Here is a 71,316-nt window from a genome sequence, read left to right as displayed (position 1 = left end):
ATCCATTAACTACTACTAGTTCAGACTATTTATGGGTGCAATTATTACCTTTGCAGAGGGCTAACAGAGGAATCACAAGCAATGGAAACCACATCTAACTCCCAACACGCAGCGTCACCCACAGCCCTTACGTGCCCTTCATTTGCAGCAGGGAGAGATGAAGGGATGAAGAAGCATAAATATGAGTTTCAGAGGAGTAAATAGGTTCTGCAGGCTTGAAACCCGAGGAGCTTTCCACTGGGGTGTCTGGTTTTCATATTCAGGCCTGCTTGGATTGCATGCCCATAGCTCGTTAGCTGCCTTGCAGATGAAGTTAACAAGCATATTGTTTTCAGAGCAAACTATAAAATTAGTGATGTCGTATAAAAGGAAATAACCCCAATTGTAGCTTTCCTCCTGACTCTCCATCTGTAAAGAGAATGTTGCCTTTTGCAAACCTGAAGCAAGTAGGCAAATAAAAGGCAAATAAAGGCCAAAAAGGCAAATAATACGACAACTGTGTTTTACGGATCTTAACCTTCAGTCACTGCCTGGCCCTTTGGCCAATGGCATTTTGAAGGAATGAGTTCTATAGGATTAAAAAAATGTACATTTTGCTCCCCCTTGGGCTGAACACACACTTGTAACTGAAGCACTTGCACATTTTCCCTACTGGAAGCCACAAAACCACACTGAAAAGGGCCCTGTCAGACAGAAAATGACTCTTGCTTCTGACACTCCTCAGGACCTCAAAGGTACCTCAGTCCACCACAACACCAGTCAGAGTCATCCTATGTGACCTAAAGTACCTTGCTTTGTCCTGTCTCACACCCTTAGTGGTGTTTGCAGGATAAATACCTCCAAGAAGCAGAGAAGAGTTCACTTATAAGTCCAGTTATTATTTAGACACTACGTGGGAGAGCGTGTGTACAAAACTGTGTCCCTAAAGGATACCTGGAAGTTTTCATATGCTTCAATCAGCCACAGTGATTTAGATACAGCAACAGATACTCACACAGCCCCAACTATTAAATTACTCTTCCTTTTATGAGGCTGTTGTGGTTTAGCCAACAACCACCTGGCAGATGCTCTGTCATTCCTCCCCGTCCCTCCCAGGGGAAGATAAGAAGGGGAATAAGGGAGAGAGAAGCTTTAAGGTTGGGGAAAAAAAACCCCTAGAAGCAGTGATAATAATATTGATGGTGGTAAATGACAAATATATACAAATCTATAAATATGGTGTCACTCAGTAACACTTCCTGACCCACACTGGACTGGGCAGCAGTGCTGGAATCCCGGGTGCCAGGGACAACCTGCAACAGCCTGGGAGCAGCCGTGTGGGTCTGATGTGGGGAGGCAGGAGAAGGTGCCCCCTTCTGTGGTGAGAAAAGAGGGTGCAAGAGCAGCAGAGGGAGCAGGGCCCAGCTGGAGAGGCCAGGAGAGGGATCTGAGGAGCCATTTGGTGTAGTGCTCCTGGGCCAGGAGTGCTGCAATTGCTCTCTCTCCTCAGGTGCTCCCACCGTTTTACCTCCCAGCACCACAGCCTGGCTGAGCTTGAAGGGAGCACAAGATCTCCGGTCATTAGAGATGGTTTTTACCCAAACTAGAGCTACTAGATCACAGGAGGTTCACAGCGTGCCCCACGTCAAAGGCCAGGAGCCCTCAGAGGCTGTCATTTGAAACTGGAGGGATTCAAGGGGGATGCTTTCGCCTGACATTGGATGATCTCTCACGTTTTAGCAGCAATTCTGCAGTCGCAGTTGATCCGTAGTGACTGCTAAGAGAAATTACACAGTGAGGACATTCCTGGGTTGCCAGAGATCAAGGAGGCTCCATGTGAGAGGGTGGCTGCTGGGTTTCACAGGTGGAGAGCCTGAATGTTCATCTCCGACGCAAACAGCGCAGGTTCAAGATCCTCGCTCACTTCAGGCAAAAGAGGGATATGTGGGTTTTCTCCACCCCAGGTCATCTAGTCCCTGAGCTATTTTTTTATTCTGGAACCTCTCTCAGTTTTTGCCACGAAATACTTCAAAAGATCTCTCAGTCTCGTCCTGTTGCAGAACGGAAAAAGTCTGAGATCGGAACAAACGTCCCAGAAGCAGGGAAGCGGTTTCCTCCCCAGCTCTATTTCTAGATCTGCCCCGTGCACCCAGATATAAATCTGGGAGGGGGATCTCAGCCCAACAGCTCCAAGTCTGGCTGTATTCAGCCAAGCAGCGTGGTTCAGGGCCGTTCATATTCATTCTTTTTCAGGAATTCCAGCTCCCCTTGGTTTAGTTTACAGATCAGATAGCACTTGCATCACATCCTCCCCGTCAGAGCAAGCGTTGCCCAAGCAGAGCAGCCGTCTTTCCATCTCTATTGTTACTTCAATGAGAGTGTTGGATGATTCAAACTTTGCTGACGCTGTTTGTCAGAGAGGCATGACTTAGAACAGCCTTCAGGGCTCGTCTCTCAAGTGGAGTTGGCTTGGTGGGGCTGGTGGGAGTGAAAGCTTCTTCTGAGAAAGAAGGCCCTGACCTTGCAAATACAGAAGCATGCAAGTAGCTCTTCTCCCAGAGCCAGCCAGCCAGCTGTTGGGCTGAGACCACTGTCCATCAGACTGAGCACCAGTGCACAATTGCTTCCTCATGTTTTCCTGTCTGTGTGTATCCATCTGCCATCCATTGTCGTGGCTGAGCTCCCTGGTGTGGAGGCCGCTGCCTTCACCTCTGCTCATAAAGTACACGGTGTATTGAATTCCTGCTCTGCAGTGAGAACTTGCAGAGGCAGCCACTGCAAAAAACCAAACAGCAGTCCTATAGAAATTCACTCAGAGAAGCTCCCCATGTGCTCCCAGTGTCTGGATGGGATACTGAAGTGGGACTGGAATATACAGGTGCTACAGAGAGCAAGGGGTGTCTCGAGAAGATGCCACCCCTGTGTCCCTGCGTCCTGTTGGGACTCCTGCCCACTGCTCACAGGCTTTCAGAGTCAAAGGTCCAGCTCACTCTGTGTCCTTTTAGAGCTACAAGAGTGTGTTCAGTTGTCCTAATGCCACTGGGAAGAAACTGGAAAATAAATTCTTCTCCATATATCATATGTAAGGCGTAACGAGTTACTCAAGATGCAGGGCAGATCAACAACCAGATTTCTTGGAAAGGTTTCCCAGCTCCCAAAAGTCTACAGATACCCCCAAACTAAGGGGATAAATGCTCTTACTGATTTTTTTTCCCCCCTCCTATTTTGGCACAGCCCCAGTGTTCTTTCTCTAGCCCTTCAGGAAGGCACACGATGCCCTGGATGCCCTTCTCCAGCCTGGGCCACCTGGGTCCTGCACTTGTGCTCTGTCTTTTGGCTGTGTCAGTCACCAACACCTTTCTGTGCTCTGTAGGTGAGCAGTGTTGTGATGGGCTCGGAGTCATTCTACATGCTGGACTTGGGACACTGCTCTTCAAAACCAGTAGAGCAACATGAACTCAAACACCTTGAAATCAGTTAAAACAAAGACCCTACCAGCTCCTCAGGAAACTGATTATTTTTTTAAAAGAAATGGAGGATAAAAAGAGACAAAGACAACACACACATTCCAGCATTTGGTTCTGATCTTGCAAGACCTCCACGTGCTTTGAATTAATCCCAGTAAATCCAGGGCACAATTCACTTAGCAAAGGTTAACTCCTGGAGAAACATCTCCAGTCCTACAGCACGCCAAGCCCTCCCTGCCTAAGCAGGAGAAAGATCCCAGAAAAGTGCCAAAATGCACATGGAATGAATGAAGCTCATCCTGCCACCAGAAGCCCTGTACCCAAGCAGGTTACTGAACCTTTCCAGCCCTCATATGATGGAGCCCAAGGTACCACAACAACGATGGATGATCCCAGAAAGGTAGGGAGATGCCACCTCATGAGATTTCAAACCCCTGCTGTTTTCAGCCATGGATCAGCAGAGTGATCCCTGACTCTGCTGCTCAGTGGTAATTTCAAGCAAGTGGTGTGTTCACTTTGGGTTTGTGATTATTTGTAGCCCCTTGGGCTCCTTTTAGGTTTCAAGTACATGTCACTAGGCAATTAGCTAACAGATAAAGTCAGCTGTTAGGGCCTGTACATGAAGAAAACATATGTTGAATTCTGAATTAATAGAAAGCACTTTCCTTGGCAGACACTTTTAGGGGACTTACTCTTTGTGCTGCTATTGTAGAAGAGCTTTGAAAATATAAATTAATTTTATGACGTATCTTCTCATTCCATCCTCATAAGGAAAAAACACACAGACAAGTCTATGTAAAAGCAATCACAGTAACTCTACACCAAAACTCTTTTTTTTTTTTTTTTAACCTTAAGTAAATGTTTAAAAAGCTCCAGAGCTGAACAACTCCAAAATCAAATTTACAACTTCCCTTCCTCAAAGCCAAAGGAAGTGGGGAATTCTTTAAAAGCTCTGTTTGAGGGAGCAGAATGTTTCAGTGTGTCTTAGCACATATTGCAGGAGGCAATTCTGGCTGCAAATTATTTCATCCACATTCTAGATGACAGCTGCACGCACAAGTTACTTGCCAAAGGTGAGTTACTGAAGATGTGCAGCTGAGAGATGTGTGAAGTCCAGCCCCAGTGAGGGTTTTTACACACCTAATACAAACTACCCCCTTTGTCTGGAGGATGAGCCAGAGACTGGTGATTTTTTTTTAATCCTAAGAAAGGATTTTCAGCATTTCTGAGCCCTGACACCCCCTCACATTACTGTACCTCCCCTCCTCAGGGTGACCCCAGGCAGGTCCAGTTCAAGCATCAATAACCTCAGGGGGAATGTCTCCCTTCCCCAGCACAAACATCAGCACTGGGCTGCTGATGAGCTTCTAAGTTCATGCTCAGGAAACAAATCAAAGCTGATAAAAAAACTTCCAGGGCAAAAAAAAAGTATCCTACAGGCCAGTGGGGTCAGCTCTCCTGGAGCTTCTTGTTCACCTGCAAACCAGCAAGGCATGGGAAGGTGAACAGTCCTTCATTTCTTAGCAACAACTATAAATCTAAGTACATTATCACCAGCTTTCTCATCCCAAACCCCATCCTGAAGCCCACACACAGTGACAGTCTAGCTACTAAGATCATCAGCTCTATTCCAGCCAAAACCAGGACAAGAAGCAACTGGGACAAGAAGCAACTGGGACAAGAAGCAACTGGGACAAGAAACAACCAAGACAAAAACCAATTGGGATGCTCCCTGTCCTGCACCAGCTGCCCAACAGCTGCAGCTCCAGCCCAGTATTCCCTGTTTGTCCAGCACAAGCTGCCCAGCAGCACAGACACAACTACCTGAGGTGACAGAGCTCAGGGCCCAGCAGGAGCTCAACCACCCCTGTCTATCCATGGACTGGTGGCTCAGATGCTCCCACAGCACCTCTCTGCAGGGCTGGGACAACCTGCTGTAAAGCTCATGTGCAGTGGGCAGGAGCTGCCCCTCAGCCCCCAAGGACAATGACACCAGCTCTGTCTCTACCACCAACCCTGGGAGTGGGAGAAGAGAGATTTGTACCACTTTCCAGGCCAACACTGCAGCTAAGAGGAACAAAAGCACCAAACCAAGCTCCAACCCAAGCCCAGACCATCCCGGAGAGCAGCTTTCTCTAAAGGGCTCCAGGAACTCCCAGCTCTTGGGAGGCAGAGCACAATCTGTCCTTAAACACACCACCTCACACTGCAAAGCCTTCCAGGAGAAGCCCAGTATCTTCCTGTGAGAAGCTCTGACTTTGGAAAGCAGCTCTGAGGGATCAGCCAGGTTTCAAGAGAACTGTGACCTTCACGGAAGAGCCTTTGTCCCTCAACTGTGTGACAGTTGCTGCTTTGAAGGACACAGCCTAAGCTCCTGGTGTAAAGCCTGGCCCTGACAACTGGGGCCTGTGAACTGCACAGTCAGATCCCTCAAGAGTTGGCATCTTCAGGAAGGAACACGTACACTTAAGAACAGCTCTGAGTGCTGGAGTTGAGCTCTGTGGTTGAGGTCTTACCAGGATCAGAAATCGCTGCCTGAGCTTCACGAGTGTCACTGATCAGTCAAACCAGATGGAGGACCCAAAAACCACTGACCCAGGACCAGTGACAGAAGGGAGAAGAACCCATTGGGTCTCTGCAAAAGGTCGGGCAGCTCCAGAGAGGAGTTTAGAACTGGAATTTTTTTAATCTGCGGTGCATGTGCTGGTAAGAAGTTGATTCACAAATTTACACATGGCCCCATTACACTGGAAAAAAATGTAAATACTCAGATCTTTTTGCAAGTGCATGTAAAAATAATCTACCACCTGCAGTGAAGCAAGCTAAGGCTGCAGTAGGTTTAAAATAAACAAGACAGAGAACATCTCACAGACTGTCTTTGTTCCAACTACACGTCTCCATCGGAAATATCCACTATGATTAGCCAAAGCCTTTGCAAAGATGGAAGTTTTACAGCCATGTCAATGAATTTTGAACACATTTTAGTGTCTCTCTTTAAGGTTTGTGATAAATTATAGTGAGTAGAGCCCAAGGCTGGGATTGAGCACAGCGACTTGTCTCAGAATCCTGGTAACTCACGAAGAGCTGCAGCAACTTCTGCACTCCCAACACCTCTGCACAACCTGGGGCTGAATACACCTGATGTGTTGGCATCACTTGTTCTTGAAATCATCCACCAGGGATGGGCAAGTGAGGGGGAAGAGAGGGACTGATGCTCAGCAGCAAAGCAGCTGCAGGGATGGCTGCAGAAGCAGCGATGGTCCAATCACAGGGCAACCTCCATGTGGCTCCTGCTAACACTGAGACATCCATGGAGGCAACCAGGAATGCTGATGGACAGAGAGATGAAAGCAAGGACCCACATCACTGCCCCAAGATAAGCTCATAAATGAAAACCTCAATCCACTGCTTGGAGCCAGCAGGACTTCAGAACCTTGGGCCACTTGAAGCTCTTTTCATTGAAGGGATTAAGCCAAAAACAATGTGAGCTTCAACCATGCTTTATGTCATTCAAGCCTAACAAGTCAACATCTGTTTAGGGGCTGGTTTTGTCCCCTGGGTGTACTCCTAGCTTTAGGGAAATTAATATTGTGTCTGTCTGGAGAGCAGGATATACACAGGGTGTCTCAAGGGAATATTGTTCCATCCCAGCTAATGCATTGGGCTGGTGTTTCTTAGTGTTCACATGGTGTTAAATGGTTGGGACACACCGACTGGCTGCCTGAAATACATCTCAGCAGAGTCTCAAGATCCCACCTAGATCCTCTTCACTCTCTGCCATGACACCCAAATGAGTTAGTTCAAGTTCCAGCTGCTAAGAAGCACCACAGAGTAGTCAATGGACACCTCAAGGAGGACAAGGCAGCTTGTGAGGTCACTGGTGATCTCACTCAGCCCTTTCAAGTGACAGCAAAATCAAGCTACAGATTTCACTTCTGCCACAGGGGTCAAAAGTAAACTCATCCTTTGGATGCTGAGGCCTTCTGAAAGGGTAACAGAGAATGTGATTAGTTTCCACAGGCTTTGGCCTTCCAGGGTTAACAAACCTTGGAAGGAGAATCTCATTTAGTATTTAAGAGCTGCTTCCAATAGCAATGTGGGGCTGTGGATTGTAGCACCTGCCTTTGAGTCTGCACGTGGGAAGAGGGAGGATTGACTCTTCCTTACATGGTGCCCTGTGTCCAGCCCTGCAAGCACACAAACTGAACTTCCCAAACACCAAATCTGGCCTTTCCTGAGGAAAAAAGTGAACACAGGGCAGCTTAATAAAGTGAAGGAGGGGAGATGGAGGTTGGAGATGAGGGGGGAATTCTTGGCTGTGAGGGTGGTGAGAGCCTGGCCCAGGTTGCCCAGGGAAGCTGTGGCTGCCCCATCCCTGGCAGTGTTGAAGGGCAGGTTGGATGGGGCTTGGAGCAGCCTGGGCTGGTGGGAGGTGTCCCTGCCCATGCAGGGGGCTGGATCTGGATGATCTTTCAGGTCCCTTCCAACCCAAACCATCCCATGATTCTATAGGAATAAGTGTTAGCTCATAGATTTCAAGGTCCTGCGATTCAGGGGAACCAGCAGTTACCCTTGGTGAGCAAAACTAACTTCAAATGATGTTAAAAAACATTAATCTAATTCCTCAGCTGTCTGACTGTAGCAATTTCCTGGCAGTGCACGCAGCAATCATTACATACACATTTACAGTAAATCTGTGCCTGCTCTAGGCCTAATCTAAAACTGATGGGCAGAATTATTTTTAGTCTAACCTTGGTATTTTGCTAAAAGGAATGCCAATGTCATTGCTGAAGGAGAAAAGGGGGGAAAAAAAAAAAGAGAGAGAGAGACAGAAATAACAACTTGCTGGAAAATTAAAGCACAGCATTGAGTATGACCCCAGCAATTAGACATACACAGGTAATTGATCTTTAGTTGCCCGGGTTCTAATGTCAGAAAAGTGACATTTTTGACTCTCTCATAATGAAGCCTTAATGCAGGCAACATTCCAGCAGCCCAGGGGTAGATATTTCAAGCAAGCTGCATTTTCTTTATCTAGATTTGAAAGCTACTACTGGAGTTCTTTCATTCCCTCCCTCCCTGCCACCCAGATTCTGAACCTGCTACATGAGAAGTATTTGCTTCCAGTGCCAGCCCAGCAGTGACCAAGTTCATTTTGCTGCCACAGGGGAAACCAGCAGCAGCAAATCCATATCCCAGATTGTTACAGACACCAAATCCATATCCCAGATTGTTACAGACACCAAATCCATATCCCAGATTGTTACAAACACCAGCTCCAGTGTCAGGCCAGGACACAGATGCACTCATACTCTCCTGAGCTCACCAAGCATCTTCCCCTCCTCTTGCTCCACTCAGGGCTAATGCACTAGATCCAACCAACTGCTTCTGTGCTCACTTCCCCCAGTGTATCAAGACTGAAATGCACTTTCCTCCTATTCATTTTGTGCTGGTAATAGAGTGAATTCTGTTCCCAGGCACAGCATGAAGTGCAGACACCAGCTAGGTGAGCCAGCCAGGCACAGCCCTCTTCTGTCCTTGCTTCTTCAACATCTGCAAACAGCCACAGAAACACCCTGCTGGTCATATGGCTTTAGACAGAGAGATCAGCACATCCACTTGCAAAGAGTGAGTCCACTAGAAGTTACAAGCTATAGTAAAAGTCACACCAGCCACATCCAAATCAAAGAAGAATTCAAGGTTTGAACTTTAACAGCATCAAACACTGCAGCTTCTTTGGTAGAGTTGGAGACCTGCACACCCCTTCCTGAACTCCTCTGTGATTCCCAGCTGAGGATGCTCTGGAGCACTTGATAACCACCTTTGAATTGTCAAATTAAAAATAAAGCTTTGGTCCTGCATTAGCATTCCCTGCTCACCACCACCCCCAGACTGCACCAAAAAAAACCACCCCAAAACAAACATTTTTTCCCTTAATTTAAAGTGCCTCTTTTTTTTTTTCCAAGGGAAATTAATAAAAACCATGTTTCGTTGACTGAACAGAGTGCTCTGGTGCATAAACAATGGAGATTCTTGTGTGCAAGTCAGTTTGGTCTGGCTTCTAGGAATTCCACAGGGATAAAATTAGAAAACCCTGTACCTAGGACTAGGTGGAGTGGGTCTTGAAGCCAAGGTCAGTAACAGCTCTGACAGAGATGGGAACAGCCTTTTCCCAGCATTTTTTTCCCCCAAGGACTCAAAGGCCTGAAGGTTAGTTAGCAGCTACCCCCAGGATTGATCTGCTCCCAGAAATGAAACTGGAGAAATTGGCATTAGGCTAATACCTGGAGCTGGGTGCCAGCTGCCAGCCACAATGGTGATGGAGGCTGAGAGACCCTGGCTCAACTCACTGTTAGGAGAGCAGCTCTGAATGTGTAAATGAATCCTAGAATCTTGGGATGGGTTGGGTGGGAAGGGGCCTGAAAGATCATCCAGATCCAACCCCCTGCATGGGCAGGGACACCTCCCACCAGCCCAGGCTGCTCCAAGCCCCATCCAACCTGCCCTTCAACACTGCCAGGGATGGGGCAGCCACAGCTTCCCTGGGCAACCTGGGCCAGGCTCTCACCACCCTCACAGCCAAGAATTCCCTCCTCATCTCCAACCTTCATCTCCCCCTTACAGTTTTCATCCATCCCCCTCATCCCATCCCTCCCTGCCCTTGTCCCAAGCCCCTCCCCAGCTTTCCTGGAGCCCCTTCAGGCACTGGAAGCTGCTCTCAGGTCTCCCTGGAGCCTTCTCTTCTCCAGGCTGAACACCCCAACTCTCCCAACCTGTCCCCAGAGCAGAGCTGCTCCAGCCCTCCCATCATCTTCATGAACAGCCCTTCCTGCTCCTCACTCCTCATTTTGATTTACATTCCCCCTCTGTAACTGGAAGTGGGACACACTGTGATATTTTGATTCTCGTGGCATCAGCTCCATGGGAGGAAGTGCTGATGATCTGCTCCTGCTGCCACACCTGGGGGCAGCCCTGGCACTTTGGAGCAATGGTCAAGCTCTGAGCATTTCTCTCTTTTCACCCTACTTTTCCCCCCTTTCTGTCATGTGGGTAGGACAGTATATCCCTCCCCAGTTTCCTCTCTGTCACTTCCTCAACAGCTCCATTTCTGGGACTCAGGTTAGAGGAGAATTCAGCTGCTGTAAATCCAGTTTTTGCTGGCTTCACTGGAGCCACCCCCATTTATTTGTGCTGATGATCTGGCTGCATTGAAGTGTCTATTTATCCAGCAAACCTGTCCATGATGCTTTCAACCTCCCATTCCTTATTCATTCAAACTCAGCCAGCTCTTTTGGGCTGGGAATTACACTCGTGTCCCTTCCTTGCTGTGTCTCTCATGAAGGAGCCAGTTGGAAGTTACTCCTTCCACTGTGCAGAAAGATTACACCCCCAGGTTAGATATGAAGAGCATGATGGTGAGAAGCTGGAAGCTTCAGAGTGCAGGATCAGACTGGTTAACAGCAAAAAATATCTCAGAATCCTGGTTGTGAAAGCACAGCAAGAATATCCGTGGTGGGAGGGGAGTGCTGGACAGAGACACAGAAATAAGCTTTTGCATCTTTTGGGCCCTGCATTTAGGGGCAGGGATGAGGTGGCCACATGCAGAGGTTTCTAATTAAGTGTTTCTAAACTCCAGACTCTGAATTCTCTTCTCCTTCCTTAATTCTCTACTTGGGCAATTGCTGCAGCTCACTGCGGATTTTAGCACGGAATTTGTCCCAGATCTAGATGGAATGATTTTGACCATTTCTTTGACAGGTAGGAAGAGGGGTCCCTTTCCCAGAGACAGGACCTCTGGATCCATAAGCCATTAACTTTCCCCCTTGCCCCATTAATTCACCTCCTCTATCCACACGCAGGAAGTTCACTGAAAACAGCAGACCCAAGGAACAACCACAAGAGCACCCACAACCACTTCAACTTCATTGGTGCCAGCAGCATGAAAGTGCCTGCTCCCATCTTTAGCAAGACACCTGCTCATCTCACAGACACTGGGGATGTCTCTCAACATCTCAGCTGAGCAGAGACAGTCATCCAAGGAATTTCCCCCTTGAGCCAAGCTTGTCTCTATTCCAGCTCCTTCATATTTCATATAAGTGGACACCACCACGTTACCCACTGGAGTTCCACAGGTGCTCTTCTGTCAGGGACTGTGCCTGACACCTGCACGAGAGACATTTGATCTGCATTTTGTGTTCCTGTGCTGAAGGCTAGACCTCTTCTCCAGCTCATTTCATAATTTTGAGTCCTAACTCTTCCCCATCCTCTGGGAAGAATGCATTTTTTGCAATACCTATGTTGTAACTTTCTACAGCACATGCTTCTAATTTGAGCATTATTTTCCAAAGCTCCTAGCACTTAACCACAAAAGTTATTCATTTATTTTCCTTCTTATTCTCCATTTAATCCATCCTCTTATTTTATGCTTTGGATCATCTTTATATCTCATGTTATGGCCTTGAGTATAAAAGCTTTTTGTTTTAACCAGGTACATAAAACCCACAGGGAAGTACAAAAATGATACAGAATTAGACAGAACTACCCTTTCCTCTTCTCCTTTACTTTCCAATATTCAACCCTTCCCAATTCCAAATTCTAAAGCAGAAGAGAAACTTCTGGAGAGCTCTACCAGTTTGAAACCAGCATTTCAAGGGGGGAAATCTACCAGAATCTTCTTGCTGCCACTGATTTTCTGAGTACTTTGGGCTAAGTCACCCACACTTTAGGGTCCCCTGGGGATGGGAATTCCTTGTTCCTATCAGTCTACATACACTGGGTTGGGTGGTTCAGATCCTTAGGCAAAAGAACATCTGAGCTTCCCAAGATCAACCTGTCCCTTGCAGCTCACAACCAGAGACTCCACTTCCCAAAGCTCCTTTTCAGCAGCTCTACCAGCACCTGTGAACACTGCCACAGAATCATGGAATGGTTTGGGTGGGAAGGGACCTGAAAGATGATCCAGATCCAACCCCCTGCATGGGCAGGGACACCTCCCACCAGCCCAGGTTGCTCCAAGCCCCATCCAACCTGCCCTTCAACACTGCCAGGGATGGGGCAGCCACAGCTTCCCTGGGCAACCTGGGCCAGGCTCTCACCACCCTCACAGCAAAGAGTTTCCTCCTCATCTCCAACCTCCATCTCCCTCTTCCAGTTTCAATCCACTCCCCCTTGTCCTCTCCCCCCCTGCCCTTGTCCCATGTCCCTCCCAGCTTTCCTGCAGGCCCTCTCCCATACAACCAACTGCTTTCCTCTGTAGCTGCAACTCCAACCTCTTCCTCAGCTGTGACCAGGTTAGGGCCAATTCCTGAACTACCAAAGGCTACAGGCATTTTGTCACCAACCACAACTTGGCTTCAATATTCCTTACCATCCACACTGCTTACCCTGGGGACATGACAAGAAAAGTGCACATTACTTGGAAGCTGGGCCAGGTGCTCTCTCTGTGGGGTACCTGCTTACAGGGGATAGGAAAGCTTTGGAGCAGCAAGCTCAGGGTTTTACTTCAGCTTGTCCTGAAGCAACTTCTATCTGTTCTAAATGATGGAGCAATTTCTACCCCCTTCACATAAGGGTTTATGATTGTGAACAAAGCAGGAAAGCAGCTCTGGTTGTGGAGAGTTCCCTGCAGTGCCCAGGAAAACTCTACAATCCAAGAATGATGGCCCAAAAATTTTGGTTTCATATCTGACTCATGCACTGAGAGAACATCTACTCAGTCCAAAAGCCAAGAGGGGCTTGAGCCCATTTTCCTCCTCTGGCACACAACACACTGCCCAGTTTCAGAACTGCAGTAAAATGGTTCTTTTAGGCTTGAACACACCTTGCTAACCCTTCAACTGGGAGAAAAGCCTGGGTGGCCACAACGTGGTTCCCCAACCCAACGTGTCTTGTAGGCCTGTGGCTCTACAGGGCAAGTACAAGCTGAATCCTGGTGGGGACAGGACGTTCTCATTTCCATGCACAGCAGTGCAAGTGTTTGCTTTTGCTTTTGGAGGAGGTAAAAAAAGGGCAAACAAAAACCAGAGCAGTAAAGCAAATGAATTACAGCATCCCAGCATACTTCAGCTGGCTTCAAATAACAAACATGACCCCATTCCTATGAATACATTCCCTCTCCAAGCTTGTAAGTATTGCCCTGGTACGTAAATCATAACAAGATGGAGACTCCTGGACATGGAGATTTAGGATGAAACCTGCACTCAGCTGCTCCACAGCTTGAGATGTGATTCCAGCACTGGCACAACCAGCCTTTTAAGGGCCAGGAGGCAACGTTCCCCTTCAACTTTCTGGTCCTAAATGGTTGTTTGGACAAATCAAGGAGCAGCCTGGCCAAAGGGTTCCCAAATCCCTCCTCCTCTTACACAAGCTCTTTCCTTCAAAGCTTGTCACTTGAGCTGTTGTCATAGTAAAGACTCAAAGCTACAAGCTCTGAGTCAGGCAGCTTATTAATAACAAGTGAAGGACAGCACAGATTTCATTAAGCAGACTCCATTTAGCAGACACAGCAAGAAGCCAGTCCCAGGGGGCACATTCAGACCATGCTGGAGAACGCAGGATCCCCTTCTAGCACCAGGCAAGCTGAGATCAACCCAGAGCAACACTTGAGAGGTGCATTGGTGGAGATGTCCTCATGCTCAGGCTGTAGCCCAACCCTCACTGGTACCCATGTGGTGTCCCTCACTGGAACCCCTGTGGCTTCCACCACAGCACAGAGGAGCTTTGAGCAGGGAGATGCTACTTGAAAGCACAATCAGCTGCTTACACTGACTTAGAAAGAAAATGCCCAAGCAAACCAGTCTGAATACACCTTTTCTTCCTCCCAGTCCCACTTCTGGGACTCCAGGCACAAGAGATTTACTAAACAGAGTTTACTCCAGGCTAAGGCTGCAAACAGAATCAGTAGAGTGTGTCCAGAGCAGGACCTGAGCACGCTGAGAAGTCTGGCTTTCACTGAGATGCCCCACAGGACCTGCATTATCCTAAAAAATCCTTGGGCCTGTCAAAAACAGATCAGTGGAACAGTGCTGGTGTCAGCCTGGAACACAGACCCTGGAGAAGCAGCTCCAAGGCAAAGCCACCCCTGACACGGCCTTGACACACAGCCCTGGTCCCTGATGGACTCTAGGGCATGACATGTGGGGCAGGGACAGAGTGAAGTCCTCATCAGTCCCAGCAAGGGACATCACCTCCAGCAGCTCAGCCTGGTGGGAAGAGATCCTGCAGTGGCCACCACTGATCTGGTGCCATCCCTGTAACTCACGGCATCTTCCACGAAGCCACCGCTGCCATCAGCGAGGACTGTCCTCAACAACTGTCCCTCACACCTGCAGCTCCAGGCTCCTGCTTGGCAGTCCCACCTGCCAGCTTTCCACTGCTCTTCCCTCTCCATGGTTTGGCCAAAGACAACCCCTGTCACAGCCACACCAAGCCAACGCTCCTGTCCCCCACAGGTGCCACCACCAATTCCTGTGCATAGCAACGTGCATTTCATGACATCCTAGCCCTGCTGTCACCAGAACCCATCCTACCACTCCCACAGGAACTTGGGGGTAGAGGAGGAGGATTCACCTGGCACTGTTCTGCCAGGGATTTGATCTTTGGATACGGTGCTTTAGGAGGATCAGAGCCAAGACACAGACTGTATTTTTAAAGCCCGATGACCTTTAATGATGCGAAATAGCAAGAGGAAAAAAGTGAACCCTGACAAATTCATAACTCCAGCCCAGGGGAAAGGAATGTATTCTTTTAACATATGAAAAAACACTGCTCGTGACACGTCTATTTTCTTTTCAGTCCTGTAGCTGTTCTGAATTATATACAGCATATTTAGGCCTCATTTGTTCTTGAGCCTTTTTGTGTGGGTACTTTGGCCGTTCCCAACTTTTTCTTTATCACTGATCAAGTATTTGTGAGAAATCCCGTTTGTTTTGTCTCTCCAGCCTCCTGCTGGAGCACCATGTTCCTGTTCTACCAACACAAGAGCTCAGAGACCAGCTCTTGCTGTTAACCAGCATCATCCACACAGGATCCCAGAATCACCTTGGTTGGGAAAGACCTCCAAGATCACCAAGTCCAACCACTAAGCTGACCAGTCCTTAACCAAACCATCTCCCTAAGTACAATGTCTATGCAACTCTTCAATCTCTCCAGGGATGGTGACTCCACCACTGCCCTGGGCAGCCTGTTCTGATGCCTGACAAGACTTTCTGGGAAGAAATTCTTCCTGACATCCAACCTAAGCCTCCCCTGGCACAGCTTGAGGCCGTTCCCTCTTGTCCTGTCACTTGTGACTTCACTGAACAACCTGATCCTCACATCTTTACAACCTCCTTGCAGGGAGTTGTAGAGAGTGAGAAGGTCTCCCCTCAGCCTCTTTCTCTCCAGACTGAACACCCCCAGCCACTCCTCAGAAGACACCTCCTCCAAGAGGCACAAAACCATACACAACAGGCACAAAACCATTTCTCATCCAACTTCAAGCAAAACAGCTCCTACTCACATCACCCAACCAGCTTCTTGGGGGGGGGGAGACGTTCTCAATATTCCTCACGGCCCTCGGGATGAATTAGGAAGGAAAGAATCAAGGTTTGCCAACTTCCAGTGCCTCTGTTGTGGGGACAACAAACAGCACCAGGTCACTCCTTGCATGCCAGTGGTCTGCCTGGCTGTGGGGTGGTGGGATGTGTTGGCTGTTGGTGTTATCATCTTGGGATGCAGATGAAAGGAACCGGGGCTGCACCCTCCGCCAGCTGGGAAAGGTCACTCTGTCTCCAAGCAAAAGCAAATGTGTGCACTACCTCATCTCCAAGTGCAATCACAAAACAATGTCAGATGTCAGCAAACAGCTCAAAAACTCACGGAATCCAGCAAATACCAAATGAAGAAAAAACACCCACCAGCAATTCATTCCTTTTACTATGGAAAAGTCACCCCCAGTGCCCCTAATGAAGCTGAAGAAATCCCATCCTCCCGTGAAATTTGCCAGCCTATCCATAAAAACACGGTTTATTTTTAGTCGGTTGCAAACTTTGCTTTGCTTTGTATTTTCCTCATTCAGCAACGGGCCACATACCAGGGCTGAACCAAAGTTTAGAGGGAAAAATAACACCAAGAGAGAGGAAGAGGTTCACAAACCTCAGGCGACACACGCAGCCCTCCCGCAGCGGCTCCACCATGGACCCACCTTCCTTCAGGAGCCTTTTCTCCTGCTCCTAAAGCTCCCTGGTCTCCCCTCTCCTCAGGCTCTGCAACAGCAGAGGCTCTGCAATAAGGATTGGAGGAAATGGGTCCAAATTTGTCAGTATTTAAGGGGCTTTTTATCCAGATGCACCCGGGACGGGAGCAAGAGGGAGATTGGGAACAAGGTCCTGCTCCAACAGGAGAGCTCAACCAATTTGCAGCAGACGTTGCTTCCCAGTGGGTCTGCAGCTGCTCAGGCCAGAGAAAAGACTGTTCTCCTTGTGGGACAGCCCCAGCATAAAAAGTGGGGGGCATGGTTTGGAGATACATCTCAACGTGCTGCTTCATTCTCCAACTACTTTCAGACCATCTCTGGGATAAATCTGAGTTGCCTTTGAGATGGTGGAGGAGGCTCCACTGGTATGTTTGGAGGTTGCCATTGGCTTTTCCTCCTGTTCACCCATGAACACCCCTTGAAGACAAAGGTAGGGTGGTGGTTTGTTGTGGTTTTTTTTTTCACTTTCCTGAGAGCAAAGTATTTGGCTCCCTCCGGTGGGCACCATGGTTGCTGATCTCCCAAAACACCTCCCAAAACATTTGAAGAAGAGAAGAAAACCAGCTAAAGAGCCGAACCCACCCTTCCCTGGGCACTGCCCTGAACTCCCTTGGCCAAGAAGAGCTTTTCCAAGGCTTCAGCAGTACCAGCAATGCCACAGGACTCTGCAAACAGTTTTAAAACAAGAGAACTGTGCAGGAATGTGGAGCCAAAGTTGGGTTTGAAGCACCTGAGAGGTGGCTTGATGCTGCGTGGCCTGGGTGAAGGCAGGAAAGCACTTTAGTGGCTTCTAGCTTGACTAGGTAGTTTTCTGCTACCTCTCAGTGTAAGTTCGACTGGGAAGGCTGATGAGGGATGAGCAGGAATATTCCTGCTGCCCTCTCCTGTTCCCTCACTGCCAAAACAAGCCTGAGTGTGCAGGGATCAGCCCGGGAGATCCGTGCCCAGCAAAGGAGGCAGTGAAACACCATGGCCTGCTCCTGCTCCTGCTCTGCTCCACTCACTACAACCCCACCATCTGGTTCAGGGAACCAGATTTGGAGTGAACCCAAAGCTGCCAGGCAAGCTGGGAGATGTGTTTAAGGGTGGTTTAGCTGTGGTGTTGGTGGAGATGGCTTAGGGGAGAACTTTGCAGAGTAGGGATGATGGTTGGATTCGGTGATCCCAAGGGGCTTTTCCAACCTGAAGGGCTCTATGATTCTGTGATATGACACTCAGCCAGCCCCCCCCCCCCATTGCATTCCCTGCAATGGAAATGGACATGAGATGAGCCAACTGATCCCTGTAAAACTGCAAGTGAAGCAGGAAGGTGGAGTGTCCTGCTGGGCTGTGAGCACACTTAACATCCCCCACTCCATCAGTCACCTGAGCTGTGAATTACTAGCCTGTCACCCCACAGACACCTCCTGTACAGCTACAGCACAGCCAGGCCTCTCCAGTCACCACCCCCCTCCCAAAGTCAAGGCTTTCCAAGCAGTTCCCTTGTGCCCAGGCAAAGCAAGCCCAGCAGCTTTCCAGGGTCCTGCTCAGGGGTTAAGCACCTCCAGAGGAGCCTGGCATGGCTTGGCTGGACACATGAGGAATGAGTAATTCACCAGTTCACACAGGTAGTGATTTATAGTCTGGATTTGAGCTGGAATATTGCTAGAGGGGAGTGTAGAGCTTTCAAGTGCAGAGCTGATGACTCACTTTCTGGGTATTTGTTTTCTCTGCTACCTCTGCTCCCCATTCCCTGAGCACGCTCTCCCAACCAAGCCTTGCTCTCCAGTAAAACAGCTGCCCTCTCTAACACCAAATCAGTAGTTTTAAGATTAACCAACAAGTCTCAGTCACAAGTGCCTCTTTGTGCAGGTGTAATCAGGATAAGGCTCCAGTAAACACTTCAGGCAATATCCTTGGGTCATTCCCATGGATTTCAACCGAGCTGCACTGCTTGATGCCAACCATGGGGCTGCCCCTCCAAGGAAGCCAGAATTTTAACGTGGGTGGGGTGGGAAGAAGCAGCAGAGCAGGACGTGAACACCAGTGTGCTGGGTGTACAGCCTGATCTCCCCTCCCTTGACTTAAAAACAGCACTGGAAAAAATAAGCAAGAAAACAAGCCACGTTAACAGCCCTTCTGGAAAGCTAGAGCTCCTGATCAGAAGCTGGTTCCTTCCAGCAACGTTGGGCATCACGAGAGCTCGTGAAGACAACCTGAAGTGCCAGCAGTTCCCCTGCCACAAACCCCCCTGGGATGGTTTTCCTTGGCCTCTCTCCATGGCAGAGAGGGTCTGGACAGCACGACCACGTTTCAGAAAGCTGTTGGTGGCTGAAGTGAACTTCTCACATCTACGTCTGACCCCACAGCAGTTTTCCCAGGGATCCAATTCCCAAGCCTCTGTTCTCTTCAAAACAAGAAGGCAGCAATGATGCAGATGCTCTGAACCCTTCACTCTTGAGATTTATCTCTATGACAATGAGCAGCCACAGTAACACTTATTTTTTTCGATACAGAACGAAGAGAAGTCACTTAAGAGTCACTGAGTAAGGTTTTAGAAATGCTTATCTATGAACACTGGTCTCCTGTAGGTTCTTTTAAGGAGATCATGTTCTTCTGATTGAAGGTAGTGTTCTGAGAGAACAGACAGAGTATGAAATGGAAACAGCCTTTCTCCAGATGCAGCTTCCAGTTCTTGCTGGAAACTGAAGCTATTTTGGAACATCATTCTTTATTGATGGCATTTATTATTTACTGCCTTTATCTTGCATGTGCAGAACAAGCAGAAAACCATCTCCAAATGCACCTCACTCCACTGAGCTCTGGATGGCAGCAACACACAACACAGGAGCCTTGGCCCAGTGCTGCAGGTGTGGACTCCCATCCTTGGTGGCACACCAGGACAGGTACCCAGGCATTAGTGCAGCTGAAAGAAGAAGCAGTTTCTGATGGGTTTGACACTTCCCGAGGAACCTTTCTAGCACTAAGAGAACTGGCACCTGAAGGGGCAACCCAGAGCCTGCTTTTCCCCTGCTGTGCAAAGCTCTTGTGAGAACAACACAACTCCTGAACATCATACAGATGCTACCAGCAACAGTCACAGCAAGGGAGCATGGGCACAATCATACAACAAGAAGAGTTTTCAAGCCACCTCTAAAGGCACAAGCTCCAAGTCTTGCTTTCCAACCACGTCTCCTGTCCCTCACCATCAAAAAAAAGGGTCTTGCACTATAATCACAGAACTAATTGCTCAAAGAGAATGTCCTCTGCTTTCATATCCTCTCTTCCTCAAGGCAGGAGGAAATTCTGGGCTGTGAGGGTGGTGAGAGCCTGGCCCAGGTTGCCCAGGGAAGCTGTGGCTGCCCCATCCCTGGCAGTGTTGAAGGGCAGGTTGGATGGGGCTTGGAGCAGCCTGGGCTGGTGGGAGGTGTCCCTGCCCGTGCAGGGGGTTGGATCTGGATGATGTTTAAAATCCCTTCCCACCCAAACCAGTCTGGGATTATATGAACCAAATATGGCCAATACATAACTTGATTTTAAGTGTGCTTTCCACATGTGTTTTTCAAGCATAGTCCTACAACTATTTCTGGGAAGGTTTTTATAACACGGGTTTACTAATAAGCAGTTTTCTCTCTAGCTCTGGCCCCAAACACCAGGTAATAAAAACTGAGTAAGAAATTAAATAATAGTAATGTCTCCAATGAGGATAAACTCCTGTTACACCCTCAAAAAGTTTCTATCAAAGCTCCTTTGATAAGCTGAGGTTGCTTTTGTGTAAAACCTGCTCTCCATGAAACTACTAAAGTTCTGCTCTTATGTAATAGTCAAAATTTTGCCCTTAGCAAATGAATCAATCTCTCCCTGCTTGAAATACCTTAATGAGAAGTGACCTTTCCAGAGTGTATTAAATCATCCCCAGTAATGTGAAACCCAGGAGCCCACTGGGAAGTTGAGGAAAAAAAAAACCAACAACTTATCTGAGATCAGTTGTACTTGCTTAGCTTCCCAAATGAGGCTGGTTTCATGTTGTCACCGTGAGGGGACAGGAAGGGCCCAGGGGACAGGGGCTTTTTCTTGGGTTGGGTTTTCTTATCAGAACTGATTTCACTTGTCTCTAACCCCGAGGGCACAAATATCCCTTCCAGAGTGACTCATTCTGGAGTAAATGGAAACGATGCTGCAGACTTGAGTAGGTGACACCAGCTTTTGTTTCACAGGAGTTGCACAGATCATGCTCAAAGCTCTTAGGAAGAGCTTTCAGAGAGTCTCTCCTGCATCCTCCTTCTCCTCCCACGTCCTCCCTCTCCTCCCACGTCCTCCCTCTCTCCTGACTATTCTATTTTTAGCAGTCATGGAGCGTCTCCTGGTGCTCCCTTCTTCTTCTCTCAGCCCTGCAATAGGTAACACTTGCAGAGTTTGGTGTCAGAAATGGTGAGACAGGGAAGAACACAAACCTGCTTTTGTGAAAGCACCAGACAAGAAAAAAAGCAAGGGTTTCAAACCTGGCATCTGTCGAGAACTGAGGATACAATTGAGCTCAATTATGTTGGCCAAACATCAAGGAGAGTATTTTCTGCACCAAGAACACAGAACAGAGGAGCTGTCAGCTGAAGACCTGGGCTTTTGACAGAAGGGCAGAAGGATGGGAAAAAAAAAGAGCATTGTCTGTCTGTCCTGCACCTCTTCCCTGCTGCCTGTCCAGGAAAACAGGGTGTAGCTGGAAGATACCCAAAATGGGGAAGCAAGAGACAATTGCCCCAGATGTAGGGAGGGTAAAGTCAACAAGATAATAACTTGCCATAATAATTGCTGCCTTCAAAAGGGTTTTCAAAGACCTATTCAAAACCCAAGTCATTGTCAGCATTCAAGAGGAACACAGCAGATGCAGCTGGGGACACAGTAGCTGGCATCCCTTGTTCTCCACTCACCACAAGGAACCCTGCCCAGATTCCTGAGACACACCTGTGGTATTGGCTCTGCAGGTATGAGCACGTGAATGGAGATAGAAAACGTAGTCAATTAAAAGTCTCCTCTCCCTTCCAGAAGGTCTTCAGTGAGTTTTTTTCAGCCATGAATTCCTACATGCTGCTTTGGGTTGAGTGCTTGGGTTTGATGACGCAAATATGGAGTCACTGGGCTGTGACAACTGCAGGGCATTAGTCAGGGATGTGGAACCTGGCAGAGACAGGCTGCTCAGCAAGAAATCCTTATCTTAAGCACCTTTCAACAACGTTTAGAGCTATAGAGAGCGGGGGACTGACTTTGTTCACACTCCTTAGTCACTTCTGCATCTTACTCTCCACTTTGCCTATGTTCTTTTATCCTGGTACCTATTGAGTGAATTCAGATCTGAAAGGCAGGTTGCAGCCCCTTCCAAAAGTATCCCAATACCTTAGAGTTCTGCAAAACCGTGTCCCTGGAGTGCTTGAGCACCACTGGAATTCCCTAGAGACACCAGTTTCTAAGGGTGTGGGGTGTGACTGAGAAACCCAGCGTTCTTGGAGCTTGGAGAACCACCTCTGCTGATCTCCGCTCCCAAATCACCCCCAGTACCTGCTGTTGGGTTCCACTTCCAACCCCCCGGAGGGCCATGTCCTACAGTCCATCCCCAGCCCTGACAACAGCACCCTCAGCAGCTCAGGTAAGTAGCTTTGCTTTCCTGCTCTCCTGCTTTCCACCTTGGGAAAAAGATCTCGTCATCTTCACGCAGCTTTTTGAAACCCCTGGAAAGGCTCATGGAATTCATCACCGAGGTTCATTTGCTGAACTACTAATTCCAGAAGCTCAGCCTGAGCACCCTGGTGTCACAGCAGAAGCAAGGACACCTCCAAAAGCTGCAGGGTGGTGACAAAGGCTCATCTTTAGAATTCCCTGGGTAAAAGAGTGAGTGAGGTCCTCAGCTGACTGCTCGTGGCTGCAATATCTGGTCCTGCCAGGGACAACCTCAGAAGTGCTCAGAGAAAGCAACCACAGGAGAAGGAATTCAACCTGCATCCCTGGAGAGAAGGAGAAAAGAAGCAATTAGAGCTTTCTGTATCAAGCTGAGGAATCTCTTTCTGCATCAGGCTGAGGAATCTCTTCTCTGCCTACAGAAGCCTCCTTGTCTCTGTGCACCTACGAGCACCTGGCTGTGTTTCTCCATAGGTCCCCAGGGCTGTATCTCCTCTGACCCTGCAGGGCAGGGAATGCCAGCAAGGCAGAGTAAGGAAGAAATTCCTGTCAATCACAGCCACCTTAGTCCCTCTTCCAGAATGCTGCAGAACGACTCAGTCTGGCTGCAGAAGCAGAGAGCTGTGGGAATGAGGGAGTGAGCAAACGTGTGTCCAGGTCAACCTGCACCAGAGCTTGGAAGGAAACATTCAGGAAATGAACCCCAGGCAGAAATGGATTGTAAGGCCCAGGTGGATCTCTGGGCAGCAGTGACAAGTCAGCACAGGGCACCCAAAGGTGACAAGAGGTTCAGTTCTGGCCTCCCCTCCACCCCCATCCCCCTGTCAGCTAAAGCTCTGGAAGTCTAAAGTCACCAGGATTATTTTTCAAAGGGCACAGGACTGGGGATTAGAGTGAAGCTGAAGATCTTCACAGAAAGGACAGATTCATTGTGTTCACCTCTATGGCAAGAGTTGAGTTTCCTGCCCAGAACCTTTTGAAGAAAACAGGGATCTAATCAGTGCCAAGAACCATGAGGTGGCAGAGATCTCATTTTTGGCAAATGCTGATACTGTAGAAAATTGGCTTCCATGGCATTCCTCAGCAGGACAGGTTGTCTGAAACAGCTTTCACATTCTTCAAACATCTAAGGATCAGTGTTGCTGTAACTCCAACAGGGAGACAGATAGATAGATAGATAGATAGATAGATAGATAGATAGATAGATAGATAGATAGATAGATAGATAGATAGATAGATAGATGGATGGATGGATGGATGGATGGATGGCTGGCTGGCAGCTGTGGGTACTGCAAGCTACATTCCATGCCCAGGATAATTTCCCATCAAATTTCATTCAGACAGGGCAATTTACTGCATAAATTGCAGAATAAACAGACCTGTTTGGATAAGCTGTTATCTTGGCAATTGTCTTAGTGACCTGGCTCTCCACTCCCTCCTCCCACCAGAAGCTGGTTGCCAGGCCACGGGGTTTTTCTCACTGCCAGTTGATAGCAAAGCCTGCCCTGCAGGAAAAGGTCTGGGGGGCTCCATGTCCTGCCTGTGCACTGTCCCATGCCACCTTCAGGCAGCTTCTGAGGGATCTGCAGCTGGTTCCTGCCTTGCAGGTCAGAGAGAGGGGACCCTGCAGTGTCCCCTGAGATGCCAGTGCCAGCTTCACAAGGGGACAAGTGGGTGAGGATGATCGATGGTCCCACACAAGCCACGATCTGAAGGTGGCATTTCTGCCCTAACCAGGAGAAGGAACAGAGGATCTCACTCCAGGGCTGTTCCTGCTTTGTTAGGGGGTAGAGAGCCACGTATTTAGCACCCAAATGTCAGCACAAGCACATGGTTTTCTCACACACAGCTCAGAACCACAGCAAGAGCTGGAAGGGGCTTCCAGAGATCATCCAGTCCCAACTCCCCTGCTAAAGCAGGATCCCCTGGAGCACTTCACCCAGGGGGGTTTGAATATCTCCAGAGAAGGGAACAGAAAAGCTTTTGTTGGAACTTTTGCAGCTATTAATGGAGGTTCTTAGAAGAATGGCTTCCCTAAGGATGCAAAGTGCTGTGTTCAATATCTCCATTCTTCCTCAGGACAAAGGTGGGTTGCCAGGGTACAAGATTATGGAGAATTAGTGACAGCAACAAAAAGAAAATTATGTGAGATTAAAAGTAGATGACTAGCCCTGGGCTCTTCCACACACACACCTGCCCCAGCCCTGCATGTTCTTGCATGGCTGGAGGATAATGGCATAGAAAAGTCAACCCTTAATTCAGCCTGGAGCTGCTCCCTGGAGGCTGCACGTCCTGTGGGCTCTGGTGAGGAGCAGCCAGACACTGCAGAACCCCCTCAGCCCCCCCAAACTCCTCCTCTGTAGAAACAAAGCCACTGAAAAACCTCCAAAAAGCAAAGCCCAGGGACTCTGAGAGCTGCATGTGACCCACACATGTGCCTTTCACGGAGGCTGGGGACTTCACAATCCTAGGATCTTTCCACAATCAGGATTTAAATGACCCAGGGACTGGTTTTCCACCAGGCCCTTTGCTTCACCCCCTCGGGCTCCTCCAGCCTGACCCTCCTGCAGGTGCCCCAGGTTCTTGCAACGTGGCTGAGAAACAGGTCCCCAAACCTTGTCCCCACCTCCTGGCTCACCCCAAGCCATCTCACAGGACACTGGAATGCCACAGCTCCCATTTTCCAGGGATTCCAGTAACAAAATCTACACCCCTGGCTGCAGATCCTCACAGTGACAACCATTAAACACACCGAGGAACTCAACTCGTGCTGACCCTGTTTCATCACATCCAGGAGAATATAAAAGGACCCAAGAAAACTACAAAGTGAGGGGTTTGCTTTTTAAATGCAACATAAATTAAAGGGTACATTGATTAAGTAAGGTCATAGAAGTGATTTATGCAGTGGAGAGTTAGAATCCATTGCAGCTGTATAAAACTATTTCATTTTCTATTGTTCCAATTTTATTCACATTGGACTCACCCTAGAACCTTTTTCAATTGGGTGTCTTGAACATGAGTACAATTTCTAAAGTCCTTGGATTCTTTTCTTTTTTACTCTGTTCTATAGCTGACAAAAGACCTTCAAAAGTTACAGTGCTCATTTGGTACAACACTTGGGCACTTGTCTCCCCAAAACATTTTAGTCCTGAAATCTTGTCACGTGTCCCTCTCATGACTTTTGGTTTACTACTTCATGGCACTAGTGAGCTTGGAAATTCTGCAAAATCAGCCCTTTTTGGAGGGCATTCTGGCACTTTTTGCACAGAACTGACTAAGGCCAGGATGCTTAAAATTGAGAAATAAATAAATGAAATGAAATGAACGTTTCCCTGGAGTTCAATGAAACTTATAAAGAAGAAGTCTGGCTCCAGATGAGATTCTGAGTCAGATTCTAAGGTAACTGCACCCTTCCTAAATTTTTATGATTGAAAAGAAAAAGAGGATAAAAAACACAACCATTCCTTTTCCTAGGCACCAGACCAGAGCTCAAAAATACCAAGGAGCTTGGGTCTGTCTAACCATGCCCACCAGAGAAACTACCCCCAAAGCAGTGATGACAGGGGCAGTTACTTCCAGATTTTGTAATGTCCTCTCTGCCTGAGCAGGTTCTCCCCCTCTCTCATCTCCACACAGACACAAACCAAGGCTCTTGAAGGCTGAAAGGAGGAGACTCTGGTGAGAGGCCACATGTTCAGACACCCAGCAGAATGTCAGGGGCTTTTGGTTTAATGTTTTGTCCTGTGTTTGTGCACAGGAGCCCATGGTTCTGCACCTGAAGGCTGCAACACAAACAGAAATAATGCATGGGCTGTATCATAGAATCATGGGATGCTTTGGGTGGGAAGGGACCTCAAAGATCATCCAGATCCAACCCCCTGCATGGGCAGGGACACCTCCCACCAGCCCAGGCTGCTCCAAGCCCCATCCAACCTGCCCTTCAACACTGCCAGGGATGGGGCAGCCACAGCTTCCCTGGGCAACCTGGGCCAGGCTCTCACCACCCTCACAGCCAAGAATTCCCTCCTCATCTCCAACCTCCATCTCCCTCTCCCAGTTTTCATCCATCCCCCTCATCCCATCCCTCCCTGCCCTTGTCCCAAGCCCCTCCCCAGCTTTCCTGGAGTCCCTTCAGGCACTGGAAGCTGCTCTAAGGTCTCCCTGGAGCCTTCTCTTCTCCAGGCTGAACACCCCAACTCTCCCAGCCTGGCTCCAAAGCTGCTCCAGCCCTCTGCATGTGAAGGACAAGTGCTGGATGCTCATCCTTGCCATGATGAAAGCACAGTGATGCCATTTTGGAGCAGCTCAGTTTGGGGACAGGGCTGCCTGGAGCTGGTAGCACACAGGGCAAAGGTCTAACTCTGGTGCAGAGATGTCCCTGCCCGTGCAGGGAGCTTGGAACTAGATGATCTTTAAGGCCCCTTCCAACCCAAACCATCCCGTGGATTCTCAGGAGTCAAACACCCATCACTTCTTTAAAGCCAGGCAAAGGTCAAAGCAGCACCTTGAAAGGAGCTGGGGCAGAGGAAAAGGAATTGCTGAGGTTTTCTCTCCTTCCTATTAATGCTTTTTCTACCTGTATCTGAAGGGCATCAGCAAAGAGCAGAGTCTGCCACTAGTTGCTAACCTAAGGCACTGCTAAGTGCAGATTAAATCAGCACAGGGACCTGGGGAATCTTTGCTGATCCTATCAGTGCTGGCAGAGCCTCAAACAGAGGGAGGTGAGGAAGAGTGGTAGCTTAGGAAGAGTCAACCAAAGCCAAGAGCTGTCACAAAACCAGGAAAGTCCAAGACAACAAGAGCCACTCAGAGGCAACTGCCTGTCAGCATTGACCTTGGAACCACTGCCACTGTGTAGATGGAATATTTCACTCTGAGGCCTGTGAGGCTGGAGCACACACCTTGCTGCTGGTTGCTGTCTTCTCGGGGAAGTTATTCTACCACGTCTGTTCTTCACAAAGAGTTGTCATTGTTTTCTCAGAATTAAAAGAACAACAATAACAGGAAAGCGGGGATTAGCAGCCCCAAAACAGTCAGCTAAGAAATGCATGTTCTTCAGCAAAAAGAAGTCTCAGATGCATTTGGAAGTTGGTTTGACTCGACTTCATGTCTAGCATTTTACCTTTTTCAGGTAATAATTTGAAAAGACCTTTTCTATTTGTTGGACCCATGTAGGTTTGGGTTGGCACTCAGCAAACGTCCCCTTGAAACAGGATGGTTAAAAACTTCTCCCCTTATAAAAGTAATTTTCAAGCAGTTTCTACTTTGCCTCCAATGAAAACAGCCCAACAGGCCAAAAGCCACACGGAAACCAGGAAAAGGTGGTAAATAAGTGTTGGCTGAAGGACACCAATTAAAGGCTGGCTGTGTTCCAGCTCAGGGAGGGAAATAAAAGCAAGTCAGTAGGTTTTGGATTAGCCTGGGTTTACAGGCTGAGCACGGCCAGGATAGGACAAACCTGCTGCCTGTGCTCAGAGATGGGGCTGTGAGGAGCAAACAGAGGGGTTTGCCAACCTGCCCAGGCCACCAAAAGTGTCACTTGCAGGGTTGGCCCCTGTCTCTTGCACCTTTCCTTGGACAGCTTCAGAGCTCTGACCCACCCGTGACACAGCAGGTGCAGCTCTTCAGCCCTGCTTCCCTCACCCTCCTCACCAGTTTGCCCCCCTTGGGGGGTAAGATCCTGCTGCAGGAAAGCCCACGTGCAGCCAGAGGCACACCTAGAGCAGGATGGAACCAGAAGGCCCTTCTCCACATGGGAATCACAGCTGGCTCCTTCTCATATGACTCGAGGGGGCAGGCACATGCCTGGGACAGATGAAACTGGAGAGCTTGGCTGTTTGTCTCGTAGTCTCACTGGTTTGTTTTTTTTTTTTTTTCCTGGCTGATCTGAAAATATTCCACCATGTGGCCACAGGCTTATCTGATCAAAGACACCAGTGCATGGCGTGAGCAAACAGCCCTGCCTTTGTTCCCTCTCCCCTGTGCCCCGTGCCTGTCCTGCCCACAGGGCATGAGGAGGGTGGCAGGAGATCACCAAACCACCTCCTGGCCACCAGGTGGGATCTCTTCTGATGGAATTGTCTTTTGGGGCTGGGAACTCTCCTTTTAGAACTGGCTCCACAAGGACTCTGCTCATTGATACCCAGCCAAGGACTAGTTACCATTTTGTTTTACTTTTTCACTTGAGCAATACCTTGCTCTGAGCTGCTCAGAAGCAACACAGCATCATTAGTGGAGGCTCCAGGCTGCTTTACTGAGAAGATCTGAAATAGATTCTTTATCATAGAATCATGGAATGGGTTGGGTGGGAAGGGACCTGAGAGAGCATCCAGATCCAACCCCCTGCATGGGCAGGGACACCTCCCACCAGCCCAGGCTGCTCCAAGCCCCATCCAACCTGCCCTTCAACACTGCCAGGGATGGGGCAGCCACAGCTTCCCTGGGCAACCTGGGCCAGGCTCTCACCACCCTCACAGCCCAGAATTCCCTCCTCATCTCCAACCTCCATCTCCCCCTTCCAGTTTTCATCCATTCCCCCCTTGTCCTCTCACTCTCTGCCCTTGTCCCAAGTCCCTCCCCAGCTTTTCTGGAGCCCTTTCAGGCACTGGAAGCTGCTCTAAGGTCTCCCTGGAGCCTTCTCTTCTCCAGGCTGAACACCCCAACTCTCCCAGCCTGTCTTCATAGAAGAACCATAAATTTCTAATTCCTATCCTGCTGTTGTTAGAAGTGGTTCTGCTTTCTCAGCAGAAAGACTCATTGTTGTATCCCACAGACAGTTCAGGCACTGTCCTCACCAGGAATGATGGTTCCCAGTTCTCTGCCCTCTGCTTCCCCTGGCTTGGCACAGCTCCACCAGAGCCATCCCACCACTGAAGGGCACAACTGACTGCTCAGTACCACAACTGGCAGCATCACCCCTCACACACCCCACTGGAAAACCAAAGGGATCCAAAACCCCCAGCTGAGCACAGCCCTGCCAATGCACCATTCATGTGCTGGCACCCAAGCAGGGCTCAGGCACGAGCCCAGAGCAGCTGAAGTTTGCAGAGCAGCTCAGAGCAGCAAAAGGAGATGATGTGAACAAGCAGAAAGACAGAAAAGACCACCCAGCTGCCAGGCAGCAGCTCAGCCAGTCCCCCCACCACACTGCCTGGGGGCTGCCTCTTGCCTGCAACACCAAAGCAGCACCTTCAAGGCCTATTTAATGGAGACAACTCAGGAACTAACAACAACTGTTCAAATGCTGCAGTCCCCTGTAGCCAAACATCCACAGGGGCTCCAGCTCATCAGGGTGTTTGGCTTTTCCACTTCCATGTCAGCTGCTCACATCAAAACAACCTGAAGAAGGAGATGACCAACATCTTGCCCTGACAGTCACCACTGTCCTTGTTTTCTCCTCAAGGGGTGACAGCTCAGTTCCATACAGACCCAGAGATATGTCTGGTTGCTGCCAGACTGGAGGGACACCTGCAGCAAACCACCCAACCTGTACATCCCAGGTTTTCCCACCACCAAATATCATCCACGTGTTTCAAGACCTACTCATGAAAAGCATCATATAAAAGCTGAGCACTCTTAGACTGGTGAGGGCTGATTCTTCTCCATAAGAAGAAGGTGTAAGAGGGTCTTAACTGCATCCTCACCTGCTCAGTGGCCCTTTGATCTAGAAAGGAAGGTGCCAAAGAACACTTGGGGTCGTTCACAGCCACATCTGTTGCTCCAGAGCATCAAAGAAGATTAGTAAAGGCACAGACAACAATCGAAGGCTGTGGCTGGGAGGGAGCATGGAGAATTGTCTCCTCACCCATGTGAGCAGGGATCGTCCCTGAGAAGACAGTTGCCAAAGGCTCCAGAGGTAACTGAGGGACAAAGTCACAGTCTGTTCTCCTGGGTTGAGAAGTTGGAGGCCAAAGGAGGAAGTGGTTCAGTCCGGAAAGAAAAGGCAAACGTCACGACACGCATTTCCACAGGGACATCAGAAGATGGCTCTAAAATTGGCTGGTGGCAGCTCCCTCTCACTAGCTCCTTCCCCTAAAACCCTCCATATGATGAGGTTCTTGCAAGGTGGGGTCTGGAGCAAACCTGCAGCTCAGCCCCTCCTCAGCTACCTCTGCCCTCGTGCTTCCATCTCGGGGGGGAAGGAACATGCTGGTCCACTGCTGGTCAAGGTGTCTCTCAGTAAAACACAACTGTGGGGTTACAGAATCACAGTGGTTGGGGCTGGAAGGGAGCTCTGGAGATCAGCCAGTCCAACCCCCTGCTAGAGCAGGGTCCCCTAGAGCAGATCCCACAGGAACACAGCCAGGAGGGGCTGGGATGTCTCCAGGGATGGAGACTCCACAACCTCCCTGGGCAGCCTGTCCCAGGGCTCTGTCACCCTCAGAGTCAAGAAGGATTTTCTCTCCTCTTCAGGTCAAAGCTCCTGTGCTCCAGTTTGTGCCCATGGCCCCTTGTCCTGGCCCTGGACACCCCTGAGCAGAGTCTGGTCCCCCCTCCTGCCACCCCCTGGAGATACTGATCAGCACTGAGGAGATCCCCCCTCAGGCTCCTCTTCTGCAGCTGAGCAGCCCCAGCTCTCCCAGCCTTTCCTCCCAGGCAGATGCTCCATCCCCTCAGCATCTCAGTGTCCCTGTGCTGGCCTCTCTCCAGCAGCTCCTTGTCCTCCTGGAACCGGTGCAAGACCTTCCATGGGTGATGTGCAGGGGAGGGAGGGAGAGGATGGGTGGAGATGGGGTTCAGTTTCTGGAGGCCTAAGGTGTGGATCCAGCCTTGCCACTCACACGCTGCCCTGCACGGCTCTGACATGGCCTGGTAGGTCTGAGAACAGCCTTGGGTGGTGCCTCTTGAACCTCAACTCCAAGACCTGAGCCACTCTGCCCCTTCTGCAGAGTCAGCAGAGCCCCGGGTGGATGCCAGGCAGCAGAGGACTGCGCTAGACACCACGTCCTGGCATGCAGAATTCCCTCCCCCCTTGACAAAACGGAGCCAGACCTCACCTACCACAAAAGCAGAAACAGTACAATAAGCAACACCTCAAAAAGCAAATAAACAAAGTCAGGCCACAGGGCTTAATTCACAATGATCTGCATTGTCACCCCTGCTGCACAGAGGGGGAACGTTCAACAGCTCCTACGTGTGCACACGATTGCACAACGTGCTGCACAGCCAGAGTGGGGCTGCAGGGGGTTCTGAGAAGCAAGAACCTTCCAAAAAAAATAAATAAATCAACATTCAGGAGTTAGGAGAAGTTAGTGGTTATTGAGAAACCTATCAAAAGCTCCTGTACCTTTCCTTAGCCTCTTTAAGTCTGCGTTGGGTCACGTCTGCATGTCAGGGGTGCAGAACGAAGCAGACACAGCCACTGAAGAGGGACAAGGAAGATGAAGAAACCATGTTTTGGTCCTACATTTTGAAGAAAAGGGAAGGAAAGAAGGAAGCAACATCCTTGTAACACACCATATATGTCTGCGATCTTCTCCAAGGCAAAAGGGTGAGAGAGGTGTGAGAAGCTGCTAATGAGGTTTCATTAGTCAGACTCAGATGACAGGCTGTGATCTCAGCAGCCACACCACTAAATATCTGGCTGGGGCTCACTGAGTCAGTTTCAGTCCATTTAGGAGAAAGCATCTTACTTTCCAGTGAACCCTAGAGTCCAAACTCAGCCAAGTGCTGCACCCAAGCTGAGGAGCAGGTAACTAATAGCTAGATGGGAGGTGACTTTTCCAAACACACTACTGAGGCCTAAAGCAGCCATCTGATTATGTATCCCAGAATCACAGAATGGTTGGGGTTGGAAGGGACCATAAAGATCATCCAGATCCAACCCCCTGCATGGGCAGGGACACCTCCCACCAGCCCAGGCTGCTCCAAGCCCCATCCAACCTGCCCTTCAACACTGCCAGGGATGGGGCAGCCACAGCTTCCCTGGGCAGCCTGGGCCAGGGTCTCACCACCCTCACAGCAAAGAATTCCCTCCTCATCTCCAACCTCCATCTCCCTCTTCCAGTTTTCATCCATTCCCCCTTGTCCTCTCCCTCCCTGCCCTTGTAAAAATCCCTCCCCTCCTTCAGCAGGAACCCAGAAAACAAGAAGGATAAAACACTGGTAGGGAAAAAAAAGAAGGAAAATCTACTGTGGGAATGTGTGGGACAAGCAGAAGAAAAAGCTTTATATGGAGCACAGGTTTTACAGAGGAGCTGCAGAGCTGATCCAAGCTCCCTGGAAGGCAATAGAAGGTCTTTTCTTGACTTCACTGGGGTTTGGATCAGGGAAAGGGCCTGGGCTAGCAGAGTCAGGCTGTGGGAGACTGGAATGCAGCTGGGACTAGATGGAGGAAGCAAACAGGAGTTGGGGCTGGACACAGACAGAGGCCTCCTGGTCTTTTTGTATGTTGGAGCAAAAGAACCTGCTGGCTTGGGCTGAAGCCCAGGGAGAAGAACATGGAGGAAGGCAAAGGCAGGTTCCTTCTGGAGATGTACCAACAGCTCTGTGGCTGCTCTGGTGGGAGCTGTGTGGGAAATACCACATCCCTCCCTGCCTGTGCTCCCAGGGGAAGAGGATGTGGACAGTGAGAGAAAGCTTCTGAGCTTCTGAGTTGTTTGCTGAAGCTGTCCAGGCTGAGACAGGGGGAACGGGAACAAAGAGAGATTTGAGGAACAACAAAATGATGTCTTTTCACTGCTTGTCTCTGCAGTAGCTCCATGGGGAGCTGGGGCTGAACACAGGCCGATTGAAATGCAGGAGAAACAGGTACCCCTGCTGCTCAGAACTCCTGAAAACTCCTGTAGGGGCATTAGAACCTCTGCAAACCTGGCTCCAAGTGAACTTCAGGACAAGGCAGAAGCAGAGAAGTAACCCAGACCCTGAGTTTTCCTGAGTTCAGCCTCAGCACAAACTCTCATTTCACTTTTACTGCTCAGGTTAATCTCACACAGGCAGGATTTGTGCAGACCCTCAGTGTAGGGGTGAATTGCACCTTTTCCTGCTTCCTTCTTTTCATTAAGCAGACAGCACCAACATTCTAGTTGTTAAATGCTGAGATAATGCCAATCTTCTAGTTATTAAACACTGAGACAAGACCAATAATCTAATTATTAAATCCTGAGACAAAACCAATATTCCAGTTATTAAATACTGAGACAAAACCAATATTCTAATTATTAAATGAGACAAGACCAATATTCTAGTCATTAAATATTGAGACAAGACCAATATTCTAGTGATTAAATATTGAGACAAACTCATCATCCAGTTTTCCCCCCCATGAGTATGAGAAGTGCTGACTTAACCATTGCACAACATTGAGGGCTTTCAAAAAGCCAGGAGCAGCTTCCCTGCCAGCTGGGACCTCCTCTTTGACCAGCTCCTGGGGGAGAGGCCACAATCAGACCATTGGGAATCACTGAAGCAAGGGCAGAAGCATCAAGTGCTTCCCGATTCACAACGGGAAATTACATCCAGTTCCCTTTCAAGTCTACCCAAGACCTCCAGCCCAACCTGTTCCCTCCTGGATGCCAGCTCTTTGTCCATGAAGGAACTCTCCTCTCTGCACTGTTTGAAAGCCCAGCTTCTTCAGAACATGATCTTAGGAGATCAGTGGGGTCAGTCCCTGGTTTTGAAGTGCGTCACGCAGCAAGAATGAGCTGAGATAAATGCTTGGATGGCAGCCACTCATTTTTTAAACCAGTTGTTCACAGTTATTGTTCTTAATTATTTTTGGAAGGCAAAGATGCAGACCAAGAATGCCCAGATTCTTTCCACAGCTCCAACATCTGAAAGATTGAATTGTCTGCCTTTTAGACTTGAGCTTTATCCTTGGGGAACTTAAAGACACCTACATCAATGTCATGACAGAGCCCCTCTCTGGTGACTGAACACCTTGAACACCTTGGCAGGGTATGTCACAACCCTTCACAATGATCCTTCAGGAATTCTTTGCCTGATGTGCTCTTTCATAACCTGAGATGGCAACACAGTTTGGTCTGGAATGTGCCTTTTCTTAACCGAGAGGAAGCTGGCTCTGTCTCCCACCTATAGTGTCCCAAAGAAGCTGCTACAAAAAGCATTCCTGTCCCAGGAGTGTCAGGTTGCAGCTCCTTCCTGGGAAGGTTCAGCTCCTGAGGCACTTGGAGGAGACAGAAGGTCCACTCAGAAAGGTGTCCTTTGTCACAGCACAGGGGCAGCTAAAATCAGGGTTGTTGTAACAGCGCGTGGGAGAGGCACAGAATCGTGGGATGGTTTGGGTGGGAAGGGACCTGAAAGATCATCCAGATCCAACCCCCTGCATGGGCAGGGACACCTCCCACCAGCCCAGGCTGCTCCAAGCCCCATCCAACCTGCCCTTCAACACTGCCAGGGATGGGGCAGCCACAGCTTCCCTGGGCAACCTGGGCCAGGCTCTCACCACCCTCACAGCCAAGAATTCCCTCTTCATGTCCAACCTCATCCTCCCCTCCTCCAGTTTAAAGCCATCACACCTTGTCCTAGCACTCCGTGTCCTTATAAAATGTCCTTCCCCAGTTTTCTTGTAGACCTCTTCATATTGACTCAAGTTCTGATAAAGACAAGACCTCAACCAGAGCTCTTGGCTTCCAGTCCCACAGTGGACAAGAGGTTTGATGGAAGCCATCAGATGTCTGGCAGACAGGTGCCCTTTCCCTCTCTCAGTTCCTCTCCCTGCCACTAGATCCTGCTCCAGGAGTTCTCCAGAGTCCATTCAAACCCAACGTTCCTCATGAAGAGCCCAAGGTTTGCACTGGCACACCCTGGAGCTGGCTTGGAGGCCAGACAACATGTCTGCTCTACCCTTATATCCTCAATAAAAATGTCTTGCTTCTGCCAAAGCTCAGCACACCCTTCAACAGACACTCAATTCCTTCAAGAGATGGTTTGTAAAACACATCTGCATTGATGATTGCAGTCAGCACTGCACAGAAATTGTCACTCATTGGGACCATTCTGTCCTGAAGAAACTCTCAGAGCCCAGTTGTTTGTGGCTCCCAGTCTGTCCCAGTATGCCTGGAGATTGAGCAAAATCTAAAGGGAAAGTGGGAATTTACAATTTCAAGATTCACTGTTCAAAACCCACAACTTTTCAACACAGACCCAAGACAGAAAAAGTTGTCCATAACACATTAAAAGTTAGTTCTGGCAGTAAAAATTCTCCTGCAGATTTATACAGTTATATACTTATATAAGTAATACAGTTACATAAGTAAATACAAGCAAATATAGTTATATACTTATCTAAATATGAGTAATATGAATATATTTATGATTAACACATACTGCTAATATAGATTTATGTTCATATACTGGAGTAGAGAGCAAGATCCATTCCAGCTCCACATACTCTGCAAAACCTGCTCTATTTCATTCATTCTCACATCTGAAAAATTAAACCTCTATAAAGCAGCTCTATTTTTCAAGCTGTGGCCATAAAAAAAGGGCACAATACTGCTCTATTTGGACTGGCTAAGTCAGCCTGATCCTTTGTCTAGCAGAGATGTTCAAGATGCTGCTTGGCAGGCCTTGGTTGCTCCCTTGCCTGCAGCCCCTTCGTTTTGGGATCATCCCACGCGCCTCAAGCAAACGTTCCTAATATGGGTGGAAGGGGCAGAAAAGGAGCTGCTGGTGTTTATTCTGCAGATGTGATTCACAGATACAGAATTTCATGCACCTTTATGGTTCCTCTCAACCCTTCCCTTCCGCACAGATCACAGGGCAACCAGGAAGAGCTGAAACCCACCTTCAGCACCTGCTTTACCTTAAACCTCTGGAAAACTCTCCCAGTCTTTCAGCCACCAGTAGCACCCAGTTTCTATGGTAGCTTTTTACCAGCCAGACTCTAAAAATACAACACTGGGACCACCCCCATCTCCCTTCTTTGTGCATTTATCTCTTTTCCTTTCCCTAGAGTGAACAACTTGTAGGGACCTTCACTCCAAGAAGTCCTCGATACATCACAATCGCTGTGACACCAACTCCCCAGCAGGAACTTCCTCTTGCAGTAACAGTTTGTGACTGCAGGATTGTGCAACACCTTCAGTAAACACTTCCTCATCGAGGAACAAGGATAAAGCTGAACACCTCCCTCCCTCTCACCCACTGCAGAGCTGAGGGCTGCAGAACACGGAGCACCCAACCTGGACAAGCACAACGGCCATGACCAACGTTCTGCTACTTGCTGCTTTGGTCCTGCATGTTCTCCAACAAGGTATGGCTTTTCTTTATTACAAAAACAAATAAATCCCTTATCAGTGGTTGCTATGGATCACTTCTTCTGGATTTTTAATTATTAACGTGTAGATAATAGGATAGAATCATAGAATGCTGAAGAACAAGGAATTACATTGTGTCCCCCAGGGGTCAATACTCGGTCTGGTCTTGTTCAACGTATTCATCAATGATCTGGATGAGGGGACAGAGTGTGTCCTCAGCAAGTTTGCTGGTGACACCAGGCTGGGAGGGGTGGTGACACTGCAGAGGGCTGTGCTGCCATCCAGCATGACCTGGACAGGCCAGGGAGCCAGGCAGAGAAAAACCTAATGAGGTTCAACAAGGGGAAGTGGAAGGTCCTGCATCTGGGGAGGAAGAACCCCATGCACCACTATAGGTTAGGGGTGGACCTGCTGGGAAGCAGTTCTAAGGAGAAGGATCTGGGAGTCCTGGTAGACAGTAAATGATCCATGAGCCAGGAATGTGCCCTTGAGGCCAAGAGGGCCAATGGAATCCTGGGGTGCACAAGGAAGAGGTGGCCAGGAGGTCGAGGTAGGTCATTCTTCCCTTCTGCTCTGCCCTGGTGAGGCCACATCTGGAGAACTGGCTCCAGGTCTGGGCTCCCCAGTCCAAGAGAGACAGGGAACTGCTGGAGAGAGTCCGTGGGAGGGGGAAAAAGATGACTGGGGGATTGGAGCATCTCCCTGATGAGGAATGGCTGAGAGAGCTGGGACTGTTCAGCCTGGAGAGGAGAACTTATCAATGCCTGGAAGTATCTCAGGATGGGTGCAGGGAAGATGGAGCCAGACTCTGCTCAGTGCTGCCCAGGGACAGGACGAGGGGCAACGGGCACAGGCTGGAACATGGGAAGTGCCACTGCAAGATGGGGAGAAACTTCTGGTCTCTGAGGGTGACAGAGCCTGGGACAGGCTGCCCAGGGGGGCTGTGGAGTCCCCTTCTCTGGAGAGACATTCCAGACCCACCTGGATGTGTTCCTGTGGGATCTGCTCTAGGGGATCCTGCTTTGGGAGGGTGGGGAAGTTGGACTGGATGATCTCTAGAGGTCCCTTCCAACTCTGACAGTTCCGTGATCCCATGAAACCACTGGAGAAAACAGCACGGCAGTAGGAGAAAACAGGAATACAAGTTAGGGATGGTTTTTCTCTTTCTGCTCAATGCTTTTATCTCTAACTCTCCTTCTAGAGAAATATTTACTTGGGTGAAAACTGGTCCTAGATTGGCTAAAGACCAAGAACTGATTCATTTTGTGAGCCAATTAGGAACCTCCCCTGTGAGCGAGCAGACAAGTTATCCCTGCGGGACAACTTATTCCACTGATCCTAAAAGACAAAGCCTTGCATTTGAATTCCACTAATGACATTACCTGAATTAAACCAGTCAGCACCCTTATTATCTGTGTGATACTCCAGGTTATGAGTATTCATCTGACTTCACCCTGACAGACCCTATCTGGGGATTTTTCCCCATGTCAACAGAGCACGGATCTTTTCAGAGCCTGGGCACGCACAAACCTGCCCAGATTTTACACACCTAATTAGCCATGTAATTTGTATTCAGGCAGGTATCTTTCTGATTTCATCAGTTGCACAAAATAGCTGAAAATGTGCACAGCACCACTGGCTTGAGGTGCTTTAGATTTCGTTTCTTGACTACATCCAACTTCCACTGTCAATTAAATCCTCACTAATGATATTTCCTCCTGGTTTAGGTTCTTGGAAAAGTCCATAATTATTCGTTCCCTATTAGCACTTTTTCTAACAAGGAATTTATTCTCTTTAAAGCTGCTGACTCAAGACCATGCCTGAAGCCAGACAAAAACAATATACTGAGTTGATTTGAAAACTACCTCTAAGAAACTCTTTGTTCCAGAACAAAACGAATCCATTTTCCTCGAAATGCTGTTTGCCTCACACTGCAGGAGAAAGGACAAGGTTATTTCAGAGTCTCTGTTCAAACCTCACCCAAACTTGAGCCACCTGGGCTACTCTCTAAAAAAAAGTCTGCAACAGGAGGGGGTTTATCAAACTGGAGCACAGAACTTTGCTCTCAGAGGCCTAAAATGTTATTTTGATGATTGACGTAAAAAGGTTCTTGGGGCTCTTGGGAAGAGAAAGTTTGCAAATTTCCTTGAAAAGTACAAAGAATGAGTTGCTCAAAACATCTCTGACACTTCCAGTAAAACACTTGCTCTTGGTGTCTGCCAAGAGCCTGTGCAGGGGTAGTCACTGTGTGCTGGACAACTGCTTGGCTGATCCAAGGTAACTGCTCAGGACTTCTCCCAGCTGCACCATCCCACCTTTCACTGGAGCACTTGCCTTTGTCAAAGACACAACCAAGTTTATTCTGCAATTATTTTTGGAAAGGCTTTAATCAAATCAACTAGTTACCAAGAACTAAACTGTTTATTTTACTGGAGCAATTTGCACGAGGATGTGCTCTCTTGTTCCAGATATAGAAAATTACAGTAATTGCTCACCCTGCTCTTGTAAAAGCCTGGCCTTGAGGCAGACAATTAACTGGGGAGTTGCTCTCTCCCTTTGTTGTTTGTGGTTTGGGTCTTTTTCATTTTCAAACACAGCCTCTTGTGCTGGATGCTGAGTTCTCCAGAATTGATCCATTCAGATGAAACGACCTTTTGTAGGAGATTAAAGAGTTTAGGAGGCACCTAGAACCTACTGGTACCTTACTGGGAACAAACACATTCTGTGCCTGACCCCTTTTTTCCCAAATGTTCTACACCAGCTGCTGCCCTTAACTTCAAATAATGCAGCTTGTGCTGCCCACCCCTGCCAGCTGTGCCCCAAATCAGCTTTTGTCAAGGGTCACTCAGCCTCAGAAAACAAAAAGAAACTCTTCTCATCTGTGCTGTCTTTCCTCAACATGCCCTTTGAGCCCTCAACGTAAGGAGGACATGGAGCTTCTGAAGAGAGACCAGAGGAGCCACAGAGATGATGGGAGGGCTGGAGCAGCTCTGCTCTGGAGCCAGGCTGGGAGAGTTGGGGTGTTCAGCCTGGAGAAGAGAAGGCTCCAGGGAGACCTTAGAGCAGCTTCCAGTGCCTGAAGGGGCTCCAGGAAAGCTGGGGAGGGACTTGGGACAAGGACAAAGAGGGATGGGATGAAGGGGATGGATGAAAAGTAGGAGAGGGAGATGGAGGTTGGAGATGAGGAGGGAATTCTTTGCTGTGAGGGTGGTGAGAGCCTGGCCCAGGCTGCCCAGGGAAGCTGTGGCTGCCCCATCCCTGGCAGTGTTGAAGGGCAGGTTGGATGGGGCTTGGAGCAGCCTGGGCTGGTGGGAGGTGTCCCTGCCCATGCAGGGGGTTGGATCTGGATGATCTTTAGGGTCCCTTCCAACCCAACCCATCCTTCTACGATTTATAGCCACTGCTAATAAAGATGTGATGCACCATAAAATAAGCCTAGTCAAAAGGGTTTAGGAATCATCTGGATTTCTTACCACTTTCAGGACTTTCCTGCTCCACTCCTGTCCTCTCTTATTTTACCCAGCCTTGGTCAAACACCTCCTGCTGTCACACGTCCACAACCACCCTCCACCTCACTCAATAGGCAAGAGCGTGTCTATTAACTAAAGCAAAATCACAGGTAGTCATGTGAGCAGAGCAGCTGAAGAGCTTTCTAAAGGAGCAATCAAGACCTTGTGGTGAACTGTGTGAGTTTATTTGCTTATCCAGAAGCAGTCTCAACATGTTTGTCATCATGGGATCAGGGTTAGAGACCCGTGATTTCACAGAACCGTAGAACTTAATTCGTGTCATCTGCAAAACTCCAAGGCAAAGGTTGCACCTTGCAGAGCTGGTCAAGCATGTTGGTACTGGAAAGTGCTGACTGGTGCTGGGGAAAGAAATCCAAACTGCATCAAATGTTTTGACACTGGGAAGCAGCCAGGTATGTCATCTCCTCTGGAATCCAGAGAAACCTCAGGTTAGGTCCCACCATGAGGCGACCGGGTGAAGAAGACATGAGAAAACAAGTGGTGCAACAGATGAATAACTACACAGCCCCAGAGAATCAGTCTTAGCAGACATGAAATATGGTGTTTAACCAGTTAATCCTGGGTTTGCAGAAATAGACATCTGTTTCTCTCTAGGGAACACCAGCAAGAAGTTACCTGGAGTTGAGCAATATGAAACCGTTTATCCCCGGAAGCTGCACACGGTGCATAGAAGAGACACAGAAAGACACAAAGAGGTATTAAGAGAGATTACTCTCTTGTTGCTGGGGGATGGGAGGGTTTTTTGGGGGGTTTCAAGGGAGAATTTGGAGCCAGATAGTGCAAAATGAAAGAGAAGGACCTATATGCCACCACTGGGTCCCCTCTACTTGTACCTCTGCAAAGACGGAGGGTCTGATGTCGCTCCACTCAGATTTTTAATAACCTGTGGCTATTTTACTTAGAAATAACCTACATCAAATGCTTAAAAGCAAACATGCTCTTCCAGACTTTGAGAGAGTTACAAAAATGTTTGGTTTCAAGCACCTGCTTCAGCACTTCCCTGAAAATGCAGGGAATGTGCTTGTGAGGGTAGAAACGCTTGCAAAAGTTAAATGTCTTCCTCTAATTAAAAAAATATGAAACAGAGTGACCTCCTGCTTCTCCTGTGACTGCCAGGATACTTATTTTTGGTGGGAAGGGAAGCGAGAGGATGCAGTTGGCAGCTGCTGGTGAGGCCAGGAACTCTAGCAGTCCAGATTCTAACAGCCCCCTCTGTTTGCAGACCAAATACGACGACACGCTGGAGTACGGCATCAAAGCCAACGGAGAGGAAGTCATCCTGCACCTCCAAAAAAATAAGTAGGTTCAGTTCCGTGTTTTTTTCCTTTGAGCATTTTTTTTCTTCACTGTATGTGGCCCTGCAGGGCATTCAGGACACAAAGCAACAGGGTTTAGGCTCCTGGGAGACAGGGGTATTTTGGTAAATACAATCGTTTGCGTCCGATGAGAGGAGAAGAGGGGAAAGAAGCATGATGACACTGTTTTGGGGATGTGAAATAACTCCACAGGCATGTGACATTGCCATGGTGGAATGATCTGTCTGCACTGCCAAGTCTGCTCTTCCATTTCTTTCCTAAATGGCTAAAGCTACAGAATATTTAATGTTGTAATATTTTCCCACAGCTTTTCTGTGTCCGTGGATAGTCTCTGGGTTATATTTATTTGTTCCATGCTGGCAAAAAGTAGAGAGAAGAACAAGAGAAATGTCCATGAAATGGGACTACCTGTGTTGGCTCTAAATGCCTTTTAGAAATGCAAAATAGTAACAAGAACCATCCTTCATAATTCAGTCTCCAGCACCCCCTACCTTAACGCTGCTGCTGCTGGATTTAGGAGCAGTCTAGTAGATCCTGGCTCTGAGAAAAGTGCTTTGTAGAAACAGAAAGTAAGGAGAGCTTGTCTGAGAGCTGAAGATACTCAGCATTTAAAGGGGGGTCAGAGAAGCAGCAGGCTTTGTTACAGAGCAAAGCACAGAAAGTCCAAACCTGTGCAGAGCAACCCAAGGTGTCAGTTCCTGCCTGCTGGCTCCATCCTAACAGTTAACATGGGATCAAACAGGTCTGCTGTAATTGGTGCCTGGGTCCATCCAATGCTACAACAATCAGTTCATGTTAAATACAGGCTAGAATCAAATGTTTGCCTCTGGTTTAATCTAATCTAAATATTGAGAGGAGGGATTAAATCTCTCTCTAAAAGGCCACGGGATGGGGGCAGTTTGGGGTCACTGCCTTGCTGCTGGCTTCAGCAGGACCACAGCCTCATCTGAGGCACCAGCTCTGCTGCCCAGGAGCTGAGAGCTCAGAGCCCTGCAGCACCTGGCCTGCCCTGGCACACCACGGTGTTAATGAGAGACCCAAAGGCACCTTTCCCAGAAACACAGGGATTTATTCCATAGTCACAGCATCCCCTTCCCAAGGTGCAGGAACACGTGTGTGCACAGAACTGGAGTTAGAAAAATCCTGCTCAAGACAGAATGATGACAAAGATGAGAGCTTGTACTAGGCAAGTTATTAAAAAGCTGTGAGCAAAAGGCTTGGACAGATATGTTGGTGTGACCTCTGCACAGTGGAGATCCCTCTCTCTTTCTCACTGTTTTCTGCCCTCCTGCTTGTGGTCTTGAGGAGGTTTGAATGGGAGTCACAGATCCACAAAGTACCAGCATGTAGCAGAGAGAAAGAAAATATTTGAAATCCATATTTTAAGCTCTGTAATTTCAGTGCCTCTGAAGGAACAGGGGAGATGCCTGGAGAAGGCTCCAGGGAGACCTTAGAGCAGCTTCCAGTGCGTGAAGGGGCTCCAGGAAAGCTGGGGAGGGGCTTGGGACAAGGGTGTCACTCTGAGCAAGGACTATGAACAGGCAGAATCCCTCACCCTGCAGCTTTGCTCCCCTGTTTTTCCATACTAATAACAACCTGAGTAATCAGCAGAATTCCCCACATACTTTACATGCTGAGCAACTGCCTCATTTCTAGACGACTACAACTTATTTTGAATAATAACCACAACTTGGACTCCCTGCAGGAATCTCTTAGCTAGAGACTACACTGAAACCCTTTATTCTGATGATGGTCGACAAATAACAACAAGTCCTCAGATCAAGGTAACAAAAACTGTTTTCTGCCCTCCTGCTTGTGGTCTTGAGGAGGTTTGAATGGGAGTCACAGATCCACGAAGTACCAGCATGTAGCAGAGAGAAAGAAAATATTTGAAATCCAGATTCTAAACTCTGTAATTTCAGTGCCTCTGAAGGGACAGGGGAGATGCCTGGAGAAGGCTCCAGGGAGACCTTAGAGCAGCTTCCAGTGCCTGAAGGGGCTCCAGGAAAGCTGGGGAGGGGCTTGGGACAAGGACAGGGAGGGATGGGATGAGGGGGATGGATGAAAACTGGGAGAGGGAGATGGAGGTTGGAGATGAGGAGGGAATTCTTGGCTGTGAGGGTGGTGAGACCCTGGCCCAGGTTGCCCAGGGAAGCTGTGGCTGCCCCATCCCTGGCAGTGTTGAAGGGCAGGTTGGATGGGGCTTGGAGCAGCCTGGGCTGGTGGGAGGTGTCCCTGCCCATGCAGGGGGTTGGATCTGGATGATCTTTCAGGTCCCTTCCAACCCAACCCATCCCATGACTCTATGGGACTGGGGACTTTGGCAGATCTGCACCTGCTGAGATGCAGCCAGGCAGCTGGGCTTTCCAAAAGACACCCACTTTGTACCTTGATGGCTGATGAACACATGATCTGAGCTGAATTTCTCTTATTTGTCAGGAAAGGGAGTGGAGCCAGGACCATCCCACTTCCTTCTCACTTGGCCCTCCTGACTTTACTCACTCTGCACAACCTTCACCTTCTAATCACCATGAGATCATAGATGCAGATAAAGTCACATTTCCTCCCTGGCTCACCTTATCAGGTGCTTTCTCTGAGCCATGACAAATCACTTATTCAGCTCCAGACACAAAGCCAGTCCCTGCAGAAGTTATTTTTTAATTAACTGTGCACTCCTGGGTCTTAGCTTCCACAAAGCTCTCACCTGGAGCTTTTGGTCCAATGTCATGCCATGCAATCTGGAATACAAAGCTTAATATTCCTTGTCATGGAACCATTAACCAGAACAGGAGGATCTTGAGTGAAATTAAGAATGCTCAGTTGGGGTTTTTTTTTGTGTGGAAAAAAAGATGGAATATTCCTACTTGGTGATCTCAGGACCTGTTGCTCCTGCATCCTCAAAAGATGAAGAGTAATTCTCCACTTCTTTCTCTAGTAATTGTCACTTCCTTGGTGTCCTTTTCACTGTAAGGAAGTTGGCACATTGTGATGGAAGGAAGACCAAAAAAAAAGGGTCAAGTGAAACCAAAGGCCCAGGAGAGAACAAAAGGCACAGTGCAGACAGGTTTGAATCCTGCCTTCTAGGTCTCTCAAGAAATCCATTCAATCAAATGCTCTGGGTAAAATTTTCCACCATACCTCAGTGACTTTGAAGTCTCTTGGAACACCAAAGTCCTCGTTAGACCTCAGATCCTGAAGTCAATTAAGTCACCAAAAATTTCCCCCTAATCATAGGTTTTCATCGAGTGTGTGCATTTTAATCTCATTGAAGTTAATGCTTTTAATTGCTGGGTTAACACTAAAGGGTGTGTCCCTGAAATGTGGCCACGAGAGAATCATTTGGTAAGGGCCTTAATTCAGCAGAGCACATCAGCACATGCTTCATTTTGAGCACTGAATATTCATCTCCTGATTTGAGTGCACTTTTGGGCACTGACCAGAGCCCACCCTGATGGCCTTTGTCACAATCTGGGTCACTCTGTCTTGAAGGATGACAACAACATGGGGAAATGTCACCAGCTTTTCTCCTTTGAATAATTTCTAGCGTGAGATCTCCTCAGACAGCATCATTTGGGGTTGCCTGGAGCTGGAGAAGTAGCTGCATCCCCTGAAACCACTGGATCTAGGCCAGTTCATTGCAGCCACTGAGACATGGCCCAATTTGACAAGGGATTTTTTTTTTTCCTTCTGAACAGGACCACTGTTATTATGAAGGTTACATTCAGAATGATGCTGATTCCAGAGCAAGCATCAGCACTTGCAAAGGTCTAAGGTAAGCTGCAAGTTTGGCTCCTCAGAGGTACCAGAACATACATACACCACGAGGAGAAGTGATCCAGTTTCAATTATTCCATTTAAAAGCATCCAAATGTAAATAAGGGGGTGTTATCAATTATTCATGTGTACAAGGATACTAGTTTAACAAGAAAACACAGCAGGGGAAGGGAGAAACAAGTTACCTTTCTACTTCAGTTTCAGAGTTTATAAATTGGAAGCTGACCCATCTGTATTCACACATTTATGTGAGCAATTCCAGATTAGATCCAGTCACAGATCCCAGCACGTGGTGGTGCTTCCAGTAAAGGTTTCGGGATGTGACACTTGCAGAGGAGGCTACAGGACTGGCAGTGCTACAGGGTCAGGAAGAGCAAGCTTTTGTATTTAAGGCTCAGTGAACAGCATGTGCTGGTTTCTGATCCCTGGAGCCACGGGGGTAGCACAGCAGAAGGCAAGAGGGTGAGGCTGAGGAGCTGCAGCAGAACATTCCCCATGGGTGGTGGGGTTTTGCCAAGCTCAGACTGCCCAGGTGAACACCTCTTGTCTGTCTTGCTGAGTTCACATGCTAACTGCTTCTTTTGCCATTTGCTGCTCAAAATGATTAAACCCTCTCAATTCCTTCCAATGTTTCACAGCTCTTCAGCACAGTTAAAGATGAAAACACGACTTTGAATTCCCCACTGAACTGAAATTCACTCTTCAATCACCTCTCTTAACACGAGCCCTCCAAATTTAAATCTGACTCATTCCTAAACCAGTTTCTTTTGGACTGAGTCTCCTACTTAGACTCCACAGACCAGCCACATCTTCCCATTGACTCAGCAGCTTTGATTTCTGCTCTTTCAATTGCTGTCCTCTCTGTCTCCTGCCAAACTGTCCCATTGCCTCTGGGTGTGCCAAGAGGACAAGGGGGAATGGATTAAAACTGGAAGAGGGGAGACTAAGGTGGGACATGAGGAGGGAATTCTTGGCTGTGAGGGTGGTGAGAGCCTGGCCCAGGTTGCCCAGGGAAGCTGTGGCTGCCCCATCCCTGGCAGTGTTGAAGGGCAGGTTGGATGGGGCTTGGAGCAGCCTGGGCTGGTGGGAGGTGTCCCTGCCCATGCAGGGGGTTGGAGCAGGATGATCATTCAGGTCCCTTCCCACCCAAACTATCCTGTGATTCTATGATGAAGGTCTGTACACTTGAGCTAAATACTGTTAGAGATAATGCTGTCACCTCAGTCCTGTGGATCCAAAAGATCACAATGTACCTCATTTTCCTAGTGGATATTTTGAGACACGTGGCCAGAAGTACCTCATTGAGCCCTTGGGAACTTCAGACAGGGATGAACATGCAGTCTATAAGTATGAGAAACTCGAAGACAAGTCCATAAAGACCTGTGGTGTGGTCAATAGCACTTGGGAAGAGGATTCAGATCACCCCATCAATGACCTCTTCAAATCCAGCAACAGTCCAGAAGTAAGTACATGGTCAAGCAGCAGCCCAGCAAGTACAGGTCAGAACAGAGATTGTGGCTGTAGGAGACCTGTGAGGAGCACAAGTCCTCCTTGGTCTGGGGGCACCTCCAGGAGAGAAGCCATTGCCAACAGTGAAGAACCATCAGATCTGAAAGACCTAGCCCCAAATCTCACAGAGCTGGGATTTCAGAGGCACCACCCAAATTAAGTCCCCCTGCACGTACTAAAAGGTACCCAGAGGTATCTATTACACATCTGAATGTCACCAATCTTTAAGCATCTAAATACTTCCTAATTCATCTAGCCTGCCTTTCAGAATCTTAAGGATAATTTTAATATCTAGCCTGTCTTCCATGGTTTTAAAACAAGGCAGTCCCATTCTAAACATCCTGGCTAAAAAAACACCCTTGTAATTAACACATGGGCTGGAAATGGCAAAGGTTGAGCTTTAGAAGTAATTTAAAGGCATCTTTTCTTCAGATGAAAGCCTACCTGAAAGCAAAGAAGTATCTGGAACTGTACATAGTTGCAGACAACACTTTGGTGAGTATTGATATCATTTGTCCTCCTTTGACCAGCTAGAATTGAGCCTTCCAAAGCAGGTACTGCCCACATCCCTGCTCCTACCACCACGCCAGTCCTACCCCAGGTTGTATCACCCCCTTTGGGGAGGAATAGGATTCTCTAAGGTTGTTTCATTTTGAAAATGGCAGCTGGAGATGAGGAGAATTCTGAAAACAGCACGCAGGGCCCAGCCCCTTCTGCACCCCACACACACATCTGCAGTTTGAAAGAGCCTGATCCTGAAACACCTTGTCTGATCCAATACTACATGGAAAAGATAACACTAAGTAGACCAGGCATGGTGTGGTTTGCAGTGCAATAATCTGTCAGGTCTCTTCTGATAAATCATTTCTCCCCCCCCTTCCTTTTCCTGACATTCTCTATTTACTTTTCTAGTATAAGAAGTATGATGAAGATGTTAGAACTGTAAGACAAAGGATATTTGGAATAGTCAATTACATCAACGTGGTAAGAGCAAATACAGCCAAATGAAATAGCAATAGAAGTCATTTTACAATCCTTTTCTTTTTTCTTATCATTATTTGCTTAACCCTTGCTGCAGAGAATGACTGAAATGCTTCAAAACCAATGAAATGATCCTCAACTCTTGATTTACTTCACAAGTCAGATTTCTTCAAGACTACTGCTGGAACAATCCAGTATTTTAAAGCCATTTTTAACAGATGGTTTGGGGGGAGGGGGTTGGAATAAAATCTCATGTCTGTGGGCATTTTGTTGCAGCTGCAAAGTGCAGAAAAGATTCAATCAGGTCTGGGGTGGATCCGATTGCAGAGACAAATGAACCAACTCCCAGAACGAGTGTTGGTTTCAAAAGGCTTCATAATGTGTGTCATTTTTCAGCGCCACTGTTTCCCTGCTGCAGGTTTATAAGGCCATAAATATCTACGTGGCTTTAATTGGCTTTGAAATCTGGACAGATGGTGACAAATGCAAGGTGAGCCGTGTTCCTGGATCCACTCTGGACAGTTTCTCCAAGTGGCGTCTCTCAGATTTGTTACCGAGGAAGAGGAACGACAACGCGCAGCTCATCACGTGTGTACCAGCCTGTTCCCTCTTTGCATTCCCATTTCCAGAGGCTGGGAGAGTTGGGGTGTTCAGCCTGGAGAAGAGAAGGCTCCAGGGAGACCTGAGAGCACCTTCCAGGGCCTGAAGGGGCTCCAGGAAAGCTGGGGAGGGGCTTGGGACAAGGGCAGGGAGGGATGGGATGAGGGGGATGGATGAAAACTGGGAGAGGGAGATGGAGGTTGGAGATGAGGAGGGAATTCTTGGCTGTGAGGGTGGTGAGAGCCTGGCCCAGGTTGCCCAGGGAAGCTGTGGCTGCCCCATCCCTGGCAGTGTTGAAGGGCAGGTTGGATGGGGCTTGGAGCAGCCTGGGCTGGTGGGAGGTGTCCCTGCCCATGCAGGGGATTAGATCTAGATGGTCTTTCAGGTCCCTTCCCACTCAAACCAGTCTATCATTCTATGATTTCCAAATACATTCAAGAAATGTGTTCTTTAAAAACCCATCCCCAGCCCATCAGAGATGCTCTCTCTACTGAGCCGGACTTTCTGCTTGCCAGTACTGGGCTGTACTAATTCTAGAAGAAAGGGAAGCGTGTGCTCATTTCTTGCTTATGTTTTTGTCCTGGAGCACCTGCCAGCCCACAGTATCTGATCTTCGCAGATGAATCCTTGGACAAACAGGCCATGAGATCATTTGCCACATCTCAGTCTCCCCTTTTCCCTGCTCTGGTCACAGAACAGTTGAGTATCCTAAAAACTGCAGCATGTTCTGATCACCAAAGGAGACACAACATGAAGTTCAAGGGCTGGGAAATGCCCGTGGCCAAACTAAAACTAAACTGCCCCCACTTGGCTACTCTGGCTCCTGGCCAGTGGCCCTGACTCACCCAAGCACTTAGACCTGGGTTATGGTTGGACTAGATGATCTTAAAGGTCTTTTCCAACCAGAATGATTTTATGATTCAAGCACTTCCTATCAAGCTCTTCTCACTCCAACAGATGCACCCGAGTCTGATAAACAGCCTTGCAATTCAAGTCCAAAATTAACATGAGAAGTGTATTCAGGTTTCTTTCTGCTTTGCAGCCATCTGAAGCATGTCCTCAAATATTGGATTAAAGGGGTGTAAAACCAGAGCTGGAAACTAGCACTTGCTTCAAGGCACCAGCCTGGTCACCTGAGCAGGCTTGGTTCCTGCTCACACCACAGCATTTCACTCTGCCTTTCCTCTTCCTTCCAGGGGCTACGACTTTGAGGGGACCACCATTGGATTAGCCTTTGTAAAAACCATCTGCAGTGATTCACTTTCTGCAGGTATTATTCAGGTCTGCTTGATTTTTGTTTCTTTTCTTTTTTAAAGGCTTTCCTATGTTTTGGGTTTGTTTTTTTTCCACTCAGCCAGCAAAGAATATTTATGACAATTACTGGGTGTGCGACACTTTCAGTTCCCTGTCTGGTTCATATGGTGGTTTTATCAGCCTGGAGAAATTCAGACAGAGACTTTGTTCTCACTGAAGTGCAGAGGGAGCAGAAGGCACCCACAGAACTTGGTGTCTGTGTTACCTAAATGCCAACATCTAACTCAGGAAAAACCTGGAGCACCAGGCTCAAACAGAAGCAAAGGGCAGAAACAAGTGATTTTGTGCCTCTATCTCAGGGTTACCTGTTTGGAACAGGGAACTGGTTCTGACAGAAAGCACTTTATCAGTCTGGCCACTTAATTACAACTGTCTGAACTACTGCACTTAAACCTCAGCCTAACCAGGAGCAAAGGTCCAAACTTCACCACCACGACCAGGAACTCCACTGTTGCACCCAGGTTCAGAGGCTGGGCTTGTTGGTACAAGGAGTATTCCACGTGCAAGTCCAGCTTTCCCACAGCACAAGGAAACCCTAGGATGACCAGAATGCTCCTCAACTTGGGGAGATGCAATTTGTAGCAGCACAGTTTGCAACACCAGTAGGACCAGTAGTACCCTGTGTCTGGTGCTGTCTGCATTCCCACCCCCCCTGCTGCGGACACACCTGGATTTCATTCCAAAGAGCAGGACTTTTCCTCTCCTCTGCCACCAAGCAGCAGAAAACAGAGCTAAGACTGAGCACAGCACCTGCCCTTCCTTGCTGTGCACACATAACACGATAGTTACCTTGGGGTAATAATAATTATATTGCACCCCCCTAATTACCCTGAGCACAGAGGCATTACCCCCACAGAGGGGATTAGGAGTCTCCAATACTCGGTTCCCCTCAACACTCATATGTTACTTGGCAGGCTAACTGCCTCGTGTTCATTTCAAAACTGATTATACCCATTTTCTCCTGCTCCTTAGTGGCCTCTTCTCATTGCTATTGTAATAGAATCCAGCAGAAATTGTGGAATAGCTGCACGTGTGGACTGAACATCAGTCCTTCTGCAGCAGTAAAGGATCATTTCACTCAAAGGAGAACGCCCACACGGCTTCTCTGGTGCTCCTGGCTTGGTCTAAAATGCTTCCACACAAATCACAGCCTGTTCTGATCTCTGCAGGACCACAACAGAAATGAAATTGCAGTTGCAGCTACCATGGCACACGAGATGGGACACAACCTGGGCATGAACCACGACACCGACGCCTGCACGTGCAGCGACAGAGTTTGTATCATGACAGACACTGTCAGGTAGGAGCTTAGACACAAAGGTGAGGGAGTTTGAGGATGGACTTGAGATAAGCTGCCAGATTCCAGAATGGAGTTGTAATTCTTTTGATCCTCTGAGATTACTGCATTCGAATGAAAGCAGCAGAGAAAATGAAGACAGCCCAGGCCTTTCTAAGATATTCCCAGATTGATACTACACAAAAAAAACCAAACACCAACAAAACCAACCTCAAAGCAAACAAAAAAAGCTTTAGTCCCTTTTGAATAACATTAGCTTTGCATGTGTGGGTAACATTTGCTTTGGATAGTATCTGCTTTGCCTGCACCTTACACCAGAGCTCATTTCTCCTTTACAACGATGACAGCACGAACCTGCTGTGGCATCTCAGACAAAAAAGCTTCCCCGAGATTTACCTCAAGTACATTTTTGTTCTCCACCATGAAGATGTAGAGAACACCACAAGGTGCCTGCACCTTCAATAAGCTCTCAGGAGAGAGGATTTAGTTCCCTTTTCATCTCCAGCTGAACACCCTGAGCTGGACAACCCAGAGGGAAATTCCTAATGCCTGAAGCATCCGGGCACAAATTGTGGAGGACCAGCCTTAAATCTCTGGGGTGTAGGATTTATTCTGTACAGTGTTTACATTCAGTACATTAATTTCTTTTTCTCATCTGTTTGTTGCCACATTTCTTCCTGCTCTAAGCAGGAGACAGACATTGTAATGATTAACATATATATTTGGAAAGATGGTTGCAGCCAATAGTTTGGGGGATGGTCACTTCTTTCATTTATCTCATGAAGGAAATTGTGTTTCCTTGCCTTTGCTGACCTAACATAAATCCCCCTGCTTTCTCAACACAGTGCTATCATCCCCAAGGAATTCAGCTCTTGCAGCCTCCAAAGTTTTGAGAAATACATGCTGAGTGAGATGCCAAAATGCTTAACTAACATCCCAGATACAAGCAGCATCGTTGCACCTCCATCCTGTGGGAATGGCTTTGTGGAAAGAGGAGAGGAATGTGACTGTGGCACTCCTGAGGTATCCTCATAACTGGGAATAAAACAACACTTGGAAGAGGCAAAGATTTGCTTTCAGGCTGTACAGTAGCTGGTTCCTGTTAGCTTGAGGTAGCCAGTTGAAATATTTCTGTAGGAACTGTGGTTCAGTTGCTGAGCTGCAGCACAGCCCCCCCTCCAAAGGGCAAGTGGCAAGAAAGACCACAGCCTGGTGTGTCCTGCTGTGTTGACAGAGGAACCCAGAATGGGGAAAAGCCACAAATACTGAACTGTCGGGGCAGAGATCAGCAAATTCCCTGCTCAACTTCCAGCAGCACTTCCATAACCAGACCTGCTCCGTGGCTGCTGCTGAACACGGGGCTCAGAAGATGCCAGTGCAGGTCCAGGCTGCCCTGCTCTCCCCTGCTGGGCAAGGCCAGGAGGGTTGGGTTGAGGGGGTGCTGAAGGGACCAGGCCCTGACACAGGGCACCCAGGTGTACCCCAGCCCCACACAGGAAGCACCCCAGCCCTGACCTCTCCTTCTGTCACAGGAGTGCACAAACGACTGCTGCGAGCCCGAGACCTGCAAGCTGACAGCTGGGTCCCTGTGTGCACATGGGGAGTGCTGTGAGAACTGCCAAGTAAGGCCCCTTCTCATCTCACCCTTCTTCTCCCTGGGATTTTTTTTCCTGCACGTGAGAAAACAGTCACAGACCAGAACCAGTCCTCTGACCCAGGCTGCCCAGGGAAGCTGTGGCTGCCCCATCCCTGGCAGTGTTGAAGGGCAGGTTGGATGGGGCTTGGAGCAGCCTGGGCTGGTGGGAGGTGTCCCTGCCCATGCAGGGGGGTTGGAACAGGATAATCTTTAAGGTCCCTTCCAAGCCAAACCACTCCATGATTCTACTTTTAATTACTGACCCAGCCCTGTAATGACAAGCACCCTTTGTCCATCCTGAACTACACCACAACTGTCCATTCACTCCATTTCTCAACATCCTGGAGAAATTTTACCCATTTTCTCGTGGAAAGGAAAGCTGAGGCACAACCAGGCAAAAAAATGTTGTCAACTGACATAACCAAGTTTACACCAGACATGGATCTGGCCCCTCATGCAATCCCTAGAGTGAGGATGAGATTTGTCTTCCCTGGGTTTAGTTCAGTGTGATTTTCACAGGGTAGGAAGAGGTGTGTTAAGCTTGGCATTGCTCTCCCCTTACAGTATAAGAAATCAGGAGCAGTTTGCAGAGCAGTTAAGCACGACTGTGACCTGGCTGAGATGTGCACTGGCTCTTCTGCCAACTGCCCAGCAGATCGATTCCGTGTGAATGGACATCCCTGCAACTATGGGGAAGGGTACTGCTACATGGGAGACTGTCCCACCCGAGCAAGCCAGTGCAAGGCTGCTTTTGGACCACGTGAGTACAAGCCAACATTGAAAAATAAGGTTGCCCTGCTCAAAGGAGAGAGACAGAGAGAGGGAGGCTTTGTCTGCTGCCAAGTCAAAGGCCTTTTGTAGTCAGGAGCAGGGCAGCTGTATGAGTTCTAGTTTGGAGCACACTTGTTATTTTCATATTTGCACTGGAAGTGATGAGCATCATGTGAGCTGAAGCTCTGAGCACACAATGCAATGGATTTCCAGAGAAGTGGGAAGTGCTCAAGGCTATTCCTCTTTTTGCACAGTGCTTTGAAGAGAACTGTGCAACTGGGCTGGGGGAGAATTCCTCACCCGATAGGAAGAGGAAACGTCTGTATTTCAAATTAATGCCCCAATTTAGCATGCTTTTAGGTGTCTAAAGGTGGCCTATCCCCTTTCCCAGACCTAAACCATCCCCAGTCCTGACTCTGTCCCTTCTCCTAGGCAAGGTCTAAAGGATTGTACCAGACAGAGGGACAGACAGGGAAGGTTCTGCTGTGTGTACACAACATTGCAGAATTAATGCACAAAGGCCCAGAGAGAGTCAGGTAGGCCCACGGGCAACTTCACTGGGAAAGGCCACTTTCTAAACAGGTAAAAAGAAATTGAAAGTTGTTTGTTTGGAGAGGCAGAGAACCCTAAACTAATCCCATGGCCTTTTCCTCTCACAGAGGCTACAGAAGGTGCTGCTTCCTGCTACGATATGAACGAGAAAGGGACCTATTATGGATACTGTAGGAAAGAAAAAGGCAGTCACGTCCCGTGTGAAAAAAAGTAAGCACTTGTGTTACAGAACTTGCTGGGGTTTGGGAAGAGAGGCCGTTCCTACTCCAATTAAGATCCAACAGCAAAAAGAAGGAAGTATTTTTGATGTAGGCCTGTATGTCCCTTCGTCTTCGTAATCTCGGGGTAAAAGCCAATCCTAAGAGAAGTAGTTTCCAAATGAGATCGGTCTGAAAAAAGAGCCAGTGTGTCCAAATCCAGGTGCAAACCTGCTCTGGGGATAGTGCCCGTGTCTGCAGGCACGTGCAGGTAAGGACAGGAAGGGATTTTTGGAGAGGGAACTAGAACCTCGGGTGAAACTCGGAAGGTGAGGGCAGGCGGGGGAAACTGCAGGGCAGTTCAATACTCCTTTCTGCAAAGTGCTGTGGGCTCCCTAATAAACTCGAAAGGAATGAAGAACCTGCCACCTTCTACTTCCAAACAGACCTGGAAACACCACAAAATTCCTTTCTGCAGCTTTTTCTTTGGAGCTCCTGTGCAGACCCAACAGAACTGAAGCCAGAAGACAGAGCAGCTCAGATGGCTTTGCTGTGCTGTGGTTCTAGCAGCTCTTGTTCTCCTTCCAGAGATATCATGTGTGGAAAGTTGTTCTGTACTGGTGGGAAGGAGATGCCTCAGGATGGGAACATGCTGACTTTTGGTTCCTGCAAATCAAGTTTTCCTAAAAATGGAGAAGCAGACCCAGGGATGATTCTCAATGGAACAAAGTGTGGGAATGGGATGGTTAGTAGAGAAAAGTTTTTCTTCTCCTTATTTTTCCCCCTCTTTCAGTCTTGCTTACATGATTAGCTCTTTTCCCAGATAAGAAAGATTTTAAAGAGGGAAGAAGACTGAAGGGGACATGAAACTTCTGGTCTGGTTTGCCAGACCTTCTGCCTTACATCTATCACAAACCAGGAGCAAAACAAGCAGGAACTGCTGTGGGTCCTATTTCCTTATGCTTGGCTGCATTTTCACTGAGAAATACACGTGGCACAGCTTTGTGTGAAGGGTTAAAAGGTCATGGATGTATTACTGTTTTTAATTATTTCCATTATTGATGTGCAACAACAGAGTGCTACGTCCCAACCTTTTTGCTCTATATTTCTGCCTGGGGAGGGCAGGATGAAGGATTGAGGAGTGGAAAGCACTGCACATTTTTGTCACTCCCCTTAGCTACAAAATTCCCCAAAGGTCAAATGAAAAAAATCATATCCACATATCCAACTCCTAATGTAGATTTCAGTGACTGGCAGACCCGTTTCTATGCTTCCTTTCACACTCCATCCCTTTACACAATCATGGGCAAGCTCTGCATGTTCTGAAAGCTGTTTAGCACTCTGACCACTTGTCCTGGACCTTTCAGGTGTGCAGCAATGGAGAATGTGTCCATGCTGAGGAAGTCTTTCGATCAACCAACTGCTCAGCCAAGTGTACTGGACATGCTGTAAGATATGAGCATTTGATGCTGTTCTCTTTTTCAAAACAAAAATCACACAAGAAAATGATGCAGATGAGCTACAGACCCTAACGATGGGCAGTACTGAAGTCACTGGGACAGGAATTTGCAAAAGCTGGGGAGTCAGAAGCTTCCTCTCTTCTTATAAAAGCAAATCTAACCTGATGCAGCACCAATATTTTAGCTAAGGAGATGACAGGAGATTCAGTGTCTGGCCTGGCCCCAGTATCCCAGCTATTCTCTTCCAAGTCACCTTCTCTTTTGGGAAGATAATTGTGCTCATCCATTCAGAGACCTACAGATGTGAGGACCAGCTCTGCTGCCTGTGTCTTGTCACTCTTCCTGCAGAACCACCTGCCAAAGGCACACAGCAGCAGACAGTCCTTCACCTGCCACTCCCTGTGCTAAATGTTGGTCCCAGTGACAGGACAGGGGGGGGTTCCAGACCCAGCTGCAATCACATACCAGGACCCTGATGTAGAGCCACTGGAATGCCACGGCATCCCAGCTCCACTCATTTCCAACCTGAAGGTCTCCCTGGCTTTGTGCTCCCACAGGTGTGTGACCATGAGCTGAAATGTCAGTGTGAAGAGGGATGGGCCCCCCCGAGCTGCGAGAGCTACTCAGCAGTGACCAGTAAGTGCTGCATGGCCAGACACTGGGAATTGTCCTGGGGGACTGTACCCCACTGCCTGGAACCAGCCCTCCCCTGCCTGCCACATCATGCCTCTGCAAACATCACCCACCTGGGGCTTGCCTTTCTGAGCATCTTTTGCAGCACGTATGAATCCTTGAATCCCAGAATACCAGCTTGGAAGGGACCTCAAGGATCATCTTAGAAAAAAGAAAAATGACTAGGGCAATCTAAATTTTTCTCTCTAAGCTGCCAGAAGTGATAGACCCAGGAGATAACTTAGAGCAGCAGGCTTTTCCTTCCTCCACCCCGAGATAATGAGCACACCAGGTTAGCTCACTGTCACATCAGAGGGGAGACAAACTCCCAGAGGTTTTGCTGTAGGGCAGGCAGGGAAGTACTTTTTTTATCATCTGCCTTTATCTGACCTACCTCCGAGGGCAAAGACTGTGCACAGATTTCCAGGTGCTTGGGAGAAAACAAAATCAAAGCCTTCGTCACTAAATATTTTTGTCCTCTCTCCACACTCACTAGAGCACTGTCAGCTTTCAATAGTGGGGCTTGGTTTTAAAAGAGCTTTGTTGAAGGAAAGCTGTGAAGCCTCAGCTGTGTGCAACACCCAAAGCCTGTGCCCAGTTTGGGGTACCACCCTCTAAGAGGACTATAGCAAGGATATCTGATCTTGGAGGATGGAAAGAGCTAGAATTTAGCCCAAGGACAGCTCAGGCAATAACCACCATCTTCAAATGTGGTAAAAATGGCAGGAAGAGGTTCCTTTCCATCACTGTTTGTGGCAGGAGAAGCCCTAAGCTGGAGCAGCAGCGAGGACAAAGAGGGTCTAGACCCTGTGGAAAAAAAATGACTTTGCCAACGGTGGTGATGGGAAACTGCTCAGTAAGAGTGGGTCTGCTAAGACATTTTCTGTTCTATGAAACAGCAACTTGTGTCCTCTCACCCCACCAGGCTTTGCTGTCGTGGCGGGCGTGCTGGCTGTGCTGGCGGGCACAGCGACCGCAGCCGTGCTGCTGCTGCACCGCCGGGGGCTGCACAAGAGGTAACAGGCACCCTCTGGGGGGAGATCCCCAAGGGCAAAGCAGCTTCTGCAGAGCTTTAAGCCAGGGGTTTCAAACGGGGTGGAGGAGAAACAGCCCCAGGCATCAGAATGTGGAGCTCCTGGAGAGAGTCAAGAGGAGCCACGGAGGTGATGGGAGGGCTGGAGCAGCTTTGGAGCCAGGCTGGGAGAGTTGGGGTGTTCAGCCTGGAGAAGAGAAGGCTCCAGGGAGACCTTAGAGCACCTTCCAGTGCCTGAAGGGGCTCCAGGAAAGCTGGGGAGGGGCTTGGGACAAGGGCAGGGAGGGATGGGATGAGGGGGATGGATGAAAACTGGGAGAGGGAGATGGAGGTTGGACATGAGGAGGGAATTCTTGGCTGTGAGGGTGGGGAGAGCCTGGCCCAGGTTGCCCAGGGAAGCTGTGGCTGCCCCATCCCTGGCAGTGTTGAAGGGCAGGTTGGATGGGGCTTGGAGCAGCCTGGGCTGGTGGGAGGTGTCCCTGCCCATGCAGGGGGTTGGATCTGGATGATCTTAAAGGTCCTTTCCAACCTGAACTATTCCATGAATTGTTATTTAAACACTGGAAAGACATGGAAGTTGGTCTGTGCCTGCTGTTAAGGTGTTACAGAACTTCTCCCATAGTTGGGAGAGCACTGAAGACTTGAAACTGGAGCTCCCAATATTAATCCTACATAATTGAATTAAGGAGGAGAAAGAAATCAAGGACATGGCTATGTAACACCCCAGCAGGCATTCAGCTTCAACAGGCTTTGTGCCTTCACTCAGGCTAAGATTTACATTTCTGTGTAATATTTGCACAGGTGCCAGATCAGAAGGGGACCTGGAGCCACAAACCAAATCTTTGTGGATCCAGAACAAAGATGCAGAGAACATCCTGTCCTGGCAGTGCCTCCTCAGAAGGTAAGAGCAGGAGGTGCTGGTCAGCCATACAGTCCCTGGGACTGTAACCAAGGGGTTGAAACATCAACACTCAACAGCCCAAGTGCTCTACGTTCCCAGAAGGGCTTCAAAATGCTGGTCTAGGCTGAGAGAACAGGAATGGGGCAAGCACTGAGTCACAGATTAATCTGCCTGCAGTAAAAGGGCATGTGAAGATCATGGACAAGGTAAGGGCTCCATCCCATTTCACTGTTCTCTTTTTCAGATGACTGCTAAGAAGCTTCTGCCTGTACCTCCACCCCAGGAGAACAAACCACAAGCCCGGAGTGTAAGTACTTCCAGGGAACTGCTGTGCTTTCCTGTTGGCTTTGGGCACATCCCAGTTCACACCACGGGGGGAGACCCACAAGGACAGCCTGATCCCCAAGGCTGGGGACACCTCTGCACTCCAGAAGAGGCCCTGGTTGTGCTCTCAGGCCCATAGAGCATCCCTGCTTCTGGAATGAACACATCCATTAGAGCACAAGCCTGCATGTTCCCATGGGAACAGGCAGCTGCACATATATAAAATGTGTGAATAGGGTCAATATGTTTTATATTCTCTCCTTTTACAGCCTGCCTTAAGACCAAAAGGTCCCCCACCTCCTGTTCCACCTACCAAACCAACCTCTTCTCACACAGTAGAGATGTTTGTAAGTACAACATTTCACACCTTTCAGCTGAGTTGCCAAGGGCTATTCAATGCCAAGTAGTATTTTCAGCTCCTATGATTTGTTTAAAAAAATAAATCACAGACATTCAAACCACACATTGTTTAGGGTAGGAGTCACCTTTTTGTTTGCCAGCTAATCCTAAACTGCACAAGATACTCCTGGTCTGTGCCAAGGAGCCCTGTGCACCAAAACCACCTCCTTAGCTCCTGGACAAACACAGAGCCCAAACCAACAGGGATTCCAGATGTAAACTCAAGGTAAATTATGAGCATCTTTGCTACCACAGAAGGCTGTGGAAATCTAGTAGTCTCTAAAGATGTCACCTGAGAGGACCAATGGGCATGTATATATGTAATTTTTTTAAAAAAATAATAAGCTGAAGAATATAATTGCCAATAATGAACCCAAAGCATCCTACTTACATGAAAATAACTCCCTTAAGTATTTGCCATGTGAACATTTGAGCCCCCTGCCCAGCTGATACAAGGGTGTAGAAGCCATCTGCACACCAGAACCTAACTGCATTAAGAATGATGGATCAGGACTAGATTAAAAACCCACCCTAGATCAGCTTGATTCTGAAACCTGAAATCCCAGGGTCCCTAGAGCTGCTTTCCTCAGCACGTGATCAGCTTGAGCTTCCCAAGCAGTTTGTCTGGGCATGGATCCCTGATACAGATGAATTTACACACAGAGAACAGCTCAGTGGTCCTCTCAGAACCTGTACCCCTGCTGTGCCTTGGCTACATTAATCTCATCCCCCTCCAGCTTTTCCTCTAGGAAAATGCTGTAGTAAATACATGAGGTCAGAGTAGCAGCAGCTGAGGCTAGAGGAGGTTCTGCAGCTGCTCAGGCAGGAAAGCCTCATGACATTTCAACTCCGTTTTTTGTTACAGGCACCCGAGAGAAAACCTGTTCACCTCCCCCTTCCCAAAGGCAAACCTCCACCCCCCCCCTCCACCAAAGGTAACCGAGTTCACATGGGAGCTGCCAATTATTTTGGGGTGTCATTCACTGAAACTGCACCAGATAAACTCTTTTCTTTGTCACGCAGGCTTTAAAACCTCCAGTTAATCCCAGAGTATGAAGCGCCTGGGGAGACCTGAAATTTTCAGGGACAATTTGTTTGTCCCTTGATTCCTCAGCTTCTGGCAAAGACAACCAAGACAATCTTCCTGTCCTCTTAAAAAAAAAACAAACAACAAAACACCTGACTGACAGCTGCTTTGGAAGGAAGCTTTGTTGTTTTTTCAAACAGTGAGGAACTCTTTGGTGACAACATCGAGCTACTGTCCAGAAGGACACAAAGCAGAATCTTTACTTGCACTGAGGTGTGGACTGGGAGTAAGTCACAAGAACTGCTTCCCACACCCTAAACTCCTAGGCTGCACCCCAAGCTGTGGCTGCACCCCAAGCTGTGGCTGCACAGGGATGCCCTGAACCTACGCTGCTGTTCTGGGCACTGAGCTGAGAGGGTCAGGGCAAGTATGGCTACTGTATCTTTGTAACTTGTACAGTCTTACTGCATGCCTGCATCTTGGCCAGCCCTCCAGACCTTCTCCCTTCACCTGCAAATGGCAAGTGCCAGGAGAAGAAAACTCCTTCCTGCCCTTTGGAGAGAAGTTGGTGTCAAGGCCTGAACTAGCACTGGAAATGGATTGATTCTGGAAAGATCCTTCGGGATCAGGTTCTCTCATTCATCTGTAGATTGCCTGTTAAACAAGGTTCCTCTGGTGAGTGGGAAGAACTGGAGAAATGCTCCGAAGCAAAGTCAAGCTGCTCACAAGGGCTCCCTGAGCTCTGGCTGTGCTGGGGCAGCAAGAGCTGCAGCTCCCTTGGACAGGGAGATCCAGACAAGCACAGTCAACAACATCCTCAACCACTTCTTCCCAGTGCCCCTCAACTCCAGAAACAAGAGTCTTTCTCCCTTCCAGGACACACACACACACCCCTCAGTGTTTTTGTTTAATTGCTCCTGCACCGAGTGTGTTACTGAAGTTCCTAATGAGAACCAGGCTGGGCAGAGGGGTTGTTATTATGGGATGGTGTGGCAGCATTAGGCTTTGCATGTTGGTTTATTACTGAGGGTTCTTCATTCACTCTGGCCTGCTGGCATTGGCACTGTTGACCCTGGCACAGGTCTGCACCACACTCCTGGCCTTGGTGTTCCTGATCCTGTTAGGGTGCTGGCACTGCTGCCACTGTTACCCTTGGCACTGGGATCACTCCTGTGGCTGGCATCAATATTTTTAAGTCGAAGCACAAAGAAGTGTTTTTCAAGGAACAAAAATTTTACCAGGGAGGGGAAAAAAAAAAAGGAGCGAGAGAAACAAAACTGTCCTGGACCCAAAGTAGGCAAGGTTGAATGGAGACTCCAGTTTGAACTGGATCTGGGTTTGGATCAGGATCAAAATGAGGAGATGCAAAAGGATTACAGTGGGGCTTCTGGAAGGCAGCTTCCAGCCCATGGTTGGGCTAGAGGAGGCCCCAGGGCTCCCCAACTGCCAAGATGTGCCCAGGGTCAGCCCATGCACACTGACCTTCCCCTCTACTCGCTCTCCCCAGGGCTATTGGGACTTGGAAAAAGCTCCTCAGAGGAGCTGGAACCTTCTACTCAAGCTGGTGAACCAGCAGCAGCAAAGATTTCACCTGCTGAAAACCCCTGACATCTTGCTGGGGTGCTGAACACACGACCATACTGCTGCTTCTCCCTGGTCCTGGCAGTGCCTCTGGCTCAGAAATGCACAGAAAACCCCAAACCCCCACTTCTTTTAGGCTAGGCTTGATCTCAGGTTGCCAATCAAGTGCTGTTTGCTCTGCAAAACACAGAGGTGAGGAAATAAGTGTGAAAAATGAGGTGGGGGTTTTGTTTTAGGACAGATTTCATTGGAAGAGCACAGCATTTTCTGCTTTGAGCAATTGCTTCTTTATTCCAGTCAGAAATGGGTGTTAATCTGTCTGTATTTGACACAGTGTGAAGATCCAGAACTTCTTTTTCTGAACTGTAATTCATGTATTTACAAAGATTTCTATATTACAAGTATTCTACCTGAACTGGAGGCTGTTGGTTTGGTTTCTCAAGATCACTGGCACATGAAACACGTGACAACAATGTAAAGCAGGACCATTTAGAACATTGCCAAATCCCTAACACTCCCAAACTGATCATTCCCAAACTCCCAAAAGATCACTCAGATCACTCACATGTATTGCCAAGTCAGCCAGTAAAGCTGAATTCCACTTATAACAAGGGTTGATGCCACGTCACAATTTAACTGCCACCCCAAAAATCTACTTTTTCATGGTTTCCAACCTTTCCCACTTTGTGATTTTTCCAAGGATATAGAGATTTGAAGCAAGCCAAAGCCTCCAGATCTGCTTCATTCTCAATTCCTTTTTCAGATTGAACTCCCAAATCACAGAGCTTGGGCTTACTTTCTCCTGCAGAAACCCAGTACTGTCTGACCTGGCTGGGCTCAAACCTCCTTCATATCTGAAGACACTGTGTCCAAAGCCTGCACCCAGCACCCAAGCAGAGCTTGAGGATCCCTTTGCAGCAGTAGAAAGCAGAGAAAAATACCTAAGAGCACACACCTAGAGCAGTTTATGATTTCACAGAATCATTAAAAAGACCTCTCAAGTCCAGCTGTCAACCCAGCCCCACCATGCCCACTAAAGCATGCCCTGAAGTGCCACATGAGCACCTCCAGGGATGGCCATTCCACCAGTGCCCTGGGCAAAAGTTTGTCCAGGTTTAACTTTCACCAAGTGCAGTTATTTAGAAGCGACTACACTGAAAAATAAAACTACTAAAAAAGAAAATTGGTTCTGACCTGGCTCAAACCAGCTTGTCCTGGCCCCAACATCTGTAGGATGGGTGACTGCATCTCCTGGGATGGAGCACATGCTCTGTCCCTCCAGCCAGGGGCTGGGATGGAGCCACCAGCTACTGTCCCGTGATGCAAACGTGACATCTGCTGTTGAGAAGCCTCTACTGCAAGAAGAAAACCAACCCAAAAAAGGACTCCAGGACCTCTTCGGCACTGCAGCTGCCCAAAGCAGCCAGCCCCAGAAGGTCAGTTCCTCACACTTTCCACCCAACTGCACTAAGTGTGCTGTGAGTCCACAAGTCCAGCTCATTGCCAGCCTCGCCGTGGCAGGCTGAGAGCAGCTGGTGGCACAGACACCAGCTTGGCCTCTCTCTGTACTGGTTGTTCCCAGCCCGGGGTTTGCCAGGCCCTTTCCATTCCCCGGGGGAATCCTTCCCCTCCAGGCCTGAGCCACCAAAAGCAGTTGAACCCTGAAGGGAAACTGAGGCAGGCACGCAGAGACCGAGCGTCCTGGCACAGAGGGGTCCCCCCCAGCCACCTCACACTGACTGAACCCCACATGGCAGACCCTTCTCTTGCTCCCGGCCCAAAACCAAACAGTTTACCACTAGTTTCGGGGTGGTTTTTGTTACTATGAGTGAGCACTTCACTGAGGGGTGACCTCATCAATGTTTACAAATACGTAAAGGGTGAGTGTCAAGAAGATGGAGTTCAGCTTTTTTCAGTGATGACCAGTGATAGGACAAGGAGTAATGGATGCAAATTGGAGCATAGGAGGTTTAAGGTGAATATCAGAATATTTTTTTTTCCTGTGAGAGTGACAGAGCCCTGGGCCAGGCTGCCCAGAGAGGCTGTGGAGTCTTCTTCACTGGAGACATTCAAACCCACGTTCCTGTGTGATGTGCTCTGGGTGACCCTGCTCTGGCAGGGAGGTTGGACTGGATGATCTTTCGAGGTCCCTTCCAACCCCTGGGATTCTATGATTCTGTGATTCCTCCTTCTCCCCGTTCTCCACGGGAAAAGAAAAATGCCTTTTTTCCTATTTCTCTGTATTTCCCACCCTCTTCCCCCTCCATTCCTAAGGGATGGTGCTACCAAGCCAGAGCAACCCCCAAACCCATCTCCACTGTGAGCAGTTTTGGGGGGGGGTCCTAAAATAAAGGCCCACACACTGACCCACCACAACAGACCAAATTCCCTCGGTAGTTCCCAACCAGTTCCTGGGCATTGTTCCCTTTGCTGTGCAAACCCAACAGCAGCCATTAGAGGGCAATGGGGCATGGCAAAGGAGCTTCTCCTCCTTGCTATCAGATGTCTGCCATCACCTCTAAACCCATCCATTCTGAATTTACTGCATCCTGTGACCTTGGGCGATGGATTCTGGAGGCATTAACAAGGATGGCATCAGCCAGGAAGAGCGGGGAGACTGGAGCACACTCAGATTTTCAGACATAGAGGCTCCAGACAACTAATAAACAGGTTAAACCCAACCCTTCCAACGTGACACCACAGACACTACATGCTTGAAGCTCTATCCACCCAGTCCTGATTGATTTCAGGTTTTGCTGAGCAGGAGACAAAATATTGGCCTACCAGGTTTTGCTGAGCAGGAGACAAAATATTGGACTACCAGCCCTTATCAAAACAAACAATAAATGCCACTTGTAACATGAAATTAAAGAGTTTTCTTCCCCTTTTGCTTCCTTATGCCAGGACATCTCTCACAGCCCCAAAGTACTACATAAATCATTGCCTTCTTCACAAATAGCTGCCCAAAAGGCTGCAGGATGAATCCACCAGGGTGCAAATAGGTGAGAACTCATGGAAATATTGAAGATTTTCCACCTGACAGACACTAAGAATTCAGACCTTGCTGTCTGCCTGCCACCCAGCTGGGCCTAAAGCATCTCAAATGGCTCTTACACCATGATGGCCTTTGAACTGGCTAGTAGCAGCAGTAAATGGGGACCTCAGCCAGCAGCTTAGTGTTATTTACCAGTGGCTGAGAAGTTCCAGCCTTTAATCATCAGTTTATTGCTAAATTCCTGAGCATGGCATTGCTGGATGCTCCTTATCTGCTTTCCCTGGTGCTGAGGAAATGGCAAAGGAATGGGGGTGGCTGTGGGGTTGCCAGCAATTGCCCTGGCCCCCCAGATCCCTTTAAAGCCATCTTCAGAAAAGTGGCACAGATATTAGCAGGCTGTTCCTGACATGAGATCCATCAATAATTCCACCTAATGCGTGGCCCCAGCCTTTAGAAGGTCATAGGGAAGAAAAAAAAAAAAAAAAGCAGAGGCTGAAATATTGATAAATGTGTCTGCAAGAGCTATTAAAAAAGGGAAAGTGGTTTCCATAGGATTGGTCTCAGCCACCAGACCCAGGACCAGAGGGAAACCTTGGTCACATGCCTGACAAAACAGACCTGACTGCACAGCACCAAGCAGAGGATCAATGGAAAGAACAACACACCACCAAGGAGGACCTCAGAAAAGGAGGCATCCCCCCTTCAGCAGCCAAAAAAATGCTGTGAAAGACTGCAGAACTCTCCTGGCAAGGCCCAGGTGAGGATGGAGCTCAGGCACACTGTGCTGCAGGTACAGAAAAGATCTCTCTCACAGCTGTTCATGCATGGAAACAAGTGAGCTGCTCTGCCACACACTAAGGCTACTTTTTCGTGTCCTCAAGTGCACTGGAGAGAAGTATTTTCCATGTTACTTTTTGCAGCTATCACGAAGAGACATGTCCCTGAATCCCAGCAGTGGGTCCATCTGCAGCGAATTGCTAAACATGTTTTATAAATTAGCTCCTCCAAGAATCCCTGCTACCCAGGCCCATTCTGTGATGAGGCTTTGGAAGAGTAGAAAGCCCAGGAGATGACTTGAATAGAGAAGAATAAAACATAGTGTAGCCCCCCAGTCAAGGTACTGAAAGAGATGAACAGGATTCCCCCCTCCAGAGACACCAACTGAGCACCCACATCTCTGCCCAGGCCTCCCCTCTCCATTCCCTGTTCACCATGCCTCTGCTCCTGACACACACACCTGAGAACAGCAAAGCTCTTCCCACTGCCTGAGTGACATTGCTCAGGTAGCTTCGAGCCAGATTTCAAGGCAGCAATACCTCCTCCACCCCCAGTGCTGCAGGTTTCCAGGCACTTGGCAGCTGCAATCAAGGCTTGGCTTTTTGGAAGACTTGAGCATCTTCCACACACCCAGCAGGGTAAGCTCACTCACCTGGAAACTCAATTCCAGCCTCAGATTCCTTGTGGTTCAGCTTTGCACATTCAAACTAAGGACACCAGCTCCTCTTTCTTCTTCCCATTCTCATCTCTCCAGACTCAGAAGCCCCCACGTGCCTCTGCTGCCTGCCTAGAGGACACTCAACCCCACTTCTGGGCTGAGCCCTTGGGACAGGTTCTCTCACCTCCACCCTGCTTGTACCTTTCTGGATCCCCACTCTCTTTTTTCTGTGCATTTTCACCAGCCCACACAAAGGGGCCCACGCTGGTCTAGGCTGTAACAGCAAGAATGACTTGCAGTGACAACAATGAAGTGTCTATTAAACAACTTCAATGCTGCCACCTCTCTTAACACACCAGTTACTGACACCCTGCTCTGCTGGGAGTGATCCTGGTGTGACAATCCCTGCACTGCAGCCCTCCAAAGGACTTCCATTACAGACAAACCTTCTTATTGAGATTGATGAGATTTTACTCAGCCTATTTGTTACAGTGGTACTTAGAATAATTACTATTATCTTCCATCTCCTTATTTCAGTGAAGCTCTGAGAATTAGCTCCAGTCTATCTCCACTTTAACATCTCTGGCTTTGCCAAAGCTGAAGTTCTTGATGTGTAGGATTTCACAGGCATTGTTTTTCCCCAAGATATTGTAGAGATCAAGTGCTGCTTGGAGAATGGGCATTTGTTTTAACTCATGAAAAGACCTGGACTGCTTTGGGTGGGAAGGGACCTCAAAGATCACCTAGATCCAACCCCCTGCATGGGCAGGGACACCTCCCACCAGCCCAGGTTGCTCCAAGCCCCATCCAACCTGCCCTTCAACACTGCCAGGGATGGGGCAGCCACAGCTTCCCTGGGCAAGTCTCACCACCCTCATTAGAAATAAATTTAACCCTTCACAGGTGAAAATACACCGTAGCAACCCAGCAGCCAACAATGGGGAGAGGGAGAGAGCTAAAGCACAGTGGGGCCCCCCAGGCCTGACTCATCCAGCAATCACTGGCCCTCTGGATAGCTGCAATTTGCTGTGAATATTTCATGCTAGAATCAGCTGTGTGCTGCAGGCACCCAGCCCAGTGGAAAATCAACCTGAAATATTAATGATCCACCACGGAGTGCAGGCAGGAAAAGCTGGACAAACAAGGACAGGAGACCTTAGATACCCTGCTGGAATTGCTCCCTTTTTGTGCAGAGCAGGGACACAGGCAGGGAGAGGGGGGAATTCCAGGTTTTGGGGTGTTCAGCAGTTGGTCTGTGGGTCACGAGGGGAACTGGGTTAAGCTCAACCTTCCAGGTTGTCCTGGGAGCTCGGCCTGGATCAGCAGCCCAGGGACAGAAGTCATCTGCTCCCAACCACGGGGCTGAGCAGCACGAGGCAGGCAAAGCCCCCAGAAAAAGGGGAAGGGGGGGATCTATCTGTGCACTTATCAACACGGCTCAGCAGCCTGTCTAGACGTGCAGCCAGACTTCCCTCTCTCACTGATAAGACCAAAAGTCTTTAAATTTAACCAGAATGGGAACACGAGACCTCTGTCAGAAACCAGAAGAGCTCTAATTCACACCAACACCACAGGTTTTGTTTCCCTTGAATGATTACATTCCTGATTTCACACCTATTCCTTATTCATGTCACCATTTCCTTGCCTTGAAAGCCACCCTGACATGGGGTCAGAGTCATTTACTTAATCCCTGCCATCATTAGGAAGGCTGCAATCAGAATGGCACTACTTTCTCATTACTAATTTAAAACATGCCAAGCAGCATAGCCATGTGTGAGATGTATGCCCAATTATGCCCAACAGAAAGGGGGAAAAACCAAACCCAAACTGAAAGAACAGTTGGATCTATCTGTCTTCTGAGCATCTGCAGAGCAACCCCACGGTACGTAGGAGGAGAAGCTCCAATATGAGTTTTAAAAATGCATGGCCCAGCAGTTGCCTGTCTACACCAGGAATAAACCTGTTAGGAAGTGTTACTCGAAGTGAAAAGAGCTGGTTGTGTTTGTCCTGCTGAGCTTACACCTCACATCTCGTTAGGAAGGCAGGACACGTTCCTGGGAGGAGGAAACTGCCTCAGAGCTGCCCAGCACTGCTCACTCGGGTTGGTTTTGACACGTTCAGCAACCTGTGCTGCTGCAGAAGGGATCTGAGGGGAAGGCAGCAAGTGGGAGGCTCCGACCAAAGTGGCTCTGCCAAGGGAGAGCTGGTGGTGTTGGGCCCTGCAGGAGCTGTGGGAGGTGCAGCAGGGCCTGGCACCAGGATCTCAGCAGGCAGAGCCCTTGGCTGGCACTGCCAGGACTGCTCATTTGCCTGTCTCTAAGGGCACAGCCCCTTCCATTCAGCCAAGGTTTGCTTTGCCAATCACAGAACCCCAGACTGGGTTGGAAGGGACCCTAAAGATCATCCAGATCCAACCCCCTGCATGGGCAGGGACACCTCCCACCAGCCCAGGCTGCTCCAAGCCCCATCCAACCTGCCCTTCAACACTGCCAGGGATGGGGCAGCCACAGCTTCCCTGGGCAACCTGGGCCAGGCTCTCACCACCCTCACAGCCAAGAATTCCCTCCTCATCTCCAACCTCCATCTCCCTCTGCCAGTTTTCATCCATCCCCCTCATCCCATCCCTCCCTGCCCTTGTCCCAAGTCCCTCCCCAGCTTTCCTGGAGCCCCTTCAGGCACTGGAAGGTGCTCTGAGGTCTCCCTGGAGCCACCACATGAAGTCCCAGGAGAGCACAGCTCAGTGGGTATTTTGTGCCATCTCTCATCTATAGAAGTTACTCAGAGTGTATGTAACAAAACATGGAAATCTTCATTGCAGAACATTTTCACAGCACTAGGGTTTGGGGTCCACCTCATTTCTTTCTATCACATGTGTTAATCAAGTTGTTAATGAGTCCTTTATAGCCAGCTCCATGAAGCAGCTTATGCTCTTGACTCTTAAGATACACTTAGTTTTAAGCACATGCTTAGGTCCTATAAGAGCCTTCCCATTCTCTAAAGCATCACCACTGGCATGAGCTTGCCACACAGAGCACCTTCACCCTGCCAAGCCCAAGGGAAAACTACATGACAAGTGCAACAAGATACTCCAGCATCTCCAGAAAGAACCACCAGAAACAGGCAGAGAACATCAGGGAAAATGTAGGGACCTTGCTACATGAACATACAGCTTCAACCACCACCAGGAATACCTGCAGTGTTATTCTTGGTTCTTCCCTGGCAAGATGTGCAACCTCGTTCAGCTCCTGCTGAAGCTGGTGGCAACGTCTCCATGGGTTTGATGTGACCTTCACAAACCCTGTTTGTGCCCCAACCAAAACCCTCATCCTCCTTTCTCCTTTAACACTAAAATTTCATTCTCTGACTGAGCTTGTGCTGAGCTGCCTGATGGACAATAAATATAACGACACTGAAGTTAATGGGCAGGACACCAAACCCCAAAAGCTTTTATTTTCATTAAACATCATTAGATGTGGCATGTCTTTTATCAATTCTGTCTCCAATATTCACTTTATTAAAAAGTCCATCAACCCCAGGCTGCATAATGTGTTTTGCAAGGACAGTGAGTTTTTTATTAAGCACCTTAGCAGGTGGGGACACAGACTCCTGACAAAAAATAAATATATTCAAAACCACTTTTTAGGAGGGATCTTGAAAGGACATGCAAAAATGAAGAGGAATTAATAATTCAAGAGGGGGTTATTTCACCAACAGTAAGAATAAATGACCTATTTTAGACTTGGAGAAAAAAAAAAAAAGAGTATAAATTCTTACAAAACCCAAATCAAAGGTGTTTAGATGAACATGGTAGTTGAAATTGTAGATGTCTCTGAATATCTGACCACAGTACATGTTAGAAGCAGCTTCCAGTTTTGCAAACTACCACACACCACCAGCACCCCGAGGATTCCCCAGGGTGGCTACATGAAAAAAATTCCCCTCCCCAGGCTACATCAGTTGCAGGAGTCACGGTGGGGGCTTATAGAAAAGGAAAATATTTGTTGACCTGAGACTATTTTGAGCATTTCATTCCAGGAGAAGTGAAGGCTCAGTTTTCAAGGCCACAGAAATGCTCCTGATCTGCAGCCCCTTGGCTGGGGTGGAGGGTGTTCAGGCAATGGGAGCTCCTCCTGAATCATGGAGCTCATTTTCTACACACACCTGGTGGCTCCAAAAGCTCAACCCTGACTTCTGGCAGCCTCCAACTGCCCAGGTCTGCAAGGCCTGTCAGTCTGTGCACACACAGAGGGAAAGGCAGGAGAGGGCTCAGGAGCAACCTGTCCTTCCACCCCAAGCTCCCACCAGCACAGGAAGACTTTGTCTCTCAGGTGTTAAAACCAGACCAAGCTTTATTTAGGCTTTCATGTGCAGCTTTAAATCCTCCACTGTACATTCAATTTGAAAGCTTTGGGTGCAGACAAGGTAACACCCTGTTTCAGGCACCCAATCTAACCCCATGCTGGAAGAGAAGCCCATAAGGTGCAACACCCTGAGCCAGCTCATCATCTGCCACACCACCTCCCAGTACAAGTTCCCTGTCAGGCCACCACACCAGAGCTGTGCACCAGTGGAGCTCATCATTGCCAAAGGCAGGGAATGGCAGGGAGCAGGAGGGAAGCACACATGGATATTGCCTGGACCATCTCCAGACTGACTTTACCCAAGGGGTAGATGCCACCAAGCCAGATTTGCAGTGTTTGACTTGAAGCAACCTCAGGAATTTCCCCAGCTGCTCCCACAGGAGCAGGACAATGGGAGCTCCACACCAGTTGGATTCACTTGGAAGATCACAGTTCCACTAATACAACACAAGCCTAAGAAGGAGAACCCCTTCTCCATCTCCAACTCAGAGATACCATTTCCTGAGCAGAGCTGGTCTGCACCCAGAGGACCTGGTGCTGGGGCAAAGGAGCTTGTGTCTAGCTGAGCTTGGCCACTTCTGATGCCCACACAGGTTCACCTGTCCATAAGTCAGCACATTTAAGTGCAGCATTTGCTGCCTAAGCCTTTCATTCTGGCCTGAGCCAGACTCCATACTGACCTTCAGGAAAACATCTCCACTCAAAAACACGAAGCAGCCTCAAACTCTTCTCACTGATGCTCTACTTAGTATTTTTAAGAGTCGTAGTTGTAAAGGAACGAGAGATCTGACTACAGAATTACACTGCATTTCTTTCTTTGGCAGAAAGCAACCCCTTCATCATTGCCCCTCTGCAAAACCACCCACAAAAAAACACCACCAAACCCAGCAGCTCAGAAATTCAAAGCACTTGCCATTCATGTCAGTTTTTAATCTCTGAAAATCAGTTTGTAAGTGACTAAGGATAAGCTGTGCCAGCTTCCATTTACTTGACAAGCCAGTTGGTGCTTAAAAACAAGACCATTTTCATGGGAACTAGTGGAGCAGCCTGCTTTATGGAGCCCTTGCTGACAAATCCAGCAGCAGCCACTGTCCAGGCTGCTT

General features: G+C 48.5%; 1 protein-coding gene across 1 annotated transcript; it reads left to right on the top strand.

The window, feature by feature from the left end:
* Positions 1–36,454: 36,454 nt before the first annotated feature.
* On the top strand, positions 36,455–61,826 carry ADAM28 (ADAM metallopeptidase domain 28). The gene is made up of 24 exons (XM_051640900.1): positions 36,455–36,544; positions 40,673–40,773; positions 41,301–41,377; positions 43,100–43,178; positions 45,090–45,166; positions 46,435–46,630; positions 47,110–47,172; positions 47,590–47,661; positions 48,077–48,246; positions 49,455–49,539; positions 50,742–50,872; positions 51,715–51,892; positions 52,402–52,491; positions 53,070–53,265; positions 53,936–54,038; positions 54,614–54,770; positions 55,393–55,473; positions 56,043–56,121; positions 57,083–57,173; positions 57,992–58,091; positions 58,336–58,398; positions 58,685–58,762; positions 59,680–59,749; positions 59,838–61,826. The coding sequence occupies exons 1-24, from the start codon at positions 36,493–36,495 to the stop codon at positions 59,855–59,857; spliced, it is 2,409 nt and encodes an 802-aa protein (XP_051496860.1). The 5' UTR covers positions 36,455–36,492; the 3' UTR covers positions 59,858–61,826.
* The last annotated feature ends 9,490 nt before the right edge of the window (positions 61,827–71,316 follow it).

This window comes from Apus apus, chromosome 26, assembly GCF_020740795.1.
Source record: "Apus apus isolate bApuApu2 chromosome 26, bApuApu2.pri.cur, whole genome shotgun sequence".
Taxonomy (NCBI): Eukaryota; Metazoa; Chordata; class Aves; order Apodiformes; family Apodidae; genus Apus; species Apus apus.
This window is presented reverse-complemented; position numbering and strand designations above follow the sequence as displayed.

Coding starts and splice junctions, on each gene's coding strand:
- ADAM28 (XM_051640900.1), top strand. CDS start 36,493: ATGACCAACGTTCTGCTACTTGCTGCTTTGGTCCTGCATGTTCTCCAA. Junction 50,873..51,714: donor ATCATGACAGACACTGTCAG/GTAGGAGCTTAG, acceptor TTCTCAACACAG/TGCTATCATCCCCAAGGAAT. Junction 58,763..59,679: donor CTCACACAGTAGAGATGTTT/GTAAGTACAACA, acceptor TTTTTGTTACAG/GCACCCGAGAGAAAACCTGT.